The sequence below is a fragment of the Rhineura floridana genome, chromosome 3 (genome assembly GCF_030035675.1).
Source record: "Rhineura floridana isolate rRhiFlo1 chromosome 3, rRhiFlo1.hap2, whole genome shotgun sequence".
Lineage (NCBI taxonomy): Eukaryota > Metazoa > Chordata > Lepidosauria > Squamata > Rhineuridae > Rhineura > Rhineura floridana.
In genome coordinates this window covers 219,346,903-219,413,564 of record NC_084482.1, presented here as the reverse complement: position 1 = coordinate 219,413,564, position 66,662 = coordinate 219,346,903, and the positions used below count along the sequence as shown (strand labels likewise).

Sequence of the window (66,662 nt, the reverse complement as noted above, 5' to 3'; positions counted from 1 at the left end):
TCTGATACCCATTCCTGGCTAGACTTAGTCCTAGACTTCCACATTACAGTACATTCTTCTTCAAGATTATCAATGCCTTGGCACAGTCATTAACCAAAAGGGAGACAATAGTCAAGAAATCAGAAGAAGGCTAGGACTGGGGAGGGCAGCTGTGAAAGAACTAGAAAAGGTCCTCAAATGCAAAGATGTATCACTGAACACCAAAGTCAGCATCATTCAGACCATGGTATTTCCGATCTCTATGTATGGATGTGAAAGTTGGACAGTGAAAAAGGCGGATAAGAGAAAAATCAACTCATTTGAAATGTGGTGCTGGAGGAGAGCTTTGCGGATACCATGGACTGCGAAAAAGACAAATAATTGGGTGTTAAACCAGAACTGTCACTAGAAGCTTAAATGATGAAACTGAGATTATCATACTTTGGACACATCATGAGAAGACCTGATTCACTAGAAAAGACAATAATGCCAGGAAAAACAGAAGGGAGTAGAAAAAGAGGAAGGCCAAACAAGAGATGGATTGATTTCATAAAGGAAGCCACAGACCTGAACTTACAAGATCTGAACAGGGTGGTCCATGACAGATGCTGTTGGACGTCACTGATTCATAGGGTCACCATAAGTAGTAATCAACTTGAAGGCACATAACAACAACAAAGGCACAACTTGCAATTCAACTTAGGTAGCTGGGACCATAACCTTGTTGTTGTGTAAATTTGTATTTTTGTTAAGCAGAGAATAACAGTGGTCTGAAATGCATGTGTCTGAATGAACCTGATTTAATGTTCAGTGAGGCGTCTTTGCATTTGAGGACCTTTTCTCATAGCTGTCCTCCCCTGTCCTAGCCTTCTTCTGATTTCTTGACTATTGTCTCCATTTTGGTTAATGACTGTGCCAAGGTATTGATAATCCTTGACAAGTTCAATGTCCTCATTGTCAGTTTTGAAGTTACATAAATCTTCTGTCAAGAGAAGAGAAAATGACGGAGGAATTTGGGATTGTTTGCTACCCATCCTTTGCCTTGCCAATTCCCTCTGAATGTTGGCATCCATCTGTCTTGCAGAAAGAAGCCCAAGTCTCTTCTTGGAATAAACTTTTTTTGGTCTTCATTTGCTGAGCATAATATTTACAGACCAAAGGACTGGCTACCTTCTCATGGTCCCAGCTCCTCAAATCCAGCCCTTGCTAGCCTGAAGAAAGGAATTCACAGTGGAGCTAATCAATCCTCTTGGAGGAAGGCCTGGAGATGGGGCAAAACTCAGCCGGCCCTGAAGCAGAAAGGAGCCCTGCTGCAAGACCAGTTGGGAGCTTTGTGGAATTCTGGGAAAGGAACGTGCAAAAGATCCTGGGAGAGGGCAATGGCAGCTCAGACCTCCAGCGCCAACCCTTCAGGGAGTTTTGCTACCAGGAGGCTGAGGGGCCCCAAGAGGTCTGCAGCCGGCTCCACCACCTTTACCGTCAGTGGCTGAAGCTGGAGAAGCACATGAAAGCTCAGATGCTGGACCTGGTGGTCCTGGAGCAGTTCCTGACTGTCCTCCCCCCGGAGATGGAGAGCTGGGTCAGGGAGTGCGGAGTGGAGAGCAGTTCCCAGTCGGTGGTCCTGGCAGAATAATAATAATAATAATAATAACAATAATAATAATAATAATAATAAATTTTATTTGTTGGTCGCCTATCTGTCCAGGTTAGTGGACACTCTAGGCGACTTACGATAATAGAAGCAGTACATAATATACAACATCATAAACCAGCAAACATAATCATAATCAATTTAAAAGCAATTCCAGTTAAAACATCATAAAAAAATTAATCCTCCCCAATTCTATAGGCCCGCCTGAACAGCCAGGTTTTTAAGGCTTGGCGAAGGCTTCCTCCTGAGCCAGGCCGAGGGGAAGAGGCAGGAAGAGGAGCAGGTGTGAGAGAGTATTTGCTAGATATTATCCGGAGCAAGAATGTCCTTGCCCAAAGGCCCGTGGTTCTTTATTTGTGGGGCAGGCCCTCCATGGGGGAATTGCAAGATGCTTGAAAGGGGTGAACCATAACGCTCAAGGGTGGGAGGAGGTCCTTCAGCTCCTAGGGCCAGAAGCACCTTTTTCCTAGGAGTAGAGGGTTAGTAATCCTCTGCAGCGGTACCTGGTGCCCATTCTGACTGGGGGGGGAGGCAGAAGGTGGGGAGCCCAAACAGTAAGTGGAGGCGGAGCCAACTAATTCTAGTTTTTTGCCTCATCCACCTCCTTGCTGAGTTCTATGGAGAAGCACTGAGACCAATGAGCCGCATTCTCCCACCCTGGGCCTAAACTAAAATGTAAATACCACTTTCCAAGGAGAAAATTCTCCCGCCCTGGGCCTTTGCCTGCGCCTGGCCTTTGCTAACTCCTCTTTCCTGGCTGGGATTTCTACTCCTCTTTCGGGTGCAGGAGGAGGCAGCAGTGGGCTGCGGTTTCCTTGGGGCAGAGACCACTCCGTCAGACGCTGCACAGAGCCTGCTCTTCAGGGGGATAGTGCAGGAGGGTGACGGAGGGGCCACCACCCCGGGTAAGGACTGTGGTGGTGCCCCCCCCATCTCAAACATGCCTGAAATCCATGGGCTGCTTTTATTTATTTATTTATTTATTAAATTTATTAGTCGCCCGTCTGGCTGGCTGTCCAGCCACTCTGGGCGACGTACAAGATAAAAACAATACATTAAAACGTTAAAATTTAAAACCATAACAGTAAAAACCTAACCCACCCCAAAAGCCTGCCTGAAAAGCCAGGTCTTCAAGGCCCGGCGGAAGCTCATCATAGAAGGGGCATGGCGGAGATCATTTGGGAGAGAGTTCCACAGGGTGGGGGCCACTATTGAAAAAGCCCTCTCTCTAGTCCTCACCAGTCTAGCTGTTTTCACCGGTGGGATCGAGAGAAGGTCTTCTGACGCTGATCTTGTTGAGCGGCATCCTTGACGATGCTGGAGGCGCTCCTTCAGATAGACTGGGCTAAAACCGTATAGGGTTTTAAAGGTCAAAACCAACACCTTGAACTGGGCCCGGTAAACAACCGGTAGCCAGTGCAACTCCTTCAGCACTGGAGTGATGTGATCTTGCCAGCGGCTGCCTTTAATCAGACGAGCCGCCGCATTCTGTACCAGTTGCAGCTTCTGGACCGTTTTCAAGGGTAACCCTATGTAGAGCGCATTACAGTAGTCTAGGCGAGAGGTGACCAAGGCATGTACTACCGGTGGGAGCAGATGGTTGGGAAGGTAGGGGCGCAGCCTCTGTATCAGATGGAGTTGATACAGCACCGCCCGGCTCACAGCCGAGACTTGAGCCTCCATGGTCAGCTGGAAGTCAAGAATGACCCCCAGGCTGCGGACCTGGTCTTTCAGGGGCAATCGTACCCCATTGAGCACCAGGTCCACATCCCCCAGCCTTCCCTTGTCTCCCACAAACAGTACCTCGGTTTTGTCAGGGTTCAGCTTCAGCTTATTCCTTCCCATCCTGCCACTCACCGACTCCAGGCACTTGGACAGGGTTTCTACAGCCAACCTCGGTGAAGATTTAAATGAGAGATAGAGCTGCGTGTCATCCGCATACTGATGACATTGCAGCCCAAATCTCCTGATGATTGCCCCCAGCGGCTTTATATAGACGTTGAACAGCATCGGGGAGAGGATAGAACCCTGTGGCACCCCACAAGTGACAGGCTCCTGTTGAAGAGCCTCTGTGGGGAGGGCGTTCTTTTAAGCAGGTCCATCACTTGGGGGTGCTGCTGGACCCAACGTGGCTTTGGTGGCTACGGGTGCCGTTTTCCATCTCCAGCTGGTCCACCAGCTTCGCCCCCTTTTGGACAGAGAAGAGTTGGTCACAGTATTCCACGGTCTGGTAACTTTTCCAGACTGGATTATTGGCAATGCGCTTTACATGGGGCTGTTCTTGAAGACAACTTGGAAACTTCAGCTGGTCCAAAATGTAGCAGCCAGATTACTGGCTGGGGTTCCCTTAGATATCATATAACCCCTGTTTTAAAACAGCTGCATTGGTGGCCGGTTTGTTACTGGGATGCAATCTAAGCTGCTCACGCTGGTGTTTAAAACCGTAAATGACTTAGGCCCCAAATATCTCAAAGGCCGCCTCCTTCCCTACAGACGCTCTTCTGCATTCAGATCTGCAGAGAGCGGCCTTTTGGTAATTCCATCGCCCTCAGATGCTCAGGGTGTGTGTGGCCCAGGAGAGAGAACTCTCTGAGGAGGCCCCTTTGCTGGGGAATTCCTCCAGGCCCCTCTATTGTGTAGTTTCCGTCATACACTGAAGATTCACCTCTTTATCCTGGCCTTTGACACCTGATATATATATTTTTCAGGACTCACCCTAGTCTTCATATATATATGAACTGAGTGCCAAAAATATAACCACTCTCTTTGCATGAAAAGAAATAAAAATAAGGAAAAGTGGAAACCTTAGATCTGGAATTATCTGTAGTTTCTGCCACACAACACATCAAATTATCAGACCCTTAATGCTTCCTTGTATTTCAGATAAAGCAGTTTCTAGATTATAAAAGAAAAGATCAGGAGGACAGATGCACACATTTGCATATCATGTTAAATATATTTTTTATGAAATCTAAAGCTGCAATCCTAAACAGGATTGCATGGGAGTAAATCCCATTGAACTCAATTAGCATGTCAATTATAGAATCATAAAATCGTAGAACAATAGAGTTGGAAGGGGTCTGTAAGGACATTGAGCCCAACCCCTTGCTCAGCGCAGGAATCCCAAGTTAAAGCATACCTGAGAAGTGGCTGCTGCTTAACTGCGTTCAGTGTTGGAGAGCCCACTACCTCCCTAGGTCATTGGTCCCGTTGTTGTACCGTTGTAATAGTTAGAAAGGTTTTCTGATGTTCAATCAAAACTTGAGTCCATTATTCCTTGTGTTGCACTCTGGAATGATCGAGAAGAGATTCTGGCCCTCTTCTGTATGACAATCTTTAAAGAAGAACGCTATCATATCTCCCCTCAATTTTCTTTTCTCTAGGCTGAAGATGTCCAGTCCTTTCAGTCTGTCCTCATAGGGCTTTGTTTCAAGTCCCCTGATCATCCTGGTTGCCCTTCTCTGAACCTGTTCCTGTTTGTCTCCAAACGCCGCCTAGAGTGGCAGATTATTTGGCCAGATAGGCGGCCTAAAAATAAATTATTATTATTATTATTATTATTATCCTTCTTAAAGTGCAGTGTCCAGAGGGAGACACAGTACTCAAGGAGCTGAATTGCAGCAAAAGTCTAGAGGACACAATGTTGGGCACCTCTGAATGACAGAAATGTAACAGAAATGGTACCAGTCATCCTTTGCATGTTCATTTCAATAAATAAATATACAAATAAATAAATAAATAAATTTGACTGTCCTATAAGGTTAAACAACAATAACCCCCTCAAGAGCAATGGTGTAAATCACAATTATTTCTATAAAGCACAATTTATTTATGTGTTTTTAAAACAAAACATCTTTTAAAACATCTGAAAAACAATTGCAATACCCATCCCCATCCCCTTCCAATCCCCCCCTTCCCCTTCCCCCTCCTCCCCTCCCTCTCCCCTTCATTCTTCCCTTGGTCAGTTTTATCTGTCTTTAGCAAGATTGCACAGAAGTCAATACCAATGAACTCTATAAGCATGCAAATGATCAAACCTGCCCTCCCCTCCCCCTTCCTTTGCCCCCCTCCAATACGCTCCTTCCCCTTACCAGTCCTCCTCCTCCTCCCACATGGTCAGTTTTTCCTATCCTAACCAAGATTGTATAGGAGTAAATCCCATTGAACTCAATAAGCATGCAAATGATCAGACCTGCTTTCCCTCTCGCCTCTCCCTGCCTCCTCTGCTCCTCTCTTCATACTGAATTCAATAAACATGCCAATAATCAAACCTGTCCTCCCCCACCCCTCCCCCTCCTGCGTGCTCCCATCCTAGTCCTCTCCTCTGCGTTTCCTCCCCACCCTCCTCCTCCTCTGTGGTCAGTTTCACCTATCATAAGCATGACTGCAGGGGAGTAAATCCCACTCAACTCAATAAGCATGTAAATGATCAATCCATTCTCAGCAAGCTTGCACAGGATCCCATTTCTTACCTCCCGGATTAAAAAGCAGGGAAATTCACTAATAGGCAAAAAACCTTGCAGTTTAAGAACATACCTATAGCCAACAGATATTTCTTTCACACTTTAAAAAGCAGGGAAATTGGACAGCTATAGTGAATGCAGCAGGGGAGCAGGAGACCTGACCTCCTCTCTGAGATATTGGACTGCCCTACAAACTGGTCAAAATGCAAACACCATTTGGGTTGCTCTTTCACAGTCCAATCCACTTCCTAATCCACTTCCAATCCACTTCCTAGTCTCAATGCATGGATGAGACGATGGTGTCGGGTGGAAGGGTTTGGATTTGTTGGGAACTGGGGAACATTTTGGGACAAGCCGGGCCTGTACAAAAGGGACGGGCTCCACTTGAACCAGAATGGAACCAGACTGCTGGCGCTTAACATTAAAAAGGTAGCAGAGCAGCTTTTAAACTGACTGAGGGGGGAAACCCGACAGGAGCTGAGGAAGGTCCGGTTCGGAATAAACCTCCCCCCTGGGATAAAAACCAAAGAAATGATGAAATTTTAAAAGAGGTAGGCCTAGAAGTAGGCATTGTGAGAGCAGGGGCACAGGATATCAATTCAGAAGAGCAAAATTACCACAGGCCAAACCACAAGTGCCAAAGACACTTGAAGAGAGACACTGCTTACAAGTGCCTGTACGCTAATGCTAGGAGCCTGCGAACCAAGATGGGAGAACTGGAGTGCTTGGTCTTAGAGGAGAGCATTGATATAGTGAGCATAACGGAGACCTGGTGGAATGGAGAAAATCAGTGGGATATGGTTATCCCTGGATATAAACTATATCGGAAGGACAGGGAAGGACGTATTGGTGGCGGAGTCACTCTATACGTGAAAGAAGGCATTGAATCCAGCAAGCTCGAAACCCCCAAAGAAGCAGACTCCTCCACAGAATCGTTGTGGGTGGTGATACCATGCCCCAGGAGGGACTTAATTCTGGGAACGATCTATCGTCCCCCTGATCAAAATGCTCAGGGAGACCTGGAGATGAGATATGAAATTGAGGAAGCATCCAAACTAGGAAATGTGGTAGTAATGGGTGACTTCAACTACCTGGACATAGACTGGCCGCATATGTGTTCCAGTCATGACAAAGAAGCAAAGTTTCTAGATATTCTAAATGACTATTCCCTAGACCAGTTGGTCATGGAAGCAACCAGAGGGACGGCAATCCTGGACTTAATCCTCAGTGGGGACCGGGACCTGGTGCGAGATGTAAGTGCTGTTGAACCGATTGGGAGCAGTGACCACAGTGCTATTAAATTAAACATACATGTAAATGGCCAATTGCCAAGAAAATCCAACACGGTCACATTTGACTTCAAAAGAGGAAACTTCACAAAAATGAGGGGATTGGTAAAAAGAAAGCTGAAAAACAAAGTCCAGAGGGCCACATCACTCGAAAATGCTTGGAAGTTGTTTAAAAACACTATATTAGAAGCTCAACTGGAGTGCATACCGCAGATCAGAAAAGGTACCGCCAGGGCCAAGAAGATGCCAGCATGGTTAACGAGCAAAGTCAAGGAAGCTCTTAGAGGCAAAAAGTCTTCCTTCAGAAAATGGAAGTCTTGTCCGAATGAAGAAAATAAAAAAGAACACAAACTCTGGCAAAAGAAATGCAAGAAGACAATAAGGGATGCTAAAAAAGAATTTGAGGAGCACATTGCTAAGAACATAAAAACCAACAACAAAAAATTCTATAAATACATTCAAAGCAGGAGACCATCTAGGGAGGCGATTGGACCCTTGGATGATAAGGGAGTCAAAGGTGTACTAAAGAACGATAAGGAGATTGCAGATAAGCTAAATGAATTCTTTGCATCTGTCTTCACAGTGGAAGATATAGGGCAGATCCCTGAACCTGAACTAACATTTGCAGGAAGGGATTCTGAGGAACTGAGACAAATAGTGGTAACAAGAGAGGAAGTTCTAGGCTTAATGGACAATATAAAAACTGACAAATCACCGGGCCCGGATGGCATCCACCCGAGAGTTCTCAAAGAACTCAAATGTGAAATTGCTGATCTGCTAACTAAAATATGTAACTTGTCCCTCGGGTCCTCCTCCGTGCCTGAGGACTGGAAAGTGGCAAATGTAACGCCAATCTTCAAAAAGGGATCCAGAGGGGATCCCGGAAATTACAGGCCAGTTAGCTTAACTTCTGTCCCAGGAAAACTGGTAGAAAGTATTATTAAAGCAAGATTAACTAAGCACATAGAAGAACAAGCCTTGCTGAGGCAGAGCCAGCATGGCTTCTGCAGGGGAAAGTCCTGTCTCAGTAAACTATTAGAATTCTTTGAGAGTGTCAACAAGCATATAGATAGAGGTGATCCAGTGGACATAGCGTACTTAGACTTTCAAAAAGCGTTTGACAAGGTACCTCACCAAAGACTTCTGAGGAAGCTTAGCAGTCATGGAATAAGAGGAGAGGTCCTCTTGTGGATAAGGAATTGGTTAAGAAGCAGAAAGCAGAGAGCAGGAATCAACGGACAGTTCTCCCAATGGAGGGCTGTAGAAAGTGGAGTCCCTCAAGGATCGGTATTGGGACCTGTACTTTTCAACTTGTTCATTAATGACCTAGAATTAAGAGTGAGCAGTGAAGTGGCCAAGTTTGCTGACGACACTAAATTGTTCAGGGTTGTTAAAACAAAAAGGGATTGCAAAGAGCTCCAAAAAGACCTCTCCAAACTGAGTGAATGGGTGGAAAAATGGCAGATGCAATTCAATATAAGCAAGTGTAAAATTATGCATATTGGAGCAAAAAAATCTGAATTTCACATATACGCTCATGGGGTCTGAACTGGCGGTGACCGACCAGGAGAGAGACCTTGGGGTTGTAGTGGACAGCACGATGAAAATGTTGACCCAGTGTGCGGGCAGCTGTGAAAAAGGCAAATTCCATGCTAGCGATAATTACGAAAGGTATTGAAAATAAAACAGCCGATATCATAATGCCGTTGTATAAATCTATGGTGCGGCCGCATTTGGAATACTGTGTACAGTTCTGGTCGCCTCATCTCAAAAATGATATTATAGAGTTGGAAAAGGTTCAGAAGAGGGCAACCAGAATGATCAAGGGGATGGAGCGACTCCCTTATGAGGAAAGGTTGCAGCATTTGGGGCTTTTTAGTTTAGAGAAAAGGCGGGTCAGAGGAGACATGATAGAAGTGTATAAAATTATGCATGGCATTGAGTAAGTGGATAGAGAAAAGTTCTTCTTGTTGGCATTAGGCCGTACTGCCTAAGGATGTTTTCATCAGGTTACAAGCATGTGTCTGAGGGAGCAGCGTTATCAGCTAAGACTGGCCTGGGAAACAGACACGTTGCCATGGTAATGGGTCATAACAGCTTGGGGAAAAGTGCTAACTCTTTTCTGATGCTGTGCTGTTCTGTCTGTGTCTTGTCTCTGAACTGAGAACTTCTACCGAAGGGGGGGGGGGAATGCTACAAGCCTTAATGTCTAAGTAAAGACTCTTAAACTTTCTCAAGCCTCTGAGATGATTCTTTACCATCTTACATCCTAACGTAACGTGTTGTTTCACGCGAGAACCGCCAAGCATCAACAGGGTTATGGGCCCAGATCCAGAGCGCGTTACACAGGAGTAAGTGGCTGGTCTGAACGGCAGACGGAGATCCAGAGGGCAGCGTGATTGATTGTGCCAGACAAAGGTGAGCAGAGATGGCTGCTGTAAACATGTCTGGAGGCATGCCAATGGAGATGCTTACAGAAAAGAATTATGGCAGTTGGAGGCCAAGAATGCGTGCTTTCCTGATAAAAGAGGATTTATGGGAAGCTATTGAAGGAACACCCCCTGCACCCCTTACAGCGGCCTAGATACGGAATGATGACAGGGCGCAGGCTTTTATTACTCTGGCTCTATCAGTCTCTCAACTGCTACACGGAGAGATGTTACAAACGCCAAACAGATGTGGGACGTGTTGGAGGCCCTTCATGTGCAACAGACCGCGGGATCTAGATTGTGTTTGGCACAGAAGCTGTACCAGATGCACTTCACGGGTGAGTGCGATATGAGTGAGCATCTCACGGAATTCAGACGCTTGTTTGCTGAGTTGACGGACCGAGGCTTCGAACACAGTGAACTTCAGAAGACCTATTTGATCCTGGCTTCACTCGATGGGAGTTAGAATACTTTTGTTATGGCAATGGAAGCTATGCCAGATGGGGGGCTGAATGTCGCCTTTATTGAGGAAAAACTGACCCAGGAATGGCAGCGGAGACAAGAGGCGCAGAAAAGTGCCGTGCCAAAGGAGGCAGTCGGAAGCAAGCAGGATTACAAGCAGGAGCAGCAGCGGCTAAAAGCTTGTTATATCTGCGGAGCTCGTGGGCATCTCCAGAGAGACTGTGCAGTCAGGCGCAACTCCAGGGACCGAGGCTGGAAGCAGGGAAGTGTGAACTTTGTTTGTAAACAGAAGCCTCAAGAGTTGGGACAAATTGACTGGATTATTGACAGTGGTGCGTCCCATGTATTAATCAAAGACAGGAGTTTGTTTTATATGTCTACAGATGAGCAGGACTTTGTTCAATTGGCGGATGGATTGCGGAAGAATGTGGAGGCTCGTGGACTGGTGAGATTTGATAAGCTTGGAATACTGTCAGATTGTTTGTTTGTACCAGAACTGTCTCATAACATGTTGTCTGTGAGAAAACTGACCAGTTGTGGGTTTTCAGTGTTATTTGACAGAGACAAATGTTATGTAATAAGGGGAGATCAAGTGTGCTTGCAGGGAAGCCTGAATGATTCACAGTTTGTAATAAAGAGCAGTCAAGCAGGGTGTGCTGTGTTAAATGCCGAGGCACAGACACATCAAGGCTGCGTCCATGAGTGGCATCAGAGGCTGGGGCATGCAAACTTTGACATGATTAAGAAAACCCCAATGCATAGTGAAAACATGCAGTGAAAAGACTGTGGGCAGCTAATGGATTGTGATGCATGCCATAAAGCGAAAATGACAATTGCACCCATAAACCGGGAGACTGAAAGCACGACATCAGCACCCTACCAGCTAGTTCATGTTGATTTATCAGGGCCAATAAACACTTCACGAGGAGGTGCCAAGTACTTTATGGTAGTGGTTGATGATTTTTCAAGATTTTGTCATGTTTTTTTGTTTAAGAGGAAAGATGAAGCAGAGCAGAAGCTGAAACTGTTCATTAAGAGAATCGAAACTCAACATGGCACCACGGTGGGGGCTATATGCTCAGACCAGGGAGGGGAATTTACAGGCAAAGCACTGGGTGATTTCCTCGAGACTAAGGGAATAAATCAGAGTTTCACAGCTCCATATGCTCCGTTTTCTAACGGGACTGCAGAGAGAAAAAACAGAGTGCTTCAGGAAGCAATGAGAGCCATGCTAATGGATTCCAATTTAGGGAACTCCTTCTGGGCAGAGGCAATAATGTATGCGAATTACATTCACAATATGGTGTTACATAGTGCAATTAAAATGTCACCCTACGAGAAACTCACTGGGAGAAAGCCGAAAGTGCAACACATTCAGAAATTCGGGGCACGTTGCTGGGTACACATACCACAAAACAAAAGAAGTGGCAAACTTGCACCCAGAGCACAACAGGGATTTGTTCTGGGGTTTCAGAATGCATATTTCAGAGTTTGGATACCGGAAACACAGCAATTAATTCTGAGCAGAAGCATTAAAGTCTCAGAAAAGCCTTGGGATCAAAGGCAAACAGTCATTCTCACAGGATCAGATGACGCACAAGCACCGGCATTGGCATTTAAACCAAGCCTAGATATAAAAGTGGAAGGCACACAAATTCCACTTAGGGATGCATTAAATGAACTCATTTGTGGGAAACGGAGAACAAAGAAATGTAAGGCTGAGGAAATGGAGTATCCTGAGCAAGCTGTGCCAAGCACCAGCTCAAACAGGGGGGCTGAGAGAGCAGAAGCTCCAGTGCCTTTGAGACGTTCTGAGAGATCTAACATTGGGAAACCGCCAGAAAGATTTACTGTGGGGTTAATAACCAGTCCAGGAATGCACAAAGAGGTTGACATGGACCCCGAAACACTGTATCTGACTTGTGTGCAACCGAAATTTGATTGAAATTTGAGATGTCCTGTAATGTACTGAACTGGAAATGTATGATGCAATGTATTGAAATGCATTACTTTGTATTGTAGACATGTATTGTAGACATGTAGAATTGTAATGTAATTGATGTAATGGATATACAGACATGATGAAAAAGGGGGGATTGTTGGCATTAGGCCGTACTGCCTAAGGATGTTTTCATCAGGTCTGAAAGAGTTACAAGCATGTGTCTGAGGGAGCAGCGTTATCAGCTAAGACTGGCCTGGGAAACAGACACGTTGCCATGGTAACGGGTGATAACAGCTTGGGAAAAAGTGCTAACTCTTTTCTGATGCTGTTCTGTTCTGTCTGTGTCTTGTCTCAGAAGCCTCAGGAGGGGAGAGTGTTCTTGCACTCGGGTCCTGCTTGCGGGCTTCCCCCAGGCACCTGGTTGGCCACTGTGAGAACAGGATGCTGGACTAGATGGGCCACTGGCCTGATCCAGCAGGCTCTTCTTATGTTTTTATGTTCTTATGTCTCTGAACTGAGAACTTCTACCGAAGGGGGGGGGATGCTACAAGCCTTAATGTCTAAGTAAAGACTCTTAAACTTTCTCAAGCCTCTGAGATGATTCTTTAGCATCTTACATCCTAACGTAACGTGTTGTTTCACGCGAGAACCGCCAAGCATCAACACTTCTCCCTCTCATAATACTAGAACTCGTGGACATTCAAAGAAGCTGAATGTTGGAAGATTCAGGACAGACAAAAGGAAGTACTTCTTTACTCAGCGTATAGTTAAACTATGGAATTTGCTCCCACAAGATGCAGTAATGGCCACCAGCTTGGATGGCTTTAAAAGAAGATTAGACAAATTCATGGAGGACAGGGCTATCAATGGCTACTAGCCGTGATGGCTGTGCTCTGCCACCCTAGTCAGAGGCAGCATGCTTCTGAAAACCAGTTGCCGGAAGCCTCAGGAGGGGAGAGTGTTCTTGCACTCGGGTCCTGCTTGCGGGCTTCCCCCAGGCACCTGGTTGGCCACTGTGAGAACAGAATGCTGGACTAGATGGGCCACTGGCCTGATCCAGCAGGCTCTTCTTATGTCCTTATGTTCTATGTAGCTTGGAAGAATTTGGTAACATGTGCCTCTGAGCATATGGTGAGTGGTGGCAACACCTGCCATCTCCAAAGATGGAGAATTATATTTTTGTATGTTGGTGTTCTTCTTACTTTGCTTCTTTCCTGTGTTACTAATGTTTTTACAGAGACTCTAAACTAGAAAATTTTATTTCCCTCATTCTTCATCCCAGAAATCTGTGTCAAAATTATTTTATTAATATCAAAGCCTTTTTATAGATCAGTGTCATATGATGGTGAAGACAGCCTTTTGTGTTTCAAATGGGAGGTTATGTTCTATTTCTAGTCTCGGTGCGTTAACAGTGGAATCTGAAAATGCAGTTTGATGAAAAATCAGACTGATTCTAATATGTTGCTCCTTCAGCAATGACTCTAGCTGTTGAAAAAAAGAGGATGCATGTTTTCAGCCTGCTATGTTTAAACCACTTTATTTAAGGCAAAGTAAAATGGAAATGGTCTGCCTTCAAGTTGATCCCGACTTATGGCTACCCGATGAAAAGGGATTTCATGGTAAGCGGCATTCAGAGGGGGTTTACCATTGCCTCCCTCTGAGGCTAGTCCTCCCCAGCTGGCTAGGGCCTGCTCAGCTTGCCACAGCTGCACAAGCCAGCCTCTTCCTTTTCTACAACTGCTAGCTGGGGGGGGGCAACTAGGCTCCTTGGGACTCTGCAGCTTGCCCACGGCTGCACAGGTGGCAAGACACGTAACCCCTGAGCCACTTCATTTAAGGCAAGGTGGGCACGGTCAATTAAAAACATAGAGCACACCTAGAATTTTGCTAGAATATATTTCACCTCCCACTGTTTTATCTTGTGCAAATTGAGACACTCCTGAGGTCCACTGGAGACTATTCTGCAGAAGTCAGTGCCATTATTCCACAACTATTTTTGGAGTTTTTTTTAGTGCACATTTGGCAAAGTGTTGCTGTACTTCACATATTTACAGAAATAGAAACAAATACAATGATTTCCTATAGGAAACTTTACTAAAATTGCAAAGGAAATCAGACACATTCAAAGTGACCATCTGAACTATATCAACTGTCTTAATAATGTTGCTTCCTCCCGGCTAAAACAAGATCAGCACAGCACATGTCTTCTTTCTATTATTTGGGCTGATTGCAGGTGTTGCCACCACTCACCGTATGCTCAGAGGCACATGTTACCAAATTCTTCCAAGCTACACAGAAAGTAGACGGGAGTGTGAAAGACCAACCCAAATGGTGTTTGCATTTTTACCAATTTGTAGGGCAGTCCAATATCTCAGAGAGGAGGTCAGGTCTCCTGCTCCCCTGGTGCATTAGCTGCCCAATTTCCCTGCTTTTTAAAGTTTGATAGAAATAGCTGTGGGCTATAGGTACGTTCTTAAACCGCAAGGATTTTTGCCTATTAGTGAATATGTTATAAAAGAACATTAGAAACTACATGTTATAATTAAGTGTCTGGGGATCCTTGCCTAAACAAAAATGTTTTTAGCGAGCATGATATACTGCAAACTGGTCGCCTCACCTCAAAAAGGATATTGTAGAGTTGGAAAAGGTCTGGGAAAGGGCATCCAGAATGATCAAGGGGATGGAGCGACTCCCTTACGAGGAAAGGTTGCAGCATTTGGGGCTTTTTTAGTTTAGAGAAGAGGCGGGTGAGAGAAGACAAGAGAGAAGTGTATAAAATTATGCATGGCATTGAGAAAGCGGATAGAGAAAAGTTTTTCTCCCTCTCTCATAATACTAGAACTCGTGGACATTCCAAGAAGCTGAATGTTGGAAGATCCAGGACAGACAAAAGGAAGTACTTCTTTACTCAGCGCATAGTTAAACTATGGAATTTGCTCCCACAAGATGCAGTAATGGCCACCAGCTTGGACGGCTTTAAAAGAAGATTAGACAAATTCATGGAGGACTGGGCTATCAATGGCTACTAGCCATGATGGCTGTGCTCTGCCACCCTAGTCAGAGGCAGCATGCTTCTGAAAACCAGTTGCCGGAAGCCTCAGGAGGGGAGAGTGTTCTTGCACTCGGGTCCTGCTTGCGGGCTTCTCCCAGGCACCTGGTTGGCCACTGTGAGAACAGGATGCTGGACTGGATGGGCCACTGGCCTGATCCAGCAGGCTCTTCTTATGTTCTTATGTACCCTGTCTAAGGCAGAACTGATCTCATATGCTTTAATTGCAATGAAAGAGGACATGTAAAGCGGCAATGTCTATAGTATATTATAGAGTTGGAGAAGGTTCAGAAGAGGGCAACCAGAATGATCAAGGGGATGGAGCGACTCCCTTACGAGGAAAGGTTGCAGCATTTGGGGCTTTTTAGTTTAGAGAAAAGGCGAGTCAGAGGAGACATGATAGAAGTGTATAAAATTATGCATGGCCTTGAGAAAGTGGATAGGGAAAAGTTTTTCTCCCTCTCTCCTAACTCCCGAACTTGGGGACATCCAATGAAGCTGAATGCTGGAAGATTCAGGACAGACAAAAGGAAGTACTTCACCAAAGTGCATAGTTGTTCACCCTGATGCATGACCTTTATCGGGAGGATGTGGACTGCAACTCTGTCACTGATCTCTTGGTGGCTTTAATAACCATTGACCATGGTGCCCTTCTGAGCCAACTTGGTGAGATGGGACTGGATGGACTGTTTTACAGTGGTTCCAATCCTATCTCCAGGGTCGCTCTCAGAGAATAGCGTTGGGTGACTGTCTTTCGCCCCCCTGGCAGTTGTGCTGTGGGGTGCCACTGGGTACCATCTTGTCCCTCATGCTGTTTAACATCTATATGAAGACCTTGGGAGCAGTCATCAGGAGCTTTGGGGTGAGGTGTCCACAATATGCTGATGACACCCAGCTATATTTCTCTGTAACATCTGAATTGGGAGAGGCCATGCAAGCCCTGGACCGCTGCCTGGACTCGGTGGTGGGCTGGATGAGGGCCAATAAACTGAGTCTGAAACCTAGCAAGATGGAGGCGCTGTGGGTTGGTGGTTCCCGAGTTCAGATAATTGACCAATTGCCTGCTTCACATGGAGTTGTAGTCCCTCTGAAAGAGCACGTTTGTAGTCTGGGGATGCTCCTGGATCCGTCTTTGTTGCTAGAGGCCCAGGTGACCTCAGTGGCTAGAAGTGCCTTTTACCAGCTTTGTCTGGGCTCCTGGGAGGAAGGGCGGGATATAAATTTAATAAATAAGACATCTGCAGCTATTTCTGGACAGGGATAGCCTGACCACTCTTGTCCATGCACTACTAACCTCCCGGCTGGATTACTGTAATGAGCTCTATGTGGAGCTGCCCTTGCGGTTGGTCCAGAAACTGCAGCTAGTGCAAAATGCTGCAGCAGCACTCACAGGGGCAGAGTATCGGCAACATGTCACCCTGCTGCTGAAAGAATCGCACTGGCTGCCCATCAGCTACCTGGCCAAGTTCAAGTTCTGACTTTGGTGTACAAAGCCCTATATACTGTAGCTTGGGACCAGGATACCTGAAAGATCATCTTACCCCTTATATACCCACCCATTCATTGCACTCTGCAGGTGCCTCCTGCAGATACCATCTTATTAGGAGGTCTGGAATTGCTTTTTAAGATGTTTTATTTAAAAGAGTTTTTAAGATGTTCTGTTTTAATATGTTTTAAAGGTTTAGTTTTTAAGATGTTTTAAGGTGCTTTTAGTATTCTTGTTTGCCGCCCTGGGCTCCTTCTCGGAGGAAGGGCGGGATACAAATCTGATAAATAAATTAATAAACAATACTTGAACTACGGGATTCACTCCCACAAGAGGCAGTGATGGCCACCAACTTGGAAGGCTTTAAAAGACTAGACAAATTCATTCCTTAGTGACTACTAGCCATGTTGTCTGTGCTCTGCCTCCATGCAGGCATTCATTTATTTATTTAATTATACTTGTATACCACCCCGTAGCCGAAGCTCTCTGGGCGGTTTACAATAACTAAAAATATTAAAACAAATACAATTTAAAACAGATCTTATAGAAACAATTTAAAACACAATTTAAAAAATTTAAACAGTATAAAACACATGCTAAAATGCCTGGGAGGAGGAAAGTCTTGACCTGGCGCCGAGAAGATAACAGTGTTGGTATAGAGGGCCAGCGCCAAGGGGCGGCCAGGTCAGGCCCGGCTGAGGACCCCTGCAACCCAGAGGGGCTCCTGAAGGACCCCTTGTTAGGGAGGGAGAGAACTGCCGTGGATCTCAGGGAGGGAGCTCCCAGGCTGCTTACCCATTCGGTCACTCTATTTATTATTTATTATTATTATTATTTATTAAATTTATATACCGCCCGACTAGCGATAGCTCTCTACCTACCTCTTTCCTGTCTTCTGCTGCGTTCAGGGCTGCCATCAACCAAGATGGTGACAGAGGCTTCTTTAAGGGGCTTGTTGTTGTTGTTGTTATGTTTGTTAGTCACTGGTTCCCCAAAGGTCTCCAAGTAACTTACAACATGGTTTAAAACAGAAATAAATTCACTAATAGGCAAAAAAACCCTTGCTGTTTAAGAACGTACCTATAGCCCGCAGACCTTTCTTTCAAACTTTAAAAAGCAGGGAAATTGGGAAGCTATAGTGAATGTAGTTGGGGATCTCTGTCCTTGTTTGGATGCTTATCTTCTGGACATTTGGTGCAACATTTAGCATCTGCAAAGAACAAGAGTAATATCTGTCTTATATCCGTCTGTACCAATTTTCATTTACAGAAAGGAATATCAAAGTGGTTAGCAGTATTTAAAAAAAGGATATCCAATAAAAATCAGTAAAGCCAGTAACATTATCACAATGACCAAGGATATCAGGAATTGATATGAATAATACTAAGGATTGGGGAAAGCATGGGTGAAAAGATATATCTTCAGTGGGGAAAACACCCCACAGTGGATCCCTGCCTGATCTCAGTGGGGCAGGCATTCTACATGTTAGGCCCCACAATCGAGACAGTCTTCTTTTGCACCTCATGATAATCCTGTCAGGTGGTTTAGGGTGATGGACTGGGCTAAGGTCAACCACTCATTCCAGGTTCCGCTTGGAGAAGCAATGATTGATTCACATGTTTCTACCCTGCCTTTCATAAGAACGTAAGAACATAAGAAGAGCCTGCTGGATCAGGCCAGTGGCCCATCTAGTCCAGCATCCTGTTCTCACAGTGGCCAACCAGGTGCCTGGGGGAAGCCCGCAAGCAGGACCCGAGTGCAAGAACACTTTCCCCTCCTGAGGCTTCCGGCAACTGGCTTTCAGAAGCATGCTGCCTCTGACTAGGGTGGCACAGCACAGCCATCACAGCTAGTAGCCATTGATAGCCCAGTCCTCCATGAATTTGTCTAATCTTCTTTTAAAGCCGTCCAAGCTGGTGGCCATTACTGCATCTTGTGGGAGCAAATTCCATAGTTTAACTATGCGCTGAGTAAAGAAGTACTTCCTTTTGTCTGTCCTGAATCTTCCAACATTCAGCTTCTTTGAATGTCCACGAGTTCTAGTATTATGAGAGAGGGAGAAGAACTTTTCTCTATTCACTTTCTCAATGCTATGCATAATTTTATACACTTCTATCATGTCTCCTCTGACCCGCCTTTTCTCTAAACTAAAAAGCCCCAAATGCTGCAACCTTTCCTCGTAAGGGAGTCGCTCCATCCCCTTGATCATTCTGGTTGCCCTCTTCTGAACCTTTTCCAACTCTATAATATCCTTTTTGAGATGAGGTGACCAGAACTGTACACAGTATTCCAAATGCGGCCGCACCATAGATTTATACAACGGCATTATGATATTGCCTGTTTTATTTTCAATACCTTTCCTAATTATCGCTAGCATGGAATTTGCCTTTTTCACAGCTGCCGTACACTGGGTCGACATTTTCATCGTGCTGTCCACTACAACCCCAAGGTCTCTCTCCTGGTCGGTCACCGCCAGTTCAGACCCCATGAGCGTATATGTGAAATTCAGATTTTTTGCTCCAATATGCATAATTTTACACTTGTTTATATTGAATTGCATTTGCCATTTTTCCGCCCATTCACTCAGTTTGGAGAGATCTTTTTGGAGCTCTTCACAATCCCTTTTTGTTTTAACAACCCTGAACAATTTAGTGTCGTCAGCAAACTTGGCCACTTCACTGCTCACTCCTAATTCTAGGTCATTAATGAACAAGTTGAAAAGTACAGGTCCCAATACCGATCCTTGAGGGACTCCACTTTCTACAGCCCTCCATTGGGAGAACTGTCCGTTGATTCCTACTCTCTGCTTTCTGCTTCTTAACCAATTCCTTATCCACAAGAGGACCTCTCCTCTTATTCTATGACTGCTAAGCTTCCTCAGAAGCCTTTGGTGAGGTACCTTGTCAAACGCTTTTTGAAAGTCTAAGTACACTATGTCCAAGCAGCTTACAATATAGCCAAACAAGTAAAAATGCATGTTATACCAACATCATACACCATCAACCTGAAAACCATTTTAAATATGGAACACTTAATTTTAATTGGTTTTGAAAAGGAGGCTGAAATTCTGAACACGGGAGAACATGGAACTGCATTTGCAAGATGTATGAGTGCCCCTTTTCCCACAGGCTGCCACTTTCTGATGGAATCACAAGTCAACACAAAAAGTCCCTGCACAGGAAAATCTAACAGGTAAAGGAAAGAGGGTGTAGGCTAGCCTAAGCTGTTCCCTCGAAGCCCTTTTTAAAAAATGTGCATAGCATTTTTATTTTTAATACGCAGAAGGGTCACCGGCCAGAAAGGGGCTTCCCGCCTCCTCTCTCCCTCCCTGCGAAGCAGCCGAGGAGCTTCAGCCACTTTGCTCTTTAAAGGGTTAACGAAGGAAAGAGCGCGAAGGAGGGACTTCCCTTTCCTGCTCCGCCTCTCTGCAAGAAATGCAGAGTGGAGACGCCAGAGGCCTCTTCATGCGCGCAGCGATGTCGGAGAGCGGGGTTGCGTGGGGGGAGGGAGCCTCGAAACAAAGGTACGCAATGGGGGGCGGAGGGGGAGGGTGGGAGAGGGAGAGCCCCCTTGAGGGAGAGCCCCCCTGAAGGGCCCCCTCCCCGCAGACCCTCCAGATGGGAGGATGCAGCTCTGCCCCAAGCCAGAGCTTGGAAAAGTTACTTTTTTGAACCACGACTCCCATCAGCCCCAGCCAGCATGGCCACTGGATTGGGCTGATGGGAGTTGTAGTTCAAAACAGTAACTTTTCCAAGCTCTGCGGCCCAAGGCCTGCCTCTCCCCTGAGCTGTGCTGGTTTTGTTGGTTCAGATCAAAGCATTCCTCTGGGCATATCACGCCGCTGAATTTGGTTCCCAGTTCCTTATTTGCTTGAAAGTTCAAAACACTAAAAAAGAAAAGTTGACAGCTACAGCAACTTCAAGCCAAAGTTAACATGTCTCTGATGAACCCCAAAATATATGTTGGGGTTCCCTGTCTGATATGTCACTGTGATCGGGGCACTCTCCCTGTCAAGAATAACGATACATTTATGCAATCAAAATCATCAGGCTTCTGATATTATCATAAATGCCTAATGATGTCATAAAATCATAAAAAATAAGTAACTGGGGGTGCCCACACCAAAATCGGGAGAAGACTGAGCCAAAGTAGGAATTGAGCACTTCTGCCTTTTCTTGGTCATCTGTTGCCATTTTGCCATCCTCATGGAGTAGCTGTGCCACCATTACTTTTCTTTTGTCTTTTTCTATGCACATACCTGAGGAAAGCTTTTTTGTTGCTTTTAGCATCGCTGGGAAGCCTCAGCTCATTCTCAGCTTTAGCCTTCCTGACGCCATCCCTGCAATTCCGTGAGACCTGCCTGTACTCTTCCTTTGTGGCCTGGCCTTCTTTCCACTTCCTGTATGTGTCCTTTTTTGTTTTCAGGTCCTCACTAAGCTTTTTGTAAAGCCACATTGACTTCTTCTGCTGTTTCCCCCCTTTTTTCCTTGTTGGAATTGCTTGCCATTGCGCTTTTAGAATTTCCTTTTTTAGAAACTCCCACCCATCTTGGACTCCTTTTCTCATTAGGCTTGCATGCTATGGAACCGTACTTACAATTGTTCTGAGTTTATTAAAATCAGCTTTCCTGAAATCCAGGGTACATGTATGGCTACTCTCAGCTTTTGCTTCTATTAAAATCAAGAATTCAAGTATGGTGTGGTCACTTTCCCCCAGAGTTCCCATAACTGCCACTTCATCCACCAAATCATCTCTATTGGTTGGAATCAAGTCCAGGATAGCTGATCCTCTGGTTGCTTCCTCCACTTTCTGTAGGAGAAAGTTATCTCAAACACAAGTCAGAAATTTCTTGGAGGGGCCGTGTTTGGCAGAATTTGTCTCCCAGCAGATATCGGGATAATTGAAATCCCCCATTAGTACTACATCATGTCTCCTGAAAACATTGGCAATTTGCTTTTCAAAAGTTACTTTTTCATCTTCGTCTTTGATTGGGTGGTCAGTAGTAGACTCCAAGCACCACTCCCCTCGCAGGATTGTCACTTTGTAGTGGTGAGTGGGCTTGCATGTTCCAATGAACCCTGTGAGCAATGCTGTCGGGAGTCATGTGCTCCCAGCAGGGTCACCCATGGCAGTAAGGTCAAGGGAGAGGAACCAGACAAAGAACGATCCAAGAATGTCCTCAATGGCAGAACAGGCGGATTATAACAATGTGTGTGAAGGTATGAACGGCTGTGAAGGTAGATGAAGGCTGCAGCAGATAGAGGACTTCCAGTTGTCATGGTATCCATGCCATTGCATCAAAGCCTTTTTCTGTCAAGATTGTGTGTTGATCGTCATGTGCCGAACTCCCTACATAAAACAAATTCACGCACAGGCGTCTTCCAACCAAATTAACTTGGAAGACAATCTTACTCGGCCATGGATGACCGTCAACCACCCAAGCACCACATTCCTTTTATTACTTGCCCCATTAATTTTAACCCAGATACTCTCGGTGGAGCTACAAAACCAAGATAGACAAAAACACGAAAGAAAATATAAGTAACCGGGGGTGCCCACCCTGCGATCAGCTCTGGGCCAGGACAAATCATGTACCCCAGGAATGGGGAGGGTGTCATCTATGAGATTCCAGTGCGTCCCATCTGGTGCAGATCTGTTGCGCATAGGGCACGGATGAGGGCATCTACATAAACCAAAATAGACAAACACATGGAGGAAAAAATAAGTAACTAGGGGTGCCCACCCAAACATCTGTTGTGGGCCAGGAGAAATCATATACCCCAGGAAAGGGGAGGGTGTCCTCTAGGAGATACCAATGCATGCCATCCAGCCCAGAGCTTCGACTGGGTGCAGGGCACGGATGAGGGCATCTACTCAAAACCAAGATAGACAAAAACATGAAGGAAAAAATAAGTAACTGGGGGTGCCCACCCCAAAGTGTGCTCTGGGCTAGGACAAATCATACACCCCAAGAAAGGGGAGGGTGTCCTCTATAACATACCAGTGTGTCCTGCCTAGCCCAGAGCTTCTCCTGGGTGCAGGGCACGAATAAGGGCATCTACAGAAAACCAAAATAGACAAAAACTCACTGAAAAAAATAAGTAACTGGGGGCCCACAAGAAAAACCATTCCAGGCAGTGGCATCTCACAGAGGACAATATCCACTTTGCTCAAGTGAATGATTTTTCATAGCCTACAGCAGATTTTGGTCACTGCAAATTACATCTTGTCCCCTATTGACTCTTCATTATTTTAGCTGGGAAAGATGGGCATCTCATAGAATACACCCTCCCCTATCCTGGGGTATATGATTTGTCCTGGCCCAGAACAGATGTTGGGGTGGGCACCACAGTTACTTATTTTTTTCTGCATGTTTTTGTCCATTTTTGTTTGGCATAGATGCCATTATTCATGCCCTGTGTCCAACAGAAGCTCTGGGCTAGGTGGGATGCACTGATATGTTATAGAGGACACTCTCCCTTTCATGGGGTGTATGATTTGTCCTGGCCCAGAGGAGATTTTGGGGTGGGCTCTCCCAGTTACTTATTTTTTCCTCAGTGTTTTTGTCTAGTTTGGTTTTCCATAGATGCCATTATTCGTGTCGTGCACCCAACAGAAGCTCTGGGCCAGGTGGGACACACTAGTATGTTATAGGGGACGCCCTCCCCTTTCCTGAGGTGTATGATTCGTCCTGGCCCAGAGCAGATTTTGGGGTGGGCACCGTCAGTTACATATTTTTTCTTGAGTGTTTTTGTCCATTTTGGTTTTCTGTAGATGTCCTTATTCATGCCCTGCGCCAAAGAGAAGCTCTGGGCCAGGTGGGACACACTGGTATGTTATAGAGGACACCCTTCCCTTTCCAGGGGTGTATGATGCATCCTGGCCAGAGCAGATTTTGGGGTGGGCATCCCCACTTCCTTATTTCTCTCTGCCTCTTTTTGTCCATTTTGGTTGTGCATAGATGCTATTATTCGTGCACTGTGCCCAGCAGAAGCTCTGGGCCAGGCAGGATGCACTGGCATCTTGTAGAGGACATCCTCCCCTTTCTTGAGGTGTATGATTCGTCCTGGCCCAGAGCAGATCTTGGGGTGGACACCCTCAGTTACATATTTTTTCCTGAGTGTTTTTGTCCATTTTGGTTTTCTGTAGATGTCCTTATTCGTGCCCTGCGCCAAAGAGAAGCTCTGGGCCAGGTGGGACACACTGGTATGTTATATAGGACACATTTCCCTTTCCAGGGGTGTATGATGCATCCTGGCCAGAGCAGATTTTGGGGTGGGCATCCCCAGTTCCTTATTTCTCTCTGCCTCTTTTTGTCCATTTTGGTTGTGCATAGATGCTATCATCCGTGCCCTGCGCCCAGCAGAAGCTCTGGGCCAGGCAGGATGCAGTGGCATCTTGTAGAGGACATCCTCCCCTTTCTTGGGGTGTATGATTTGTCCTGGCCCAGAGCAGATCTTGGGATGGGCACCCCCAGTTACTTATTTTTATGATTATACAACTTCTATGCATTTATGATAATATCAGAAGCCTGATTATTTTGGTTGCATATATTTACTGTTATTCTTGATGGTGGAGTCACTGTTTAATTCAGGAAAGCAGAAATGTGGCCTTGCCCTCCTTGTTTTAGGGTAGCCCGGCATACAAACTGTTTAGCGAGTGACATTTTTCCTGAAATGGGTGCAAATTGGTGGGCGCTTCTTCCCGCTCCCTCTTCCTACACCAGGTGTAAATTCCCTACTAAATCAGAGGGTGTTATCCATGATTCTCCACACCACACCCCTTTATGGCACATCCACAGTGTACATTGAAAGCATGTGGCTTCCTCCAAAGAGTCCTGGGAGTTGTAGTTTATTAAGGGCGCTGGGAATGTAGCACAGTGAGGAAAAACTATTCTCCAGGATTCATTGGGGGAAGCCGTGTGCTTTACATTTGTGTTGCATGTGCTTTAAAGGTCTGTGTGATCTTACACTTCTATTGTGGGTCCTCTAAGCTTTTTTTCTACAGCAAAAATTCTGAAATGTTGCGACCCTTGATCATTTTGGTTGCCCATTTCTCTACCTTTTCCACCTCTAGAATACTATTTATGTGGTCACGCGAGCAGAACTGTAGACAGCATTCCAAGTAGGATCACGACTTAGATGTGTATTCACTAATACGCAGAAAACTTGCAGTTTAAGAATGTACCTATAGCCCACAGATATTTCTACCAAACTTTAAAAAGTAGGGAAATTGGGCAGCTATAGTGAATGCACCAGGGGAGCAGGAGACCTGACCTCCTCTCTGAGATACTGGACTGCCCTACAAAGTTGTCAAAATGCAAACACCATTTTGGTTGGTCTTTCACAGTCTAATCCACTTGCTGTGTAGTTTGGAAGAATTTGGTAACATGCGCCTCTGAGCATATGGTGAGTGGTGGCAACACCTGCCATCTCCAAAGATGGATAATTATATTTTTGTATGTTTGTTGGTGTTCTTCTTACTTTGCTTCTTTCCTGTGTTACTAATGTTTCTACAGAGAATCTAAACCAGAAAATTTCCCCCCTCCTTATTCATCCTAGAAATCTGTGTCAAATGTATTTTTATTAATTTCAGAGCCTTTTTATTGGTCATTGTCATGTGATGGTGAAGACAACCTTTTGTGTTTTATATTGGAAGTTATCTTCTGTTTCTATTTTGGGTGCATTAACAGTTGAATCTGAAACTGCAGTTTGATCAGACTGATCACAATATGCCGCTACTTTAGCAATGACTCTAATTGTTGGAAAAAAGAGGATGCATGTTTTCAGCCTGCTATGTTTAAACCACTTTATTTAAGGCAAGGTGTTCATGATCAATTAAAAACATAGAGCACGTCTAGAATTTTGCTAGAATATATTTCACCTCCCACTGTTTTATCTTGTGCAAATTGAGATACTTCTGAGGTTCACTGGAGACTATTTTGCAGACGTCAGTGCCATTATTCCACAATTATGTTTGGAGTTTTTTTAGTATAAATTTTGCAAAGTGTTGCTGTACTTCACATATTCATAGAAACAAAAGCAAAAGAAAATGATTTCCTTTAGGAAACTTCACTAAAATTGCAAAGTAAATCAGACATATTTAAAGTGACCATCTCAACTATATCAACTGTCTTAATAATGTTGCTTCGTACAGGCTAAAACAAAATCAGCACAGGACATATCTTCTTTCTGTTATTTGGGCTGATTACAGGTGTTGCCACCATTCACCATATGCTCAGAGGCACATGTTACCAAATTCTTCCAAGCTACACAGCAAGTGGATTGGACTGTGAAAGACCAACCCAAATGGTGTTTGCATTTTGACAACTTTGTAAGGCAGTACAATATCTCAGAGAGGAGTTCAGGTCTCCTGCTCCCCTGGTGCATTCACTATAGCTGCCCAATTTCCCTGCTTTTAAAAGTTTGGTAGAAATATCTGTGGGCTATAGGTACATTCTTAAACTGCAAGGTTTTTTTGCGTATTAGTCAATTTCCTTGCTTTTTAATCCGGGAGGTAAGAAATGGGATCCTGCGCAAGTTTGCTGAGAATGGATTGATCTTTTGCATGCTTATTGAGTTAAGTGGGATTTACACACACACACACACACACACACACACACACACACACACACACACACACACACACACACACACACACACACACACACACACACACACACACACACACACACACACACACACACACACACACACACACACACACACACACACACACACACACACGGCAATCATGCTTAGGATAGGTGAAACTGACCACAGGGGATAGGAGCAGGCAGGAGGGGGAGGGTAGAAGAAGGACAGATGTGGTCATTTACATGTTTATTGAGTTCAGTGGGATTTACTCCCGTGCAGTCATGCGTAGGACAGGTAAAACTGACCATGGGGAGGGAAGCCTGAAGTGGACAGGGGAGGAGGCAGAAGGAAGAGGGCAGGGGAGGAGAAAGGGAGAGGAAAGGGGAAGGAGGGAAAAGGTAGGTCTGATCATTTGTATGATTTGAGTTGAATCGGATATACTCCTATGCAATCATGATTAGGATAGGTAAAACTGACCAGGCTGAGCCTGGCAACCAAGATGTCTTCTGTATCTTTCAAAGTTGTGCTTGGGGAAGGGAGAATTCTACCTTGTGGTTTTTCCCATTCCAGTGTTGCAAAAACACCTGCACTTGGCTGACTTTCTCTTCTCCTAAAGATACAGGATCAGTCTCAGGCCCTGAACCTGGCAACCCTACCTCCCACCCAAATTTAAAACCAAGCTGTCCCTGGTGACATCCACACCAGGCCTCTATTACATTTTGGACAATCGTTATCTATTTATCTATTTATTTAGTGTATTTATATACCGCCCCATAGCCAAAGCTCTCTGGGTGGTTTACAATAACTAAAAACATGAAAAACAAATATACAAATTTAAAAACACATCTTTTAAAAACAATTTAAAAGAATTTATCATGGCTTCTCTCAAAGGCATGGCTCAAAGCCAATCATGGCTTCTCTCAAAGAATCCTGGGAAGTGTAGTTAGTGAAGGGTGCTGAGAGTTGCTAGGAGACGCCCTGTTCCTCTCACAGACCTTCAATCTGAGTGGCTGACTGTTCAACCACTCTGGCCGCTACAGCTCTCTCAGTGGAACAGGAGTCTCCTCTCAGTACCCTTCACAAACTACACTTCCCAGGATTCTCTGAGGGAAGCTATGACTGTCTCAAGTGAAATCAAGTCTGGTGTGGGTGTGGCCCTCTTATTAGCCAAGCCCGGCAGCTGTGAGGCTTTTAGAACACTGACAGTTGGTCCTTACTGAGCATGCCCCGCGTTATCATAGGCTTCCAGACAAAATGTCTTAAATTAATTAAAGATCAGCCAAGCTTTTTTTTTAACTTTTAAACTGCAGTAGATGAAGGTCAGAGTATGGGGCAAGGTCAGTATTAGGATTACAGGTACTCTGTGAACATGGCCGATTTTTAATGAATTTCAACAGATTATGAGAACTCTGGCAGAGAAAAGTCCAAAAGGGCTCTGAATAGTAATAGTAAGTTTATTACGGTCAATGACCAGAAAGATATATCATACAGACAGACATAGGTATTACAAAACAGGGTTAACTATACAGTAGCCACTAAAAGTATGCATATACAAGATATTTAGGCAGATGCTGCAAGGTGCGGCGGTCCCTGGCTTATAAGTACTTTGCGTAAGTCAATTGCTGCAGCAAAAAAATTTGCGACCTTATATGTATTACAAGAATCTGTGTCTGCAAAAAAATAATGCACATAGGAAGTTATGTCCTTACCCGGCAAATTCTGAAGAAGAGGGGTAATAAATCGTCTGTGGAGATCATTATAAAATATACATTCTAGTAAAACATGGTTTGCAGTCTCAATAGCCCCTGTATCGCATGGGCAATAATGTTCAGCAAGGGGAGTTTTACGGTACCTTCCCTCTAAGAGAGCAGATGGAAGAACATTATATTTGGCCAGTGCGAATGCCTTTCTGAGCCTAGGAGTATGGAGAGAGATTAAATACTGCGCCAGGGACAAAGGCTTTAAAAGTGGATTAAAAACAAAATTATAGTCGATAAGAGATAAAAGGTGTTGGAATTCCATATCAAAGATTCTCTGCGTAATATCCGCCAGATCCTTAGATGGTCTGGAGGCTAAAATATTTTGGGGAGAGAAGCCTAGATGGAGTCGAATGCCGCCTTAAAGTCGATGAAGGCGTCATAAAGGGATCCTCCTGGCTTGGCAGAGTATTTTTCTATGAGATGTTGTAGCACAAAGACAGCTTGTTCCTCCTCCAAGATATTTTCCTGTTCCATCCAAGACTGAAGCTTAGTCAGTAAGTGGCTAGCATATAGCTTACTCAGGATGTTCAGGAGAGTAATAGGCCTATAGTTAGCTGGATCCGACCGACTGCCCTTTTTATAAATTGGGATGACAGTGGCGTAGCTCCAATCTTCTGGAATGCCAAGGGTTTGGTCAGTACTTGTGAAAAGGGTTGCTAGGACCGGGGCCCACCACTCAGAATTAGCTTTAATTACTTCTGGAATAATATTATCGGGCCCTGGTGCTTTATGCGGTTTCAAACGAGCAATTAGGGAATTTATTTCACTAACAGAGACTGGGGGCCAAGTTGGTAGTTCAGTTGGCGGTATCTCTGCCCTTTTTCTTCTTGATAGGCAAGAGGAGAAAATATCCCGAAAGTATGACTCCCATGTATTTGCCGGGATATGGTAAATCACTGCAGTGGTCTCATTTACCCATCCCCCAGACACAAGCTTCCAGAAAACAGACGTGTTTCTAGACCTGGAGGCGGCAATCAGAGACTGCCAAAGATTAATCTGGGCTGTTTTTTTTTTTTTAATTAGAAGTTTATATTCCTTTTTTAAAGCAAGGCACTCAGCTGGAAGACCTGGCAGATCATAAAATCTATATTCCCTGTATTTTTCTACAAGCAGTTTCTTCAAATTAACACACTACTTATCAAACCATGATTTGGAGACTCGAGGACAAGTGGCGGACTTTGCCGCTAGGTGGGAGGTCAGGCAGACTTGTACATCCACGATGAATTCCTGGTATGCAACTAACATTGGTTCTCCAGGATCAGCCGTTAAAAGCTGTTCACGACAACGGAGGAAGTGATGCGAGTACAGTAAGGATTTCAGGTTCTTTTCCACTTTTTGCGTCCATCTAACGCGCAAAGCTCTTACATCTGGAGTCATATCCAACGTTATAGGTTGATTGGTGCAGGAGATACAAGAGTCACAGCCTATCAGCAAAGTCAGGGGGAGGTGATCGCTGTCTGGGCGATCACTGACCGTGCATCTTAAAATTTTACTGAAGAGGTCTATGGATACAATAAAGAAATCTATTGTTGAGGCTCCTAGGCTGGATAGATAGGTAAATTCACCGTTATTATCACCTTTCGCGGATCCATTTCCTAAAACAAGGTTCAGTCTAAAAAGTGATTTTATGAGGCAGAGACCAGCATAGTTAAAACCCGGGTCTTTAAAATGACGAGTTGGCAGAAAAGGAAGTTCATCCGGAGCAAGGGGGACTTTGTGAAAATGAGCATACAGAGCATCATCACTAGGGCCTAATCTAGCGTTGAAGTCACCCGCTAACACCATCTTGCCTGGGGGTGGAGCAATGTGTGCTTATCTATATATGGAAGATTTTGCTAATTCGGCTTCTTTGGCGGGTTGGAGGAAGGTAAACATTTATTAATAACAAGCATATCGAAGGGAACTTAAGGACTAAGGACATTGCGAGGCCTGGCAGGTAGTCTAAGGAAGTGGCACGGGCTCTAAGGTTTGTAGCGGTCAGCAGACTCAGGCCACCTTTGGGGCGGCCGCCTTTGTCACTAGGAGTAGCTGCCATCGAATAGACGGAGAAGCCGTCAAGTTCTAGTGTCTCAGTACACCAAGTTTCCTGGAGAAAGATAACGTTGTGCTTGTTTAGGTAGTCCGAAAAGGAAGGATCTGTTTTCTTAGACTTCCATCTGCGATATTCCAAGTAAGAAATCTCAGCCGGGAAGCTGAACTGGTGGACTCTAGTCAAGGCTTAGTAGGATTACCTCGCATGAGCTGATGGGTTGTGGAAATTTTCTGGATACAAGAGTGACTAGTGGTTGGAGATATTTCAGTCACTAGAGGTTCAATTTTTTCTGAAATTGCATCCATGTGGCAGACATTGGATATGGGTATCTGAGCTGGGAAAGAGCCTTGAAGAGGGCCGGCTTTTTGCGGAGAGCCTTCCTTGTTTGGATTTAGCCATCTCATATCTGTCCAGATAGATGAAGAGCTTGATGTTGCTGTTGTCCTTAAAGGTAAATGAGCCTGATTTTTCTCTATGAAAGGTTCAGTTGTCTTCATTGCTGGAAGATTAATTTCCGCTAGAGTTGAGCAAGGGCTGTAGCAGTTGCTCTCTGAGCCTCTTGGTCACTGAGTCGGGGTAGAGGAAATTTGCACTGTCCCCTGTAGTAGCTGGAGGTTCTGGGTTTCATTAAGGGGCCCCCCATTCGGCAATTGCTTTAATTGGGTAATTAATCTTTGCAGTCTCCAAATTTTGTCTGTTTGAGTTGCAGGCGGAAGCGAAGCATAGGCTTCGAATAATTTTATTTCTTCATCATAGAGCCCATTGTTACCAACAGCACTCCTTGATCTAAGGTTTAAGTCAAGATCAATAGGTAATTGCTCAGGGGCTGCCGGAGGACACAACACACAAGGAGATGGAGGCGATATCATAACGTCATCCAATGTTATTAGGTTCTCCACAGGTACATGAAGAGGGACTGTCCAGGGGTTTTTTTGATGGTAAGGAGGAGCAACTGAGTAATGGTTGTGGGGGGGCAAAATTTTCGAAATATCTTGCTATTGTAGTGCCACTTGGGTGAAGGGTGCTTCTGTTTTTAAATAGTTGGCTTGTTTTCTCAGGCGATTTAAAAGTCACTACTGTCTGAGCCGTGGAATGGTTATAGTATAGATATTCCACTCGGAGAATGTCTCCCAAGGAAAAAAGACCTGGAGTGACTGTTTCCAGGATTCCCAGAAGATGGATTTTACGATCATAAAGTGCAATACAACCCCAGGGTTTAGGGTAATTGGAAAAAACAAGTTTCTGTCGGCTAAGAACCAGAGCCCATTTAGTAACAGGGGGTCGACGTTGAGGTGAATTTGTTACGTGTAATATGTGAGACCGAGGGTCTTGTTGGCCTGTCTTCTGGCACTGAGGAAAGTCAATAGGTATGGGAGGCAAGGGGAGAGGATGTGAGACTACGGCATTCATGGCTGGTTTGTCTACTTTGGTTTTCATGGTAAACGGTATTCAGAGGTGATTTCACCATTGTCTTTCTCTGAGGCTAAGAGGCAGTGATTGGCCCAATGTCACCCAGTCAGCTTCACGGCTTTGTGGGGATCTGAACCCTGGTCTCCCAGGTCATAGTCTAACACTGACCCAGGGAAGGGGCAGGGAGTGGGAGGGGAGGAGATTGGGTGGGTGGGCACTGGGCAGAAGGGTAGCCCCTTTCCTTTCCAAAAGGAAAACATTGTAAACAGAATCATTCTTTTTCAGGCTTTCCCCCACCTTTTTATTCTACAGCAGACACATGTAGCCTCCTACCCAAATTTAAACCAAAGCTTTCCCTGGCCACATCCACACCAGGCCTTTATTTCACTTTGGACAGTCACAGCTTCTCCCAAAGAATCCTGGGCAGTGTAGTTAGTGAAGGGTGCTGAGAGTTGCTAGGAGACGCCCTGTTCCCCTCATAGACCTTCAATCAGAGTGGCTGACTGTTAACCATTCTCTCAGGGGAATAGGAGTCTCTTAGCACCCTTCACAAACTACACTTCCCAGGATTCTTTGAGGGAAGCCATGACTGTCTCACATGAAATCAAAGTCTGGTGTGGGTGTGGCCCCCTGATTAGGCAAGCCCAGCAGCTGTGAGGCTTTTAGAACTCTGACAGTTGGTTCTTACTGAGCATGCTCCGTGTTATCTTTGGGTCCCAGCCAAAATTTATTAAATTAATTAAAAACCACCCAGGCCTTTTTTAAACTTTTAAACTGCAGCAGATGAAGGTCAGAGTATGGGGCAAGGTCAGTATCAGAATTACTGGTACTCTGTGAACATGGCTGATTTTTAATGAATTTCAACAGATTATGAGAACTCAGAGAAAAAAGTCCAAAAGGGCTCTGGGGTTTTTTCCTCTCTTTTTAGACTTTGAACTCTTGATTAACTCCGACTGTTTTGTGTATCGCCATGAAAATTGAGAGGGTTGTTAAGCAAGTGTTTCTGAGTTCAGGACTATATGTTTTGTAAGGTTTTGTTTTGAAATCTCTCGTGGCGTTATGATATTGGTAGTTTTATTTTCAATCCGTCTTAATGATTCCTCAGATGGAATCCACCAATTTCAGAGCTATAACATCAGTATATTAGTTGAGGCATCCTCTATGACCTCGAGGTCTCTCTCCTGTCAGTCACCACTAATTCAGTTAGGATTTTTTCTTCTCTGCATCACTTTACACTTGCTTACATTTAATTGCATTTCCTCTTTAATACCCAAGCCTGCTTGGAGAGTTCCTTTTGGAGTTCCTCACAATCCTTCTTTATTTTAATCACCCTGAACTTGATATCAATAGTAAAGCTGGTTACCTCACTTCTCACCCCACATCCATGTCATTTAGAAACAAGTTTGAAAGCACAGGTCCTAATCCTGATGATTGGCAGGGGGGCACTTTTTACATCCCTCCATTGGGAGAACTGTTCATTTATTCCTGCTTTCTCCTTCCTGATCTTTAAAGACTTACTGATGCATGAAAGCTTATGTCCTCATATTCCATGATTGTTGTGTTGCACTCCATGTTTCGTAATTCTGCCTTTGATAATATTTTCCACCACTTTTCCCAGAACAGCTCATAGGCCTCTGATTTCCCAGATACCTTCTGTGTCCTTTTGGCTTTCAGAGTGTAATACATTTGCCAATCCATACGGTAGCAAGTCTTTGAGAGAAGGTACATATTTTTGTTAGAAGATCAGCAATGTCTGCCTTTTTACTCCCTTTCCGGCACCAACCATTGAATGGTCTGACACTGTCCTTGGCACTATGTCTGCTGACCACAAATTTGAGAGCAGGCAGGCAGATATTAACACATGATCCAGCCAGTTAAATCAAAAATACCCCCATGCCAATCTGATGTTTCCCATAAGCTCCTTTAAAAACAAAACCGTACAAAATTCATAGTCCTGAACTCAGAAATGTTTGCTTAACAACTCTCCCAATTTCCATGGTACTACACAAAACAGTCAGAGAGAATCAAGAGTTCTGCTGGGAGGAAGGGCAGGATACAAATTAAATCATTTATTGATTGATTGATTGTATTTGTATCCTGCCCTTCCTCCCAGCAGGAGCCCAGGGCGGCAAACAAAGCACTAAAACACTTTAAAACACCATAAAAAGCAGAACTTAAAATACATTAAATCAAAAACAGCATTAAAACATTTTTAAAATAACAACTTAAAGAAAGGGTTAAAAACATTATTAAAAAACATATTAAACAATTCTGACACAAATGCAGACTGGGACAGGTCTCAACTTAAAAGGCTTGTTGAAAGAGGAAAGTCTTCAAAAGATGCCGAAAAGATAACAGAGATGGTGCCTGCCTAATACTCAAAGGGAGGGAATTCCACAGGGTAGATGTTGCCACACTAAAGGTCCGTTTCCTATATTGTGCAGAACAGACCTCCTTATAAGATGGTATCTGCAGGAGGCCCTCACCTGCAGAGCGCAGTGATCGGCTGGGTATATAAGGGGTAAGATGGTCTTTCAGGCATCCTGGTTCTGAGCTGTACAGGGCTTTGTACACCAAAACTAGAACCTTGAACTTGGCCCGGTAGCAAATGGGCAGCCAGTGCAGTTCTTTCAGCAGCAGGGTGACATGTTGGCGATACCGTGCCCCAGTAAGCAGTCTCGCTGTCGCCTTTTGCACCAGTTGCAGCTTCCGGACCAACCTCAAGGTCAGCCCCACATAGAGTGCATAGAGGAAGGCTGGGGTATAAATAAAATAATAACTAACTAAATAAATAAAATAAACATCCAAGGCCCTCCTCCGAGGGAAGGTGGGAGTCTGTCAACAAGGGAGAGGGCCTTCTCAGTGGTGGCCCCCAAATTACAGAATGATTGTGGTGATGTGTGCTTGGCGCCAATAGTGTTATCTTTTCGGCTGCAGGTCAACACTTTCCTCTCCTCCCAAGCATTTTAGCACGTGTTTTTAAATTGCTTTTTAAAAATGTGTTTTTAAATTTGTGTATTTGTTTTTAATGTTTTTAATTGTGGTAAACTGCCCAGAGAGTTTCGGCTATGGGGCGGTATACAAATGCAATAAATAAATAAATAAATAAATAAATATTAAGCAACCCCGTTTCTTCTTAATTTCTCATATCCTGCATAAAATATTTTGGAGTTGCCTGAAAATGTCCCATTCCCATCCATTTTAATTCACTCACGCCAACTATTGTAATGTTCATGCGTTCCATTTCTTGCTTGACGATTTCTAACTTTCCCTAGTTCATGCTTCTCACATTCCGTGTTCCTATTGTGTACGTCATACAACTCTGGACTCTCCTTTTGCATCTGTGCGCATCAGCCTCTGGGCTTCCTTTTGGTTTTGACCCAGCTGCATCATTAGTCACAGCGCTACTCGTACTTGTCCTTTGTTCTTCCCCAGTAGCTCGATGAGTTCCTTCTGACCTGGGGTCTCATCTTCCAGCACTGTCTTGTGTTGCAGGTAACAGGGGCTAACATTTTGGGAGGGAAGGATGGGATGCCAGCTGCCCTCTGGCAGTGGAAAGGGCGATGTTCCTGTCAGACAGGATGCATCCTAGGTTTGTAAATTCCAGCTGTGCATAAATACTTGGTTTTTCACCTTAAATGGAGAAACAAGAGATCAGTTTTTTGCTACAATTGTCTCTCTCTGTGTCTCTTTTCACAACCTGTTACCAAGCTAAACTAACTACATATGAGGCCTCGAGCTTTCAAAGTACAAATCATAATATATTCACAGGATGTCTCCACAGCATTTTATCACCTTTCCTTTTCATTCCATCAGGATACATGTGGGGTGTCAAGGCTGAGGGAGAACCATCTGAAGTATCACTAGAAAAAGCTGAGGAGCAGGTTCAGGAGCAGAAACTGAAGAGTGAAGATGGAGCAGAGACAAGAGGAGAGACAAACTCACACAGGGGACAAACCTTATAAATGCTTGGAGTGTGGAAAGAGCTTCAGTTGGAGTAGCAACTTTACTTCGCATCAAAGAACTCACACAGGAGACAAACCTTGTAAATGTTTGGAGTGTGGAAAGAGCTTCAGTCGCAGTAGCCACCTTACTTCGCATCAGAGAACTCATACAGGGCACAAACCTTATACATACTTGGAGTGTGAGAAGAGCTTCAGTCACAGTAGCCACCTTACTTCGCATCAAAGAACTCACACAGGAGACAAACCTTATAAATGCTTGGAGTGTGGAAAGAGCTTCAGTCACAGTAGCCACATTACTTCGCATCAAAGAACTCACACAGGAGACAAACCTTATACATGCTTGGAGTGTGGGAAGAGCTTCAGTCAAAGTAGCACCCTTACTTCGCATCAAAGAACTCACACAGGAGACAAACCTTATACATGCTTGGAGTGTGGGAAGAGCTTCAGTCACAGTAGCGCCCTTACTTCGCATCAAAGAACTCACACAGGAGACAAACCTTATAAATGTTTGGAGTGTGGAAAGAGCTTCAGTCACAGTAGCGCCCTTACTTCACATAAAAGAACTCATACAGGAGACAAACCTTATACCTGCTTGGAGTGTGGAAAGAGCTTCAGTCAAAGTAGCCACCTTACTTCGCATCAAATAACTCATACAGGGCACAAACCTTATACATGCTTGGAGTGTGGAAAGAGCTTCAGTCGGAGTGGAACCCTTACTTCGCATCAAAGAACTCACACAGGAGACAAACCTTATAAATGCTTGGAGTGTGGAAAGAGCTTCAGTCACAGTAGCGTCCTTACTTTGCATCAAAGAACTCACACAGGAGACAAACCTTATAAATGCTTGGAGTGTGGAAAGAGCTTCAGGCAGAGTAGGAACCTTACCTCGCATCAAAGAACTCACACAGGAGACAAACCTTATACATGCTTGGAGTGTGGAAAGAGCTTCAGTCACAGTAGCCACCTTACTTCGCATCAAAGAACTCACACAGGAGACAAACCTTATACATGCTTGGAGTGTGGGAAGAGCTTCAGTCACAGTAGCACCCTTACTTCGCATCAAAGAACTCACACAGGAGACGAACCTTATCAATGTTTGGAGTGTGGAAAGAGCTTCAGGTGGAGTAGCACTCTTACTTCGCATCAGAGAACTCACACAGGAGACAAACCTTATACATGCTTGAAGTGTGAGAAGAGCTTCAGTCACAGTAGCCACCTTACTTCGCATCAAAGAACTCACACAGGAGACAAACCTTATACATGCTTGGAGTGTGGGAAGAGCTTCAGTCAAAGTAGCACCCTTACTTCGCATCAAAGAACTCACACAGGAGACAAACCTTATACATGCTTGGAGTGTGGAAAGAGCTTCAGTTGGAGTAGCAACCTTACTTCGCATCAAATATGTCACACAGGAAACAAACCTTATCAATGCTTTGAGTGTGGAAAGAGCTTCAGTCACAGTAGCACCCTTACTTCGCATCAAAGAACTCACACAGGAGACAAACCTTATCAATGCTTTGAGTGTGGAAAGAGCTTCAGTTGGAGTAGCAGCCTTACTTCGCATCAAAGAACTCACACAGGAGACAAATATTTTAAATGCTTGGAGTGTGGAAAGAGCTTCAGTCGGAGTGGAACCCTGACTTCACATCAAAGAACTCACACAGGAGACAAACCTTATCAATGCTTTGAGTGTGGAAAGAGCTTCAGGTGGAGTAGCAAACTTAATTTGCATCACAGAACTCATACAGGGAACAAACCTTATACCTGCTTATAGTGTTGAAAGACCTTTCGTCAGAATGACTACCTTCAGGCACATCAAAGGATCCATACAAGAAAAGAGATGTATAAATGCATTGAATGTGAAAAAAGCTTTAAGCAGAGTTCTACTCTTTCTGTGCATCAAAGGATCCATGCGGGGAATCCAGGCTACCAACAGGATTTTTCTGGGGAGTTTCAGACCCCTGACAATCTTCTTCTCTTAGGTTAACCACAGACTGTTCCACTTCCCTTCACCTGTTCTTTTGGTGGCCTGACAGTTTTTCCTTTGCAGAGTCAGAGGGGTTTTGACTTTTGCAGAGATGGGTGAGCACCTAAGATGGATGCTGAGGCCAAGGTGGCTGCAGAAGCCAAAATGGCCTCTCAGTTGTCCAGTCTTTCCTCATCATATTCCCGCCCTGGCAGTTTCTAGCTGCCAAATTCAATAATCAATTAATGACATTTCCTGCATTACTTTATCTACTTCCTGTAGATCCTCCTCCTCTGTCATTTTTACCTCTATGTGCATCATTCAAACATAGTTTTTTGTGATGGACTTAGTAGTCTTTGTCTCACATTGTCTAATGCAACATAACACCAACTGGACTATTACATATATATGAGGAAGCTTAATCCCATTATAACATAATTTAGTAGATTTTTTACTCTGCCTCCTCCATCTGTAGTGAGCAAATAGTCCAACACCATCCTGATTTGGAGAACAATTTTTCTTATTTGCGTTTGGGTTGCCGGTAAGATATTTATAGCCATAGAGGCCATAGGAAGAGCTTCTTTGGTCTCATCTGCAGGAATTTCTACTAAAGATTGAAGTCTCCAACCTCCAGAACCTACAGCGGCCGTGCCAGCCAAGGGCAGGAAAGACCACCCTATTACTGAGCCCATCGTTAATGGCCTGCGGTTTTCTATGTCTCATTATGCAGAGTGGCGAACAGCTTTTGTTTTCTCTCTTTTCTCTCAGATTGGTGAGGCTCTCTTGTTCCTGATTCTACCAACTGGGAGTACCTGAGCGACCCTGACAGCTGGTATAAGCCAGGCAAATAGCAGGAGTCAATCCAATATTTGGCAATACTTCATAAGCTTTATCCGCAGAACAATAATGTTCAACTAGAGCTTCCCATGGGCCTTTGTGGAAGAGGGAAAGACCAGCTTTTCCATGGTTGAATGTACTACCATCACCTGGATCATAAGAACATAAGAAGAGCCTGGTGGATCAGGCCAGTGGCCCATCCAGTCCAGCATCCTGTTCTCACAGTGGCCAACCAGGTGACTGGGGGAAGCCCGCAAGCAGGACCTGAATGCAAGAACGCTCTCCCCTCCTGAGACTTCTGGCAGCTGGTTTTCAGAAGCATGCTGCCTCTGACTAGGGTGGTATAGCACAGCCATCATGGCTAGTAGCCATTGATAGCCCTGTCCTCCATGAATTTGTCTAATCTTCTTTTAAAGCCATCCAAGCTGGTGGCCATTACTGCATCTTGTGGGAGCAAATTCCATAGTTTAACTATGCGCTGAGTAAAGAAGTACTTCCTTTTGTCTGTCCTGAATCTTCCAACATTCAGCTTCTTTGAATGTCCACGAGTTCTAGTATTATGAGAGAGGGAGAAAAACTTTTCTCTGTCCACTTTCTCTATGCCATGCATAATTTTATACACTTCTATCATTTCTCCTCTGACCCGCCTCTGACCCGTTGGCATAACAGGATAGAGAGTGCCCTTGTTTAGGGAGATATTTTACTATCCTACATGCGTCTATATTTTTAAGCATGTTTTCCTTGTTATGTATTTGGGCTTTGAAGAATTTCTCTAAAAAGATAGCAATAATTTTTAAAACTCTGCAGGCCAAATGCAGAATACACCACAAGGCCAAGAAATTTTTTTTTTAGGTTCTTCTTCCTCTACATTGTCTTCCATGAGAATCAAATGTGTATGGTTTGATCTCAAACCTACAGAATTTGATAACATGATTCTGAAGAAGTGGGTTCAGCAGCAGCCTCAGCAAAAAAAGTTTCTCTGTGCTGACTGTGAACCCATTCCCCCCCAAAGATCTGGCTGAACTTTGCTACATTTATTACTCTGGGTACAGCCATTTCTTCAAAGTTTATTTTCGCATACGCTTTGTGCAAGTTTTGAATCCCTAACTTGACCTTAAGTTTAAGCCTTTTTCTAAGGTTCATTACTCCTCACAAACTGGCGAATCTGAATCTTTAACTACTATTTTGCAATCTGGGTTTGAACAGATTTGAAGGCAAAATGTAGTATCTTGTGCATGATGTAATTTTCAAGCCTTTGGTCAGCATACCTTAATTTTCTAATGTAAACCTGTTTAGCACACCTTTGAATCCCACCAGTTATCACATTCTGTAAACAAACAATAGTGAATTCACGTCAAAAGGAGACCAATTCTGCATCACTATGTTGGTTGGCCCAGCCTGATATATTCCAAGACAGGAACGAAATTAAAAATTACACATTGCTTTGCCACTCGTACACAGAAGTGCCTTAAGGAGTCCTTTGTTAACGAGCATCCCCTCCCCCTTGACTGGTCCTTTTCTCTCAAGGATAATATCCAGTGGAAATTGGGAGAATCTCCCTCTTTAAGTCTAGCTGATGAAATTGAGTTAGCAAAGAGCTTTGACTTTGAGTTCAAAGAAACAGGCCACTCATCATCTGGCTCTCTAAAGACCACAATGCACGAGGAGTCCCAGGATGTCATTAAGGTCCGGACAGGAGAGTGCTCATCCAATGTACCAGCAACTCGTCTTCCCTCGTCAGAACAAAAGCTTATCCAGGATAAGGTATCTTTGTCGAATTCCCTCCATGAAAAGGACATGAACAGAGGCAATTCCTCTAACATCTGCTCAGCCCCTCCTTGTTCAACAGATCAAGTCGATCAGCTAGAGGTGGGGCCCCCTCTTGTGGGCTGGCTCTTTATGCTGGCGGGTGAGATGGAGAAGGTGAAAGATTTTCTGAAAGTAACCAACTCTTAACAACTTTAGTCAAGCTCCATTCTAGTAAGTAAGTAAGTAAAATTTAATTTTTGTGTCGCCTATCTGGCCGAAGCCACTCTAGGCGACGTACACATTGAAATTCAATAAAATACAATATAAATACAGAATAAAATACAATGCAGTCAACAGTAACCAATCTCAACCTGCAGCTGACCCTCTGTTTTTGAAACAAACAGTGCCTCTGTCTATTGAGATCAAGCCCCCTCCACCGAAGGAAAACTTTCGTCGGACCAAGAAAAATAAACAAGATACTACTTTGAAGAAGAGTAAAAACCGTAAAAGTCAAAAACCGGGACGAGGTTCCAAAATGAATTTTAATCCCTTGTTTGATCTATTGCATAAGGTTCCATCTCCGCCTAAGGAGAAAGAGACCGTATTACCTTCCAAATCCATCTGTATGAGAGATATGGCAGTCCAAAAGGAGACACATCCCTTTCCCTGTTCCCCCATTCCTTCCTTGACTCCAGCCTCCCTGTCCCCCTTAGGCATGCAGGTTAGCCATTTGCCCTTTCAAGATCCGTGGCAGGGAGTTTTGTTCCAGGAGAAGGGATTGAAGTCTCTCCCACAGATGCAATCTCCTAGAGGGCCAGGATGGAATCTTGTACTAAATCCAAGTCAACTGGCTTTTATTAACTTCCCTAAACCTAGGGGTTTAATATAACAGCTTGCACGAAAAAAAACACTTAGTCAATATCTTAAAGGAACTCCCCTCCCTAAATATACATATACAAGATATTGTATTAGTGGAGTACCTTTACTATGATGATATTAGAGCAAGGGCGGTGGTTACTTTCTCTTCACCCATAATAGTATGCCACATATTGGCCCAGAAGGATCGATTGCTTAAATGGAGTATTGTGCCTGTACGACTTTTTGAAAACAGAGCCAAGCCCGTGGACCTCCTCCCACAGCAGAAGTCGTACTCTACATAGGAGGCCCTATGGCCTCAGGGTCCACTCATAGACTTGGAGGTCCCAGAGGGAAACTCATCGAACGGAGTCCCTTAGTCCTGAATTTTACAAGGGAAGCCGCCTGACCTGCAACATTTGGGGCAACCCTGGGACAGTCAGCCAACCTGCCTACTTGATAATGATGAACGGGCCCTGCTCCACTCTTTGGGAGTGTTACCTCTAGGTGGCTGGCTAGAAATACTACAAAGATTGGAGCAGTTACAAGCTCATCTTTTAAACATCCATGAGAGGGAACTAATTACACCCTCTATAGAGGGTGATCCCACAGAGAAAGGGGGGGAGAGGAGTCAGGTCTGCCAACTACAGGGAAAGGAGCTCTTCCCGCAGTACAAGGGAATATAAGGAATTATATTGTAACATCTAACCTCCCTACTGCTACCCCAGTCGAACCACACCAACCATGGGCCACAAGAGCTAGAACTAGCAATAATTTTTCTCTCCTCCTTGGATCTAAGCACTTGTCTCCCCAGGAGACTGAATTACCCTCCGCTAAGTTACAACCCTCCTGCCTCTTCTTCTGGTGCCCCCCTAATAATTGTGGTGGCGAACTCTTCCAGCTCTCAGAACGCTCAGAATGTGGCTTTTGCCACAAACATGAGAGATGAAGGGTTTAACCTTGGGGGTACAATAGATCTGATAAGTAGGGACACCTCCCCATCCGCTCCCTCTACTTCCTATCCCATAACAAATTGCTGTGTTAGCTACACAAAGGAACTAGATCTGATTGGCCTGACAAATTTTGTTCCTGTTTTGGAATATATCAGGCTGGACCAACAAACATAGTGATGCAGAATTGGTCTCCTTTTTATGTGAATTCACTATTGTCTGTTTACAGGAAACGTGGATGACTGATATTAACCCTCCATCTCTCGATGGCTTTAAAGCATATTCCACCCCACCCTTAAGATGAACCCAAAAGGTCATCCTAGTGGTGGTCTTAGTATTTTAATTTCTGTGGACCTGCCAGTGGAGATTCACCCCTTGATTTTGATTAGCGGCCGTTATGTCCGGGGGCTGCGGCTGAGTGGGCGCTCTATTGGATGACTTATCGTTATTAATGTTTATTTCCCCCCGGCGGTAGCCAAGTCAGTGGGTCTTCATAGTGTCTGGGAATCTCTCTCAGACTCTTTGTCACAAGTAGAGCAACAATTCCCTGATGCAAGGTTGCTCTTATGTGGGGATTTTAACGCTAAGTTAGGTAACCTAGAGTCAGACTTCGAACTGTTGACCCATAGGCAGGACTGCCTTTTGTTTCCATCAAGCCTAGCAAGGAAAAAAAGGAGAGCAGGGGTTAAGCTGCTGGCAAAGCCTTGCAGGGCCTTGCCACGACCGTCAAGGCCAACACCTGGTGCTGCCAAGGCAACCGAGAGAGAGATAGGCTGGACAGTTCTGCCAGCCTAGTGTGGGGGAAGAGAAGCTCTGTGGGGGTTTCGACTTCTGTGAGTGTTTTGTGTTCTGTGAAGAAAGCAGCTCTGTGGAGGGAAAGTGAAACTGTTTGTATGCTTGTATGCCTTAATGTCCGAAGTAAAGGACTCTTAAACCAAGTTCTTTGTCTGTGGATCTCTGCACGTCTGGCTCATCAATTGTAAAGTCCTGGACACGCGGTATATCCGCACACACACCCACACAAACGGTCCTCGAATCATGGTCCAAATTCTTATCTCCCACTAAAGGATAGATTTTCCCAAGACCAAGTATTGAATAAGCAAGGCCACAGACTTTTGGATGTTCTGATGTTGCATTACTTGGAATGCCTCCACGGCTCCTCTTGTGATGAGTCTAAAGGCGCTTTTACTTACTTAACTACTAGGGGAGCGAGTGTAATTGACTATATATTTGTGTCCAATAACTTACTTACAGAAGTGTTAAGTTTTGATGTTATCAATAGGGTGGAAAGTGACCACTTTCCCCTCTCAATGAGAATGAGGCTTTTACTTCCAATCGCCCCCCCGCCACAATTAAGTTTGGAAGGTATTCACCTATCTGAACGGAGAGTGTGCTGGTCTGCCTCCCTGTGCTCCTCTATTTCGAATTTCCTATCTAGTAATCTTTCTGTAACCACCAGAGAAGCAATACTCATATCCGATTCAGATGTTCTGCAGGCATACCAATCAATGGTATCCCTTATGAGACCCATGTTGTCCTCGAACAAACAATTGAGGGGCCGTGGGCCTCTGAATAACGGGTGGCATGACCGTGAATGCAAATTAGCCAAACACCAGCTGGCAAATTATGCCCGTCGCGCAACGAGATAATCGGATAATTTTGAGTGCACGCATCTTGTCCTTTTGCGTGCCTCGTATAAGTCATTATTAAAATGGAAAAAAGAACTATATTCTATCTCCCGGTGGCAACTACTAGACCAGGCAGTAGCAAAAAAATATGAGCGACCGTTCTGGGATCAGGTGGCCAAAGGGATGCGTACAACAGGCTCCCTCAGCCCTTGCCAGATCACTGCTGCCACCTGGTATACACACTTTAGTAGGCTTTATGCGATGCCCACTGAAATCTCCGTGGCCCCTTCACAACGGGACTTCTCTTTGCCTACATGGCCCCCAGTGTCGGCCTGTCAAATTAAAACACTTCTGTCTACATTGAGATTGGGTAAAGCTCCATTTGAGGATATGCTCCCCCCTGAATTTTTTTAAAATTTCCCAGACTGGTAGGCACCCATATCAGTCAAATTGTTTACACAAATAAATAATACAGGCATTTTTCCGATGGGATGAAAGCAAAGTATAATCATTCCCATATATAAGAAAGGCGAGAGACTGGACCCTAATAATTACCGCCCTTCAGTCTGCTAGATACAGCAGTGAAATTGTACTCTAAATACCTGTCATCTAAATTTGAAGAGTGGGAAGCCGCTAATCGGGTCATTTTTGCGAGGCAGTGGTAAATGGAAGAGGGTGTAATGCCATTAGCCCTCAAGGAGGCAATAATAAAACCCATCTTAAAAAAGTCCTCCTTGGACCCCCAAGATCTGCACAACTTTCGCCCAATCTCAAATTTACCATTTCTGGGCAAGGTGATTGAACGAGTGGTGGCCAATCAGCTACAGACACACTTGGATGAAGCGGATTATTTAGATCCATTCCAATCAGGCTTCAGGACTGGATATGGAACTGAAACAGCCTTGGTCGCTCTGGTGAGCAGAGGGCATAACCTGGAATCTTAACTCCGTGTGGGCTCTGTGAAGTGCGGCCTTTGTCAGAATGTCGAGGTAAGGAGCCCACTCATGATTGGTTTTAAAAAGTGGGAACCAGGAAGAAAAGCGTGCTGAAGAAATAGCAGTATTGTCTTGTTGGGCCTCAAAGTCAAAGATCTGATTACGGAGTGCCCTAGGATTAAGATTGTTAAGAAAATTATCTGTTAAATCGTAACTAGTAGCTATGGTGGTAAAATGAGTTGCCCATCCTCCATTTTGCAACTGTTCCTCCCAGCAAAGTTTAACCAAAGATCGTGACTTATTTGTGGTTAATTTCTGCCAATAACGTAGGTATGACAGGTCTATTCTGGCCTTTAAAGTGGGTAGGTTGAGTTCAGCCCTAATGTGAGTTGCAGGTGTGCATTTAGGTAAGGCCAAAATTTGCTTAAATATATTATTTTGAATTTTCTCTAGGGCAGGACGCAAAACGGGACCCCAGATTTTGGAACCATATAGAATCATTGGGAGGAATTTTACTACGTATAGATTGAAAAATGGTCTTACCAATTGGCCACCTCTGGAGTAAAAGAATTTTTTCAGTTGACCTAGAGTCTTAATTGCAAGCAGCTTAATGTAAGCCAGGTGATGGGACCATGAAAAGTTGTTATTGATATGGATACCCAGGTATTTAAAGGTGTTTACCTGCTCTAAGTGATGACCATTCAGGTGCCAAGTATGCTTAGTTCTACTATTTTTCCCACACACCATTATTTTGGACTTAGAGTAATTAATTTGTAACAAATGTGCGTCACTAAATTCAAGGAGTGAGTGTAACATACGCTTCAAGCCTATCCTGTTTAGGGACAGAAGAACTAAGTCATCAGCGTACAAAAGAACCAGGATTTTCCTCTCCTTGACCGAGGGTGGGAAAAAAGCGGGGGAGGCCATTGTAGAGACGATGTCATTGATGAAAAAGTTAAATAAAAAAGGGGCCAGAATGCATCCCTGTTTGACTCCCTTCGAAACGGGGATCTTATGGGAAAGGGAACCATTTAGGCCAAGCCGGATTCTGATAAAAGTGTCGCAACGAAGTAATTGAATGAGCCACAGCAAGTGTTTGTCGATACCAGCTTTATCTAATTTTGTCCAAAGGAGGGGACGGTCTATTGAATCGAATGCGGCAGCGAAATCAATAAAAGCAAGATACAATGATGTAAGCGGCCCTTTTTTAACTTTCCTAATAAGATGTTGCAGAATATACACTTGATCTTTTTTTTTTTTTTTTTTTTCAATAATTTTTATTCAGATTTTCATAAAACACACAAGACAAAATCACAAAACATTCAAAGACAAAAAACAAAATCAAAAATAGTTAAACAAAAAGAAAAAAAGAAAAAAAAAAAAACAAAAATAAAAAATAAAGAGTAAAATATTGACTTCCCATTTGTCAAAGATCAAATCAGTTATAAGTCTATAATATATAACAATCCTGTCTCTTAAGTCATATTATAAAATCACTTTCCTCCAGTAGTTATCTTACTTAATCATCAAATCTCATAAACATTACTTTATTCTTTCCACAAAAAGTCAAAGAGAGGTTTCAATTCTTTAAGAAATATATCTATCAATTTTTTTTTCCAGATAAGCATATCGATTAATCCATCTCATTACTAATTATGATAATCTTATTGTCATAACCATAGTCAAAATAAACATTTCAATTAATCCATCACATCAGAATCTGTTAGGTTCAATAATTTCAGTAGCCATTGTTCTATTATCTCTATTAGTTCCATTTTCCATCTTCCATCTTCAGTAGTCTTGTTAAGTCCAGTAATTTCAATATCCAATCTTCCATTATCAGTATTCCATAATAATCTTGCTGTCAAAGCCATAGTCATATAGTAAGAGTCTGATGGGGATTACCTCTATCCCAAATATTTTCTTGCCATCCATTCTGAATAGGTTGCTGAAATACTGCTGTAAAATCATATCTCTGTTCTTTTTTTCAAAATACACTGGGTCATCTCTTAAAAGTTTTTCCATTGTCACATGGCTGCAGTTAATTCCATAGATTTTCTCTATATTGGGCTCCATCACATCATTCCAGTCCAGAAGATTATCCATGCCATTGATAACTTTATCTCTAAAATCTTCATTCATTTCTTCAGAGATAACATTGAGTTCCAAACAATAGATTTTATTTCTAAAGTCCATAGACTCCAAATCTTGTTCCTGTTCCACGTTGGTTCCAATCTCCGGGATCTCCTCTCTCACAGGGACCCCTATTCCAGTCTCCAGGGTCACCTCTCTCACAGGGACCCCTGTTCCAATCTCCGGGTTCTCCTCTCTCACAGGGACCCCTTCCAGGGTCACCTCTCTCACAGGGACCCTTATATCTTTAATCTCCTGCTTCATTTTACTCAATTCAATTTTCATTATCTCAATCTCATCCATTATTTTCTGAAACATAGTTATTTCCAGATTTTCAGCCACTTTCTTAATTGCCATTTTAAAAGAAAAATATAGGAAAACCACTTCTTATTTCAGCAACAATTGGGTTAATACTCCAAACTTGGTGACATCACAGTATAAACAGAGCAGACAGCCTTATCTCTCCAATAGTTAAGTAAACAAAATGCAGTTCCCAGGATCGAAACAATTAATGGCAATCGTCAAGAAACAGATTCGTCAAAATAAAATAGACCAAAAAGAGAATAGTCTCAAAACAGTATAATATTTTTCAAAATAAAAATCTGGAATAGAAATCCCTCTTCTGTGTATATCTTTAGAATGCAAATCCAGGACAGCTTTTTGCAACAAAAACAGAGATAAGCTATTAATTAGTGCGTAGCAGAGAGAAGTTATGGCTCCCCAGTGAGATGTCAAAAACTGATCAATCTGGCAAATCTCTTTTAAACAGCAACAATTTAAGTCAAGTAAAAGAAAAATATAGAAAGAAGGGTGCTTGCCTGTTAGTGCGTTCTCTCTTAGAAGATAAGGTGAACGTTCGCTTTATCAGATAGAGCTTGCTGTTAAAAATCCGTCCCACTTTCGTCGGCTGGACCTCGTCCCATAAATTAATGAGATCTGGTCGTCCCAACAAAAATAGGCTTTGAGGTTAATCTCTTCGTTTCTCCCTACCCGGGAGAAGTTTAATCAGTCAAAAAAAAAAGAAAAAACTGACTGATATATCTGAATAAGCTTCTTTTGAGGCAGGAGCCCGTCTCAAAAGCAGGCACAGGCTAAGTCACCCTTCCCGGAAGTCCCCAGAATATACACTTGATCAATTGTATTGGATCCTTCCCTAAAGCCCGCCTGAACGTCAGCTATAATAGGGTGTTCCTTTTCCCATTCTGATAGTTTATTTAAAAGGTACCTTCCATATAACTTAGCTGCCACATCCAGCAAGCTGATGGGTCTGTAATTTGTGGGAATGGCTGGGTCGCCTTTTTTGAATATAGGGACCACTATGCTTGTTTTCCATCCAGATGGAATACAGCCAGATTCATTTATTTTGGTGAAAAGTGTTGCGAGAATAGGACGCCACCAGGATGGGAAAGCCTGGTAGAGATTGGGAGGAATCCTATCTTGGCCAGGGGCTTTCCCCGATCGTAATGAAGCTAATAAGTTGTCTATTTCTGGGCCGGTCACTGGGGCCCAGATTGGGCAGTCAGCGGGACGGGTTGGACTAGTGTATGATATGGGGGATAAGTTCCCAAAGATGGTCTGGAAGTGCATAATCCACGTTTCTGGAAGTATTGGGGGAATTGAGAGTGACGGCCTATTAAATAGATTGTTGTGGATTATATTCCAAAATTCCCCTTGGTTCCCTTGTAATGCTGCCCTACCGAGATGTTGCCAAATCGAGGTAATGTATAGCGATTGTTTATGCTTTAGGAGATTGTTGTATTCTCTTTTAAGTTTTTGGAGTTTGGAGACAGCTACTTCAGAGAAATGAAGTCTCGTGAAGCGTGTTTGAAAGCAGACTTGTTTCTCTTTGGCTTGGCAGTATTTATCAAACCAGGGCTTAAAATTTGGGGAAGATCTGTTAGTATGAGATTTAGATTTAGTAACTGCCAGTTGGATCCGAGTAATAATCTGTTTGAATAGCTCTCCCGTATCATTTGATGGAAGAGATGCTTTTTGACGTAGGTTGATCAGGGTTGGCGACATTAAAATTTGTTTGACCTCCTCAAACACTGAAGGAGACCATCTTAGTCGCTTAGAACACTGGAATGAATCTAAGTCAGGTATCCTATTATTCTAAGTTAGATGTGTATTAGGATTATATAATTTCAAAATCAATGGCAAGTGGTCGCTGTCAGGTCTGTCTCCTATGGAGAACTCGTTCACTAGATCTAACATTTGTGAGGAGACCAGCATGTAGTCTACAACGCTGGCTCCTCTTTTAGTTATGCAAGTATAAAAGCCGTTTGACCTATCAAATTTGGAGCCATTAAGGCAGAAAAGTTGGGCGTTGAGCATGATCCTATATAAAGCTTGGCCATTCTTATTAATAACTTTATCTCGTGAAACACGATGTAATAATGACAAGTCTAGATTATAATTTATTTATTTATTTATTTATTTAAGCTTATATATAAAAGTCCGGGAGCTCAAAGACATGTGGAAAATTTGCCCCGATCCTTGCATTGAAGTCACCACCAATAACTAAATTATAGTTAGGATAATTTTGATATAATGAGTCAATGAAATCCTCAAATTCCTGCCAAAATTGAGTTCTTAATTGTGGAGCAAGGGGAGGAAAGTACACGTTAATGCATATGAAAGGACGTAAAGGAGGATTGGGGGTAATTATTAAGGTCTGGCAAGTAGATGGAACCGAGCCTGTTATTTCAGATGCAAGGAGGATGCTCTTAGTAGAAATTAAAAATGCCAGACCCCCACTTGCACGTCCTCTTGAGGCTGTGCGGGTTGCAGGTTTGGACCAACATTTGAATCTATCTATCAGGAGTAGGTTTTCTTCTATTAACCAGGTCTCTTGGAGACACGCAATGTCAAACAGCTGGAGGAAGGTCATAAACTCTTTGTCTGAGGCCTTATTAGACCAGCCAGCAATATTCCAAGATGTAATATTAAATGAGGTTATCAGTGACAATGATGGTGAATTTGGGTGGCCGTTTTGTACTTTTATAAATTCCTGGTGGGAAGTAGTGTTCTAATTCTCAGCACCTTTTACAGGACAAATTTGATCTAGTTCTGGGCAAATTACGCTGACATTTGAAATAATAATTTTCCCTTTCTGATGACACAAGGAGGGAGGTTGCATATGCTTGGCTGGTGAGCCAATCTCAGCCGGATTCAAATATCGCCTGTCCGTCCATGATGGGCTTGTAGAAGATGGTTCAGTTAATTGCGGTACTGTCCTATTAGCATTGGCTGCTGAAACAGGTCGAGGAAGTGCAATAGGAGGCAAAAGTTGTTGTTGTAGGAGATCCAGCTTTAAGCGATCAAGTCTGTTAATTATTTTGGACTGTTCTTGGACTGGCAGATCAGGGAAGACTTCAATCAGTTGTAAGTCTTTGGACTCGCGAGATTCATCATTTGATTCCTTTGTAGAGTATTGCTGCAATAGAGTTGGGGAGTGCAAAAGCTCCTCTGGCTCAGGCCGAAGGTTCTCAGAATGGGAATTGTTGTTGGAACTAGAGGTAGGAGCTCTTTTTGAAGGTAGTCTGGTAATCAGAGGTAGGGGCGGAGCAATATTCTTAAAGCAGTGGACTAGGTATAAGCCTTGTGCAGCCAAATATGGTTTAAAGGAGTAGAATTTTCTTGTTGTTTCCACGCTCTTAAAGGTTATTATTACTCTTGTCGAGTGATGATTGCTATGAAGAAACTGTATGCGAATTATTTCGGCTATGGGGAATTGTGTCGGCAGATACAAACTTAAGTATTCATGGAACTGATATTTATTTGGATAATGTCCACGTTTCCTTAGAAAATTAGGATAATTAAGGAGGACCACCTTGTTTTGTTCGATAACTAGCTTCAGGTGGGATGATGCCAAATCAGTCTTTATCCCCATTTGGTCCTTACGTTTTGAAGCCGGTCTATCAGGAGACTTGTTTGATAATTGTGGGCCATTCCTTGTTTCGTTGAACTTGCAAATGGGTTGAAGTTGGTAAGAAGAAAAGAGGGGAAAGTCATTGTTCTGACTTGTTTGTTGTCTTTTGTCCTTGTGTTTATTGGTGCCCAAGGGCGATGACCTAGTTTCCAGGTGAGATGTTGCAGCCTCCATGGCTTTCAGGATTTCAAACAGAGGTTTAAAATTGAATTTTCTGCAAAATGGTCATTTAAAATTCTTAATGTTCTTAGGTTTCCTAGATTGCTTCTCCCTTTTTTTTTGATGCTTACGTTTTTGATGAGGGGCTGTAGAGGTGTTGGTATCTTTCAGTTTTGGCTGGTCCTTCTCCATTTGTTTATTCGTCGTTAGTTTTTGATATGATGCGCTGTTTGGAGAAAGTGATTTGGCTAATTGGGTCAGGGTTTTCAAAAGGTCGTTGCTTTCTGTGAGAAAGGACTTAATTAAGTTCAGCTCATCAAGAACCATAAGGAGAGTACCCATAAAGTTAACAGCCGGGGGAGAAAGAGCAATTACGTCATTAGTTGAGCTTTTATCTAAAATAGGAGTCATGATGGACGATGAAAGGGGGGGTGTAGAAGCTCGAGGTGAACAATGTACAGACACGTTTCTTCTGGATAATGCTTCAGCTTCTGCCAGTTCTAGTCCTAATGGGGTGGAATGTGGGTCGTCACGCAAATAGGCGCAGTCATTAATTCTGTCTATTGACCAGTCCATGATCATAGGAGGGGAATCGAGAGCCGTCTGAGGGCGACTTGGCCTCATCGTAGGAGCTGAGCCCTGCTGGAAGAAGGTAGTGATTTTTGATTGCATTGTGTCTTGTAGTGGAGGCTGTGTTAACTGGCTATCTCCCAGCTCTCTGCAACGCTTCCTTGTCAAAACCATTGTTAGGGGCCACTTGAAGAGAGAATAGGACGAAGCTGGATATAAGCTTAGCAAATCTAGCTAGCATAGGTTTTAGTTTCAAATCGTCTGAGAGCTTTGCGGGCGATATAAACATAGGACAGATAGGCAGTGCCTTCAAAGGCTTCAGGGGCTATAAATTTCGGGTTTAACAGTCCGTTAAGTAGGCCAGTGATAAAAACCTAATAGTGGGGAGGCTTTACGACTTCAAAAGGTAGAAGCAGAGGCAATTTAGGAAAAAAAGACTTAGCTTGTTACGGAAGAAGATTTAGTCGTGCAGCCTGTGCGGTCACCATCTTTCCTCCCTCGTTTCCTAGTGACTACTAGCCATGTTGTCTGTGCTCTGCCCCCATGAAGGTATTCATGTATTTATTTAATTATACTTGTATACCGCCCCGTAGCCGAAGCTCTCTGGGCGGTTTACAGTAACTAAAAATATTAAAACAAATACAATTTAAAACAGATCTTATAAAAACAATTTAAAACACAATTTAAAAAATTTAAACAGTATAAAACACATGCTAAAATGCCTGGGAGAAGAGGAAAGTCTTGACCTGGCGCTGAGAAGATAACAGTGTTGGTATAGAGGGCCTGCGCCAAGGGGCGGCCAGTTCGGGCCCGGCTGAGGAGCCCTGCAACCCAGAGGGGCTCCTGAAGGACCCCTTGTTAGGGTGGGAGAGAACTGCCATGGATCTCAGGCAGGGAGCTCCCAGGCTGCTTACCCATTCGGTCACTCTACCTACCTCTTTCCTGTGTTCTGCTGCGTTCAGGGCTGCCATCAACCAAGATGGTGACAGAGGCTTCTTTAAGGGGCTTCTTCTTGTTGTTGTTGTTATGTTTGGTAGTCACTGGTTCCCCAAAGGTCTCCAAGTAACTTACAACATGGTTCAAAACAGAAATAAATTCACTAACAGGCAAAAAAAACCTTGCTGTTTAAGAACATACCTATAGCCCACAGATCTTTCTTTCAAACTTTAAAAAGCAGGGAAATTGGGAAGCTATAGTGAATGTACTTGGGGATCTCTCTCCTTGTTTGGATACTTATCTTCCGGACATTTGGTGCAACATTTAGCATCTGCAAAGAACAAGAGTAATATCTGTCTTATATCCGTCTGTACCAATTTTCATTTACAGAAAGGAATATCAAAGTGGTTAGCAGTATTTAAAAATAGGATATCCAATAAAAATCAGTAAAGCCAGTAACATTATCACAATGACCAAGGACATCAGGAATTGATATGAATAATATGAAGGATTGGGGAAAGCATGGGTGAAAAGATATATCTTCAGTGGGGAAAACACCCCACAGTGGATCCCTGCCTGATCTCAGTGGGGCAGGCATTCTACATGTTAGGCCCCACAATCGAGACGGTCTTCTTTTGCACCTCATGATAATCCTGTCAGGTGGTTTAGGGTGATGGTCTGGGCTAAGGTCAACCACTCATTCCAGGTTCCGCTTGGAGAAGCTATGATGGATTCACATGTTTCTACCCTGCCTTTCCAAGCAGCTTACAATATAGCCAAACAAGTAAAAATGCATGTTATACCAATATCATAAACCATCAACCTGAAAACCATTTTAAATATGGAACACTTAATTTTAATTGCTTTTGAAAAAGAGGCTGAAATTCTGATCACGGGAGAACATGGAACTGCATTTGCAAGATGTATGAGTGCCCCTTTTCCCACAGGCTGCCGCTTTCTGATGGAATCACTCATAAGAACATGAGAACATAAGAAGAGCCTGCTGGATCAGGCCAGTGGCCCATGTAGTCCAGCATCCTGTTCTCACAGTGGCCAACCAGAGGCGCAGGGCAAGCTCACAAGCAGGACCTGAGTGCAAGAACACTCTACCCTCCCGTGGCTACCGGCAAGTAGTTTTCAAAAGCACAGTGCATCTGAAGATGGTGGCAGAACACAGCCATCGTGGCTAGTAGCCATTGACAGTCTGATCCTCCATGAATTTGTCTGATCCTCTATTAAAGGATTCTCTGAATCCTAGCAAGACGGAGGCACTGTGGGTTGGTGGTTCTCAAGTCTGAATAAGTGGTCAGTTGCCTGCTTTGGACGGGGTTGTACTCCCTCTGAAAGAGCAGGTCAGTAGTCTGGGGGTGCTCCTGAATCCATCTTTGTCACTAGAGGCCCAGGTGACCTCTGTGGCTAGGAGCGCCTTTTACCAGCTTCGGCTGGTAAGACAGCTGCGGCCGTTTCTGGACTGGGATAGGCAGACCACTGTTGTCCACGGACTGGTAACCTCCAGGCTGGATTACTGGAATGTGCTCTATGTGGGGCTGCCCTTGAAGTTGGTCTGGAAGCTGCAGTGCAATGGTGCAACTGCTTACTGGAGCAGGATATCACCATCATATTACCCCACTGCTGAAAGAATTGCACTGGCTACTTATTTGCTGCCGGGCCAAGTTCAAGGTTCTAATCTTGGTGTTCAAAGCCCTATGCATATTGGGACCAGGATACCTGAAAGACCATCTTACCCCTTATATACCCAGTCGATCACTGCGCTCTGCAGATGAGGGCCTCCTGCAGATACCACCTTATCAGGAGGTCTGTTCTGCACAACATAGTAATCGACTTGAAGGCACATAACAACGACATCAAATATTAGACAGGCGCAATCTCTGTTATCTTTTCGGTGCATATTGAAGACCTTCCTTTTTCAACAAACCTTTAAGTAGAGATCTTCTCCCAGTCTGCACCTGTTTTGGAATTGTGTTTTAAGATGTTTTCAAAGATGTTTTGACTTTGAAATTTTAAGATGGCTTTTAGTGTTATGTCCTTTGTTTGCCACTCTGGGCTCCTTCTGGAAGGATGGGTGGGATAGAAATTTAATGAATAAATAAATAAATGAAGCCCTCCAAGTTTGTGGCCATCGCTGCTTCTTGTGGGAGTGAGTTCCACAGTTTAACTATGTGCTGTAAGGACTTTTGTTTATCTGTCCTCAATCTTCCAACATTCAACTTCACTTGATGTCCACGAGTTCTGGTTGGATTCACCTTCTTGCGTGGAGATGGTCCCTTCAGTGCAGGGAACACAGTCGTAGCAGCACAGTGGATTTCCTTCCTGAACCACCTTGAAAGATCCGGACTGGCAGCTTTCCACACACCTGGAATGCCTGTGAAATTGAAACTGCACTGTTGCTTGAGGTCTGCAATATGCCACATTCCTCAGCTACAGATGTTACTAGACAGGGATATCTGGCGACCTCCCAGTTGTACTACTGCAATACGCTCTATGAAGGGCAACCCTTGAAGACAGAATGGAAGCTGTGTCCAGTGCAGAGTGTGGCTGCTGGGCTATTCTGTGTGGGACATCCAAATGGGAACACGTCACCTCTAAGAGCTTCAGCGGTTGCCTTTTTGCTCCAAAGCCCAATTCACAGTGTTGGCACTCATCTCTTCCCTCTTTAAGAAATCATGGCCACTGGATTGGGCTGATGGGAGTTGTAGTTCAAAAAAAGTCACTTTTCCAAGCTCTGGATGACACCCTGGATCCACTCGGTCAAACCCTCTCGGCAAGCTTTAAGAAGCCAAGAAGGGCCAACCGAAATCCATGCAAAGAACTCCAATTTCATGAGTTATAAATGAGTTATGTATTGTTTTGTGTTTTAGCTGGGGGATTGTTTTATCCTCTTTCAATGGTAACCCTGGGACCTCCTGGTGAAGTATGGATAAGAAACACTCCTGAGAATTCTGCTTCTAGGCTACCAGCTTCAAGCAGACTTAGGAAGCAGCAGGATTCGACTCTCATCTCTTTATTGCACATTTGTTCTGATTTCTTTATGGGCGGGTCATGCAACCACGAATGAGCATTCATCCTGATTTGCTTGCAGGATGTTCACTGGTCTTAGGAGTGCACTGTCGGTGCTCAGCACAGTAACACGAAAGTCCCAGAAGGAAGGCATGAGGCAGGAAATCTGTTTCAGACTGCAGAAGGTTTGTAGCAGAGTGGGATGTTCCTCCATACAAGTCAACACAAAAAGTCCCTGCACAGGGAAATCTAACAGGTAAAGGAAAGAGGGTTTAGGCTAGCCTAAGCTGTTCCCTCGAAGCCCTTTTTAAAAAATGTGCATAGCATTTTTATTTTTAATACGCAGAAGGGTCACCGGCCAGAAAGGGGCTTCCCGCCTCCTCTCTCCCTCCCTGCGAAGCAGCCGAGGAGCTTCAGCCACTTTGCTCTTTAAAGGGTTAACGAAGGAAAGAGCGCGAAGGAGGGACTTCCCTTTCCTGCTCCGCTTCTCTGCAAGAAATGCAGAGTGGAGACGCCAGAGGCCTCTTCATGCGCGCAGCGACGTCGGAGAGCGGGGTTGCGTGCGGGGAGGGAGCCTGGAAACAAAGGTATGCAATGGGGGGCGGAGGGGGAGGGTGGCAGAGGGAGAGCCCCCCTGGAGGGAGAGCCCCGCTGAAGGGCCCCCTCCCCGCAGACCCTCCAAATGGAGGATGCAGCTCTGCCCCAAGGCCTGCCTCTCCCCTGAGCTGAGCTGGCGTTGTTGGGTCAGATCGAAGCATTCCTCGGGCATATCACGCCGCTGAATTTGGTTCCCAGTTCCTTTTTGCTTGAAAGTTCAAAACACTACAAAAGAAAAGTTGACAGCTACAGCAACTTCAAGCCAAAGTTAACATGTCTCTGATTGTCAGGCCCAGGATATGACTCAGGAACCAGACCAACGATTTGGTTCAATTCTCAATTCTTTCTCACTCTTTTGTGTATCGCCATGAAAATTGACAGGGTTGTTAAGCAAGTGTTTCTGAGTTCAGGACTATATGTTTTGTAAGGTTTTGTTTTGAAATGAGCTTATGGGAAGCCTCAGAATGGCATGCGGGGGTATTTTCCATTTAACATTGTGGAATGTGAAAAATCCCCGCTGGCTATAATATTCGCTAGAGACACATGTTACCAAATTCTTCCCAGCTACACAGGAAGTGGATTGGACTGTGAAAGAGCAACCCAAATGGTGTTTGCATTTTGACCAATTTGTAGGGCAGTCCAATATCTCAGAGAGGAGTTCAGGTCTCCTGCTCCCCTGGTGCATTCACTATAGCTGCCCAATTTCCCTGCTTTTTAAAGTTTGATGGAAATAGATGTGGGCTATAGGTATGTTCTTAAACCGCAAGGTTTTTTGCCTCTTAGTGACTTTCCCTGCTTTTTAATCTGGGAGGTAAGAGATGGGATCCTGTCCAAGTTTGCTGAGAATGGATGGATCATTTGCATGCTTATTGAGTTCAATGGGATTTACTCCCCTGCAATCATGCTTAGCATAGGTAAAACTGACCCGGGGGGGGGGGAGGGAGGGGGGGAGGGAGAAAGCAGGTCTGATCATTTGCATGCTTATTTTCAATGGGATTTACTCCTATGCAATCTTGGTTAGGATAGGAAACACTGACCATGGGGGGGGAGTGGGAGTGGGAAGAAGTGTATTGGAGGGGGCAAAGGAAGGTGGAGGGGAGGGCAGGTTTGATCATTTGCATGCTTATAGAGTTCAATGCTATTTACTTCCATGCAATCATGTTTAAGATAGGTAAAACTGACCATGGGGAGGAAGAAGGGGAGGAGGGGGAAGGGAAGGGGAAAGAGGGGATTGGAAAGGGATGGGGAGTGAGGGGCAAAGGAAGGGGGAGGGAAGGGGCAAGAGGAGGGGATAGGAGGAAGTAGAAGGGAGGGTGGGTTTGATCATATGCATATTGTTTGAGTTCAGTGGGATTTATTTCTATGCAATCATGTTTGAAAATGAAAATGGACTGCCTTCAAGTCAATCCCCACCTATTGTGACCCTTTGAATAGGGTTTTCATGGTAAACGGCATTCAGAGGTGATTTCACCATTGTCTTTCTCTGAGGCTAAGAGGCAGTGATTGGCCCAATGTCACCCTGTCAGCTTCACGGCTTTGTGGGGATTTGAACCCTGGTCTCCCAGGTCATAGTCTAACACTGACCCAGGGAAGGGGCAGGGAGTGGGAGGGGAGGAGATTGGGTGGGTGGGCACTGGGCAGATGGGTAGCCCCTTTCCTTTCCAAAAGGAAAATATTGTAAACAGAATCATTCTTTTTCAGGCTTTCCCCCACCTTTTTATTCTACAGCAGACACATGTAGCCTCCTACCCAAATTTAAACCAAAGCTTTCCCTGGCCACATCCACACCAGGCCTTTATTTCACTTTGGACAGTCACAGCTTCTCCCAAAGAATCCTGGGAAGTGTAGTTAGTGAAGGGTGCTGAGAGTTGCTAGGAGACGCCCTGTTCCCCTCATAGACCTTCAATCAGAGTGGCTGACTGTTAAACTGTTCTCTCAGGGGAATAGGAGTCTCTTAGCACCTTTCACAAACTACACTTCCCAGGATTCTTTGAGGGAAGCCATGACTGTCTCACATGAAATCAAAGTCTGGTGTGGGTGTGGCCCCCTGATTAGGCAAGCCCAGCAGCTGTGAGGCTTTTAGAACTCTGACAGTTGGTTCTTACTGAGCATGCTCCGCGTTATCATTGGGTCCCAGCCAAAATTTATTAAATTAATTAAAAACCACCCAGGCCTTTTTTAAACTTTTAAACTGCAGCAGATGAAGGTCAGAGTATGGGGCAAGGTCAGTATCAGAATTACAGGTACTCTGTGAACATGGCTGATTTTTAATGAATTTCAACAAATTATGAGAACTCAGAGAAAAAAGTCCAAAAGGGCTCTGAGGTTTTTTTCTCTCTTTTTAGACTTTGAACTCTTGATTCACTCCGACTGTTTTGTGTATCGCCATGAAAATTGACAGGGTTGTTAAGCAAGTGTTTCTGAGTTCAGGACTATATGTTTTGTAAGGTTTTGTTTTGAAATCTCTCGTGGCTGTATAATAATGGAGTTATGATATTGGTAGTTTTATTTTCAATCTGTGTCTTAATGATTCCTCAGATGGAATCCACCAATTTCATAGCTATAACATCAGTACCTTAATTGAGGCATCCTCTATGACCTCGAGGTCTCTCTCCTGTCAGTCACCACTAATTCAGTTAGGATTTTTTACTTCTCTGCATCACTTTACACTTGCTTACATTTAATTGCATTTCCTCTTTAATACCCAAGCCTGCTTGGAGAGTTCCTTTTGGAGTTCCTCACAATCCTTCTTTATTTTAATCACCCTGAACTTGATATCAATAGTAAAGCTGGTTACTTCACTTCTCACCCCACATCTATGTCATTTAGAAACAAGTTTAAAAGCACAGGTCCTAATCCTGATGATTGGCGGGGGGGCACTTTTTACATCCCTCCATTGGGAGAACTATTCATTTATTCCTGCTTTTTCCTTCCTGATCTTTAAACACTTACTGATGCATGAGAGCACATTTCTGTTCCACTGTGTGTGGATTGCTGTGTTCCACTCCATGTTTGGTAATTCTGCCTTTGATAATATTTTCCACTACTTTTCCCAGAACAGCTCATAGGCCTCTGATTTCCCAGATACCTTCTGTGTCCTTTTGGCTTTCAAATTGTAATACATTTGCCAGTCCATATGGTAGCAACTCTTTGGGAGAAGGTACATATTTTTGTTAGAAGATCAGCAATGTCTGCCTTCTTACTCCCTTCCCGGCACCAACCATTGAATGGTCTGACACTGTCCTTGGCACTATGTCTGCTGACCACAAATTTGAGAGCAGGCACGCAGATATTAACACATGATGCAGCCAGTTAAATCAAAAATACCCCCATGCCAATCTGATGCTTCCCATAAGCTCCTTTAAAAACAAAACCTTACAAAATTCATAGTCCTGAACTCAGAAATGTTTGCTTAACAACCCTCCCAATTTCCATGGTACTACACAAAACAGTCAGAGAGAATCAAGAGTTCTGCGGGGAGGAAGGCAGGATACAAATTAAATCATTGATTGATTGATTGATTATATTTGTATCCTGCCCTTCCTCCCAGCAGGAGCCCAGGGCGGCAAACAAAGCACTAAAACACTTTAAAACACCATAAAAAGCAGAACTTAAAATACATTAAATGAAAAACAGCATTAAAAACATTTTTAAAATAACAACTTAAAGAAAGGGTTAAAAACATTATTAAAAAACATATTAAACAATTCTGACACAAATGCAGACTGGGACAGGTCTCAACTTAAAAGGCTTGTTGAAAGAGGAAAGTCTTCAAAAGATGCCAAAAAGATAGCAGAGATGGTGCCTGCCTAATATTCAAAGGGAGGCAATTCCACAGGGTAGGTGTTGCCACACTAAAGGTCCATTTCCTATATTGTGCAGAACAGACCTCCTTATAAGATGGTATCTGCAGGAGGCCCTCACCTGCAGAGCGCAGTGATCGGCTGGGTATATAAGGGGTAAGATGGTCTTTCAGGCATCCTGGTTCTGAGCTGTACAGGGCTTTGTACACCAAAACTAGAACCTTGAACTTGGCCCGGTAGCAAATGGGCAGCCAGTGCAGTTCTTTCAGCAGCAGGGTGACATGTTGGCGATACCGTGCCCCAGTAAGCAGTCTCGCTGTCGCCTTTTGCACCAGTTGCAGCTTCCGGACCAACCTCAAGGTCAGCCCCACATAGAACGCATAGAGGAAGGCTGGGGTATAAATAAAATAATAACAAACTAAATAAAAAAATAAAATAAACATCCAAGGCCCTCCTTCAAGGTAAGGTGGGAGTCTGTCAACAAGGGAGAGGGCTTTCTCAGTGGTGGCCCCCAAATTATGGAATGATCATGGTGATGTGTGTCTGGTGCCAACAGTGTTATCTTTTCGGCTCCAGGTCAACACTTTCCTCTTCTCCCAAGCATTTTAGCATGTGTTTTTAAATTGCTTTTTAAATCTGTGTATTTGTTTTTAATGTTTTTAATTGTGGTAAACTGCCCAGAGAGTTTCGGCTATGGGGCGGTATACAAATGCAATAAATAAATAAATAAATATTAAACAACCCCGTTTCTTCTTAATTTCTCATTTCCTGCATAAAATATTTTGTAGCTGCCTGAAAATGTCCCATTCCCATCCATTTTAATTCACTCACTCCAACTATTGCAATGTTAATGCATTCCATTTTTTGCTTGACAATTTCTAACTTTCCCTGGTTCATGCTTCTCACATTCCATGTTCCTATTGTGTGCGTTGTACAACTCTGGACTCTCCTTTTGCATCTGTGTGCATCAGCCTCTGGGCTTCCTTTTGGCTTTGACCCAGCTGCATCATTAGTCACAGCGCTACTCGTACTTGTCCTTTGTTCTTCCCCAGTAGCTTGGTGAGTGCCTTCTGACCTGGGGGTCTCATCTTCCAGCACTGTCTTGTGTTGCAGGTAACAGGGGCTAACATTTTGGGAGGGAAGGACAGGATGCCAGCTGCCCTCTGGCAGTGGAAAGGGCCATGTTCCTGTCAGACAGGATCCATCCTAGGTTTGTAAATTCCAGCTGTGCATAAATACTTAGTTGTTCACCTTAAATGGAGAAACAAGAGAGCAGTTTTTTGCTACAATTGTCTCTCTCTGTGTCTCTTTTCACAACCTGTTACCAAGCACCTACTGCTAAACTAACTACATATGAGGCCTCGAGCTTTGACAGTTAAACTCTGATATCAACAGAGCTCTCAGAAATATGTTTTCAAAGTACAACTCATAATATATTCACAGGATGTCTCCACAGCATTTTATCACCTTTCCTTTTCATTCCCTCAGGATACATCTGGGGTGTCAAGGCTGAGGGAGAACCATCTGAAGTATCACTGGAAAAAGCTGAGGAGCAGGTTCAGGAGCAGAAACTGAGGAGTGAAGATGGAGCAGAGACAAGAGCAGAGACAAACTCACACAGGGGACAGACCTTATAAATGCTTCAAGTGTGGAAAGAACTTCAAGTGGCACAGCGACCTTACTTCGCATCAAAGATCTCACACAGGAGACAAACCTTATAAATGTTTGGAGTGTGGAAGGAGCTTCAGTTGGAGTAGCACCCTTACTTCGCATCAAAGATGTCACACAGGAGACAAACCTTATCAATGCTTGGAGTGTGGAAAGAGCTTCAATCGGAGTGCAACCCTTACTTTGCATCAAAGAACTCACACAGGAGACAAACCTTATAAATGTTTGGAGTGTGGAAAGAGCTTCAGTTGGAGTAGCAACCTTACTTCGCATCAAAGAACTCACACAGGAGACAAACCTTATAAATGCTTGGAGTGTGGAAAGAGCTTCAGTTGCAGTAGCAACCTTACTTGGCATCAAACATCTCACACAGGAGACAAACCTTATAAATGTTTGGAGTGTGGAAAAAGCTTCAGGTGGAGTAGCAACCTTACTTCGCATCAAAGAACTCACACAGGAGACAAACCTTATACATGCTCGGAGTGTGGGAAGAGCTTCAGTCACAGTAGCACCCTTACTTCGCATCAAAGAACTCACACAGGAGACAAACCTTATAAATGTTTGGAGTGTGGAAAGAGCTTCAGGCGGAGTAGGAACCTTACTTTGCATCAAAGAACTCACACAGGAGACAAACCTTATACCTGCTTGGAGTGTGGAAAGAGCTTCAGTCGCAGTAGCCACCTGACTTCGCATCAGAGAACTCATACAGGGCACAAACCTTATACATGTTTGGAGTGTGGAAAGAGCTTCAGTCACAGTAGTGCCCTTACTTCGCATCAAAGAACTCACACAGGAGACAAACCTTATAAATGCTTGGAGTGTGGAAAGAGCTTCAGTCACAGTAGCACCCTTACTTCGCATCAAAGAACTCACACAGGAGACAAACCTTATCAATGCTTTGAGTGTGAAAAGAGCTTCAGTGACAGTAGCTCCCTTACTTCGCATCAAAGATGTCACACAGGAAACAAACCTTATCAATGCTTTGAGTGTGGAAAGAGCTTCAGTCGGAGTGGAACCCTAACTTTGCATCAAAGAACTCACACAGGAGACAAACCTTACAAATGTTTGGAGTGTGGAAAGAGCTTCAGTCACAGTAGCTCCCTTACTTCACATCAAAGATGTCACACAGGAGACAAACCTTATCAATGCTTTGAGTGTGGAAAGAGCTTCAGTCGGAATGGAACCCTTACTTCGCATCGAAGATGTCACACAGGAAACAAACCTTATAAATGCTTGGAGTGTGGAAAGAGCTTCAGTTGGAGTAGCAACCTTACTTCGCATCAAAGAACTCACACAGGAGACAAACCTTATAAATGCTTGGAGTGTGGAAAGAGCTTCAGGTGGAGTAGCAAACTTGATTTGCATCACAGAACTCATACAGGAAACAAACCTTATTCCTGCTTATAGTGTTGAGAGACCTTTCGTCAGAATGACTACAAGGATCCATACAAGGAAAGAGATGTATAAATGCACTGAATGTGAAAAAAGCTTTAAGCAGAGTTCTACTCTTTCTGTGCATCAAAGGATCCATGCAGGAAATCCAGGCTACCAACAGGATTTTTCTGGGGAGTTTCAGACCCCTGAAAATCTTCTTCTCTTAGGTTAACCACAGACTGTTCCACTTCCGTTCACCTGTTCTTTTGGTGGCCTGACAGTTTTTCCTTTGCAGAGTCAGAGAGGTTTTGACTTTTGCAGAGATGGGTGAGCACCTAAGATGGATGCTGAGGCCAAGGTGGCTGCAGAAGCCAAAATGGCCTCTCAGTTGTCCAGTCTTTCCCCATCGTATTCCCGCCCTGGCAGTTTCTAGCTGCCAAATTCAATAATCAATTAATGACATTTCCTGCATTACTTTATCTACTTCCTGTAGATCCTCCCCCTCTGTCATTTTTACCTCCATGTGCATCATGCGAACATCGTTTTTTGTGATGGACTTAGTAGTCTTTGTCTCACATTGTCTAATACAACATAACACCAGCTGGACTATTACATATATATGAGGAAGCTTAATCCCGTTATAACATAATTTAGTAGATGTTTTACTCTGCCTCCTCCATCTGTAGTGAGCAAATAGTCCAACACCATCCTGATTTGGAGAACTGTTTTTCTTATTTGCGTTTGGGTTGCCGGTAAGATATTTATAGCCATAGAGGCCATAGGAAGAGCTTCTTTGGTCTCTTCTGCAGGAATTTCTACTAAAGATTGAAGTCTCCAACCTCCAGAACCTACAGCGGCCGTGCCAGCCAAGGGCAGGAAAGACCACCCTACTACTGAGCCCATCGTTAAGGGCCTGCGGTTTTCTATGTCTCATTGTGCAGAGCGGCAAACAGGTTTTGTTTTCTCTGTTTTCTCTTGGATTGGTGAGGCTCTCTTGTTCCTGATTCTACCAACTGGGAGTACCTGAGTGACCCTGACAGCTGGTATAAGCCAGTCAAATAGCAGGAGTCAATCCAGTATTTGGCAATACTTTATAAGCTTTATGCGCAGAACAATAATGTTCAGCTAGAGCTTCCCATGGGCCTTTGTGGAAGAGGGAAAGACCAGCTTTTCCATGGTTGAATATACTACCATCACCTGGATCATAAGAACATAAGAAGAGCCTGGTGGATCAGGCCAGTGGCCCATCCAGTCCCTCATCCTGTTCTCCCAGTGGCAAACCAGGTGCCTGGGGGAAGCCCGCAAGCAGGACCCGAGTGCAAGAACACTCTCCCCTCCTGAGACTTCCGGCAGCTGGTTTTCAGAAGCATGCTGCCTCTGACTAGGGTGGCAGAGCACAGCCATCATGGCTAGTAGCCATTGATAGCCCTGTCCTCCATGAATTTGTCTAATCTTCTTTTAAAGCCATCCAAGCTGGTGGCCATTACTGCATCTTGTGGGAGCAAATTCCATAGTTTAACTATGCGCTGAGAAAAGAAGTACTTCCTTTTGTCTGTCCTGAATCTTCCAACATTCAGCTTCTTTGAATGTCCACGAGTTCTAGTATTATGAGAGAGGGAGAAGAACTTTTCTCTATCCACTTTCTCAATGCCATGCATAATTTTATACACTTCTATCATGTCTCCTCTGACCCGCCTCTGACCCGTTGGCATAACAGGATAGAGAGTGCCCTTGTTTAGGGAGATATTTTACTATCCTACCTGCGTCTATATTTTTAAGCATGTTTTTCTTTTTATGTATTTGGGCTTTGAGGAATTTCTCTAAAAAGATAGCAATAATTTTTTATTATATATTATATACTTATAGCTGATCTGTAACAAATCGGAAGTCAAGTTCTTTTTTTCTTTTTTTTTGTTTTTGTTTGATTTTGTTATGTTTATTTTATGAAAATTTGAATAATAAAAATTATTACAAAAAAAAAATAAAAAGATAGCAATTATTTTAACGACTGTGCAGGCCAAATGCAGAATTCACCACAAGGCCAAGAAATTTTTTTTGTAGGTTCTTCTTCCTCTACATTGTCTTCCATGAGAATCAAATGTGTATGGTTTGATCTCAAACCTACAGAATTTGATAACATGATTCTGAAGAAGTGGGTTCAGCAGCAGCCTCAGCAAAAAAAGTTTCTCTGTGCTGACTGTGAACCCATTCCCCCCCAAAGATCTGGCTGAACTTTGCTACATTTATTACTCTGGGTACAGCCATTTCTTCAAAGTTTATTTTCGCATACGCTTTGTGCAAGTTTTGAATCCCTAACTTGACCTTAAGTTTAAGCCTTTTTCTAAGGTTCATTTCCTCACAAACTGGCGAATCTGAATCTTTAACTACTATTTTGCAATCTGGGTTTGAACAGATTTGAAGGTAAATTGTAGTATCTTGTGCATGATGTAATTTTCAAGCCTTTGGTCAGCATACCTTAATTTTCTAATGTAAACCTGTTTAGCACACCTTTGAATCCCACCAGTTATCACATTCTGTAAACAGACAATAGTGAATTCACGTCAAAAGGAGACCAATTCTGCATCACTATGTTTGTTGGCCCAGCCTGATATACTCCAAGACAGGAGCGAAATTAAAAATTACACACTTCTTTGCCACTCGTACACAGAAGTGCCTTAAGGAGTCCTTTGTTAACGAGCATCCCCTCCCCCTTGACTGGTCCTTTTCTCTCAAGGATAATATCCAGTGGAAATTGGGAGAATCTCCCTCTTTAAGTCTAGCTGATGAAATTGACTTAGCAAAGAGCTTTGACTTTGAGTTCAAAGAAACAGGCCACTCATCATCTGGCTCTCTAAAGACCACAATGCACGAGGAGCCCCAGGATGTCATTAAGGTCTGGACAGGAGAGTGCTCATCTAATGTACCAGCAACTCATCTTCCCTCATCAGAACAAAAGCTTATCCAGGGTAAAAGGACGTGGCGACATCGGCGGCGTAACACGGGACACCTTCGCTTCGCAGCCCTTCGCTTTTTGGCCCAAGACATCGGTGGCACCTCTCCCACCCCGCGGCACTGATGGGGGGAGTGAAACGTCCTTCTGGCTCGTGACATTGGCGGAGTGGAGACATATTTCATTGTCTGCTGCTGTTGTTTTAATTGTGATTGTGTTTAGTGTGAATGAGTTTGAGTCTTTATATGAATTGTATTCGTTTGAATCTTTGTGTGGCTAATTTATGGAGTGTGTTTAGTGTGAATGAGACTGAGTGAGTATATGAGTGTATGCGTGTGAATTTATGTGTATTTTATCATGTGTCTGGGAGAGAGGGCCTTGCTCCGACCGGGGGGACTTTCGGGGGCCCCAATCAACGTAGTGACGAGTAATGGGAGGTATGGTGTTGTGAGAAGAACATGCCAGATAAGGGGAACTCGTCCCAGACAAGTTGTGTCTGTACCTTGTTCCGGTCCTTCTCACATCCGCAGGAATGTTGGTTGTCCTATCAGCCAGCTCTCGGATCTCTAAGTGCTGCTTCTGAACGTCAGGTCGGTACACAATAAGATCTCCCTCGTCCATGACTTAATTGTCAATGAGGGTGCCGACCTGGCGTGCATAACCGAGACCTGGGTGGGTGATCAGGGAGGACTTACTCTTTCCCAGCTTTGCCCACCTGGGTATACAGTTCAGCACTGTGGTAGATACGAGGGTCGGGGAGGTGGAGTGGCTGTGGCCTATAGGAGTTCTCTCTCACTCATCAAGCACCCTGTCCAGGTGACGACTGGCTTGGAATGCCTCCACCTTGTGTTGGGTCAATGAGACAGACTGGGAATTTTGTTGGTGTACCGTCCACCCTGCTTCCCAACAGCTTCCCTAACTGAGCTGTCAGAGGTAGTCTCGGAGCTACTGTTGAGGTCCCCCAGACTATTAGTACTGGGAGACTTCAACATCCATGCTGAGGCTGCCTTATCTGGGGCGGCCCAGGACTTCATGGCCTCCATGGCAACCATGGGGCTGTCTCAATTTGCCACTGGCCCAACGCATGTGT

The 66,662-nt window shown here is 44.0% G+C and overlaps 1 pseudogene; it reads left to right on the top strand.

Annotated features, from left to right (window-relative positions):
- The first annotated feature begins 20,175 nt into the window (after positions 1 to 20,175).
- On the top strand, positions 20,176 to 64,486 carry LOC133378999 (zinc finger protein 850-like; annotated as a pseudogene).
- The last annotated feature ends 2,176 nt before the right edge of the window (positions 64,487 to 66,662 follow it).